Here is a 72,089-nt window from a genome sequence, read left to right as displayed (position 1 = left end):
TAAAAATATGTACGAAAAACAAAAATAAAATATGTACGAAAAACTAAAATAAAATATGTATGCAAAACTGAAAAAAATATGTATGCAAAAATAAAATAAAATATGTACAGTATGCAAAACTGAAAAACATATATATTTATGCAAAAATGAAAAAAATATGTCTGCAAAACTAAAATGGAATATATTTGCAAAACTAAAATGAAAAAATGTATAAAACAAAGAACAAAAAATATGTACGAAAACCGAATAAAAAAGGTATCAAATAATCATAAGTAAGTAATAAATAAATTAATGTGCAATTGTCACTTTTATGCCACCGTAGTTGGATGATTAAACACAATTTTAGATTTGATATTCCCTAGTTCATTGAAAACTTAAAGATCCTGTATGCTGTAATTAAAATATTTTTCTTCTAAAACAATTTTCAAACACACAAGAATATGTTATTTGTATACAGCAAATGTTTATTTACATTTAAATTTAACGTTAAAATTCTTGCATTCATTTTCTTTTGAACGAAAAAAAACTGGCTTAGACTTTATCGAAATAAATTTCTAATTATCTTTCTTTATTTACATAAAATATTAAATTCTGTAATATCTTTACAAATAATGTTTTTTATCCTTAAACTATTGATAAATCTTCATTTGAGCATCAGATTTATGATATAAAAACTTAACGAAAAATGCGTTACAAGATTTTTAAAGTTATCAAGCTTTCCCTAGCAGAAACAAATTTAAAATCATGTCAAACTGTGTATATCACTTTGCTTTCAAATTAATATGATGCTATTATAGAAATGTTTTTAATATACTAAAACATATATATTATACATGAAAACAGAGAAAATGGTTCCAATACAAATATATTGAGTAGGTTAAGCTTGAGCCAAACATGTTATCGGAAACTAATTAAAATACATTATGCTTAACATTTTTGTACTGTTGTATGATTTTCATAAATATATGAACACGTATTCTTATCATTACAGATGACCTAATGCAGGTTTATATTCTTTATGAAATATATTTAGTTGTACATGATTTGTCAAAATTTTGTTTCATATTGTTGTAAATGCACAATAAATAATACGCTTACCTATTGAATACATATGGAGCTCGCAAATCGATTGCAAAACCAGTAAGCAATACCAGAAAGGCCAAATACAGCAGAAAATTAACGATCGTTGAAATAAGACCGTTCCTTATCCACTTCCTTTTAAGAAGAGCTGATACTAGTGGATGGTCCAACAATTGTGTCTGTTTGGATTTTACCTGCATTAGTTAAGTAAAAATTCTAGGCAAAAATCATGTGCGTGTAAAATATGCAAATCTGTTTTCAATAGTGCAGCAAGAAATATTAAAATAATTGTATAAAGTAAAATCGTAAAACAATTATGTTAGCTTACCATTATCATCAGAGGATGATTCTTTTTCATAACCTTTGCATTCTCTGTGTATGGTGTATCTGCAAAATATCAATGCATACGATATTAAAATCAAAATTAAGAAAAAAATGTTCACCTTGGCATGTTTGGCATGTATGTATAGTTATACATATGCAAATTAACAATAAAGACTTTGATGTTAATTAATCTGTCCACGGGAATCTTAAATACGAGACCAATCAAAGATAAAAAAGAATGATCAATCCTAATGTGCACCCCAACGCTCCCCAAAAAACAAACTAACAACTATATATAAAACAATGCAATTTAGAATAATCCACACAATCAGATGTTATTTTATATTAGAAAAATGATGTACTTACGTCACGAGGTTTACGACAGTGTGCGCCGAGAATGTATAGGTAGCCTACTTAAATCTGACTTTGGCAATTATTAATGAATTTCGTTTATTATACGCACAGACACGCACAACAATCCTCTGAAATACCTCGACAGAATCTTAAGATTTCTATTGGTTACAAAAATTAGATAATTGAATATTTATTTATTTGATATACTGTTGAAAAGAATTTCAACTAGGTCTCTCGATAAAACCGAAAAAATACTACTGTAAATTTTGGTGCAAAAATACTTTATCGGTAACCCATTTACATTTTTTTTCTAATAGCACATTAAGTGCAATGGCTATTCCGAATCTGGCATTTCTATTGTTCTGCTGATTAGAACAGCCCTATTATATAGTCAAAGAAATAATATATGAAAGATAAAATTCCAAAGTTACATCTTGAACTGAGAATACATGTTAAATGTAATTTAAAAATATCTCGTTTCACAACATTCAATGTCGTTTAATATAGTTACACAACAAAAATATCGTTGCATAACATTTAATAATAATGGTTGTGCTAACAATCCTCTGAAAATACTTCGACAGAATCTTAAGATTTCTATTGGTTACAAAAATTAGATAATTGAATATTTATTTATTTGATATACTGTTGAAAAGAATTTCAACTAGGTCTCTCGATAAAACCGAAAAAATACTACTGTAAATTTTGGTGCAAAAATACTTTATCGGTAACCCATTTACATTTTCTTTTCTAATAGCACATTAAGTGCAATGGCTATTCCGAATCTGGCATTTCTATTGTTCTGCTGATTAGAACAGCCCTATTATATAGTCAAAGAAATAATATATGAAAGATAAAATTCCAAAGTTACATCTTGAACTGAGAATACATGTTAAATGTAATTTAAAAATATCTCGTTTCACAACATTCAATGTCGTTTAATATAGTTACACAACAAAAATATCGTTGCATAACATTTAATAATAATGGTTGTGCTAACAATCCTCTGAAAATACTTCGACAGAATCTTAAGATTTCTATTGGTTACAAAAATTAGATAATTGAATATTTATTTATTTGATATACTGTTGAAAAGAATTTCAACTAGGTCTCTCGATAAAACCGAAAAATTACTACTGTAAATTTTGGTGCAAAAATACTTTATCGGTAACCCATTTACATTTTTTTTCTAATAGCAAAAGTAAGCTCTATGGTATCTAAATTGATATGGTGTCTTAGTTAGTGAAAAACATTTTGATATTTGGTGAAAGATACGTTGAAAAGTCTCGCTAGATGAACACATCTTCAATTAACTATAAAGTTAATAACATAATTCAGACATACTATCACATTTATGAAAGGAGCAGATGTAAAAGAAAAAGAACAATAAATTGTGCATTTTTAAGTGGTGCAAAATACAGTAGTTCCACTTACATTACTGACAGGTACTATTGAATACATACTTGGAAACATTTCTATTTCAAAATTTAAAGATGAAACTTGGAAAAGGTTCTATTATAAATTAAAATGAAATGCATGTTAATTGATAAAGGCAAAGACCAACAATTTAAATAAATAGTCAGATTATCATTAATTCTAAACTTCACAGGGATAACATTTTTTTACTAAATTGGATCTTGAATTGTAATAGAAATACATTTGACACTTATAACAGTTCTGTACAGTAGCATTGTCATATATTTCCTTTAAAATTTACACTGATTTTCTTGAAATATGTGTTTGCAAGAATCTGTTATTGTAATTGTTTCAAATAATTGAAATTTATATAAAAATATACTAATATGTTATTCATATTATACAATCTAAAATACACTGATCAGAATATGATTACACTGTCAATACCTGTATCTGTAAATATAGTCAGGAAAATAACTAGTGCAAGCTCTTTCTATTTTTTGGGTTAAATTTCTGAAAGACCTTTGAAATTAGTGTGAATACAATTATTTTATATGGAATGTTTTTTTTTGTTTATAAAATGCCATTATTTTAAATCATCAAAGTTTTTTTGCATATTTTTTGTTACCATAGCAACCAAAATACATCAATTTTTTAATCAATGCATTTAACAATATTTGTTTTGTATTGGATTTATAATTGATATGCTATCATGTTACAGCTATGCGTTTTAATGTGGACTTACTTAAGTTATGTTATGGAAAAGTTTCTGAAATTCTGAGAATTTTATTCTTATGTTTTTATTTATTATCAATAACAATTTAAAGGAAAAATAAAAAAAATCCCTTTTTTCTTTTTCTGAAAAGTCTTAAATATTGTTGTCTTTTAATATAATATATGCATTAATTTGGTGATGAATTAATCATGTGAAGTGCAAAAATAATGCATTTGACGATTTGTTTTCATTTTGTTGCCATGGCAACCAATTATTGAAAACAAATGATAGTTTTGATATCAAGATATTCCACCAAGATGAATAATAACTTTATATTCTGTTTATTTTATTTTGTATTACTATGGAATTATTTCTAGTTTATATATACCAATAAAGGTTTAAAATTTATTTTTTGTTGTTATGGTGATGTAATACAAATTAGAATATGTATTTTTAAAAATAATTGTTTCCAGCTATTCAACAGATGTTGTTCTACCTTAAACTAGTCATAACTTATTTTCGCCCAAATATCACATTTGGGCCAAAAATCGCTGAGCTTGTCACAGTCTTTTTTCTTAGCAATCACAATTCACATGTCACTTGTAAAAGAAAAACTCACGTCAAAATTATGCCGTCGGAACACCATGAAATTCTATCAATAAGAAATTGCGTCAATAGTAAGTCGAGAAATTGTCTAAAACATAGAAAGGGATAATGGAAAAAGGGAAAATGTTAAGGTAGCCACAGCACAATTTTTGATTGAAATAAATTATTAAGAAAGGGTGATTGAGAAATTGAAAAAAAGAAAACTAAGGGAGAGCCAGAAAGAAGAAATTTTCAAGGACGTTGGTGACGTCAATCGCCGAGAGAGACGTTTAAAAGTGGCAGGCGATTGACTGCGGACATTATAAACGATGTTCGACAGTAGCTACGGGACTGTGCATTCAACTCTAACTAAGGAATTTAAAGTCATAAATATTAATGCAATTATTATCACACTGGCCATTGCTTTTGCAGAAGTGGTTGGTTCATCGCAGTGGCGATCGAGATTTCATCACAGAAGCGGTGGATAAAATATATTGCCGTTTGCTGCTGTCGGTAAGTTTATGACTGAATTTTACTTTATGTTTTAATGTTTTACCGGAAACACATAGTGAGACTGGCGCCCACATTTGTTCGTTTCCAACTTATTATACGCACACGGTGCAATTTATTTCCATTTTTGCTAACACTTTTGTACAGTTTGACGTGGGGACGCCACTTTTGCCTATTTTGGTTAAAACACGAACAATTGTGTGCAAAACGGCCCCTTTATTTAAATGCACCAGTATAACGTCATATGTATAATACTTACACCAAAACAACCATAACTTATATATATATATAAAGGCAGTGGATCAGCTGCAATTAACAACATGTGAAACACGTATTGGCCTACTACGTAAATGAGTAAAGAGCTGTTCCGTTAAAGACAATACGCTTGCGACATCGTTTACGTCATTTAAAGTTATACCGTACATAGGGGATATATTCCGATGTTCCGTGTATTTTTATGTAAATGCATCTTACATGATGTCCTCACAAAGGTTCATATCGTGGTTAAATTATAAGCCACATGAAAAAAACATTACTATACGATTGCATGTCCTGAAGACTTTAAAATCTATCTCCATTTTTACATATACATATACATTTATAAGGAGGATTAAGCATATGCACTATTTACAAGTGACATTCATAGGGACGCTGATCATTTCAACTACACTATAGTCTAGTTTAATCAGGATGATAACGCTTTATCAGACATTCGTGCTTACTTTATAGGCGGGGCTTAGTATGCTAAGTGTTCTATCTCATGATTCAAATTATCAAACAAATATTTTTCAGTAGATCTTTACAATACATATTTTAATAATTCAATATATATATTCAAATATAGAACATACATATAGAAAATTATCGCACACAAATGTTTTTTATGATGAACAAATATTCAGCAGGATTGAATAAATATTATGGTAAAGAATAATTATATAAAATTAGAGTTATACAATATTAATATTGGATATAAAACAAAAATTTAATTTATTGAATATTGCAACGTTTAACATGCCATACTCAACACGGGATGGTATTGATCACTCCTCTGAAGTTTCATTGAAATCCCACCAGGAGTTAAATCTGTGAAAGTTTGACAAGATTTCTCTTATATAGCTCTTAGGACTGGGGCGAGTATCCGAGTACTCGGATAATCACGATCAAAATGAAAAATCGAGTACGAATATTCGTCAGTCCAGAGATCGTGGATCGCGATTTCACTTGTTTATTATACATTTGCTGCTTTCAACACCCGAAAAGTCGAGAAAAATTTTTTTAGTATGAATTATGCGACGTTTACCTAAATATATGTTATGTCGATTAAAGACAGGAAGTAAACAAATACCATGATGCTGAACTAGAAAGTCATTAGTTTCGAAAAAATGAACCATTTTATCTTTATTGAGCACTATGATTAAACATGTAAATAAATAAATAGTCTTAGTCGCTATATATAGATTAGTAATAACGTGACATGTATCGAACACTGTTAAATTTTTAATGATCAAAAATATGCGAAACTCAAGTTAACAAGTACAAATGAGAAGCTCCCGCGCAAAAAATCACTCATTATAAGATACCTTACCAAATCATTCCTTTGCACAGGTCATGTTCTATTCAGATTAAGTACTATTTTACATTATTCAGAATGTTTTGTAAATCTTTGTTTGCATAATTATACTTATCGTATGTACTGTCCATAAGAGAGGGGCCAGATATTAAAGCTTTAAAAATATGCTTTCTTTGTTGCCTATCTGGTAAGGAAAGTAATTCCATTGAATACAAACAAGACTTGTACAGACTCAATCAAACCGAGTCTGCAATTCTTATGTAAGTTTGTTGTCATTAATGCTTCCGAGGATCACTTTGTTTCCAGATTATTACAAGAATTGTAATGTAATGAGACATGACAGTAGTGCATCAGTGTTCTGTTTGTGTCCCTACTGTAGTCAGTAATATAAGATGATAAAAATATCAAAGCAAATACATTTTTTTCACCTTATAATCCTACTCATTTTCTACAAATAACAAAAACTAATCATGGTAAGAAATATAAAATTCCAATAAGCCAAAACAAAAACGTTCATAGACTTTACTTTTCAAAATGTTCGTTGTATGTTTCGTTGCAAATGGTATATCACGATATAACAAGAAAAGCGTCAACTTGATGCAAAGCCAAGCAAGAAATGCAGCAAATGCAAATGAAATGACGATGAACTAGTAGACATCTATTACATGTACTAGATATTCTTATAAAGTTTTCAGTGGTTAATTGCATTTCACCAGAATTGTATATCATAGATAAATGGGTGGACAAAAGACATTGCTCATCATGAACTTTGGTAGGTTTGCTAGAGATTAGAATATTAAATGTTTATTTTTCTTGTTTATTTTTTGAACATACAAAACAGTAATCAAAATGAACAAAGTTTGTTTTATTATTAGAATTATAACAAATATACAAATAGTAACAAAAGGGACTAGTAAAGTAATATTACATGCATTGTTTTCACGTCAAATTAAAAAAAAGTTTTTTTTTAATAACTGTGATTTAAGATTTTAAGTCCCAGATAAGTACTGAAATAAGAACACACACTGGAATGAAAAAAAAATGAGATGAACTTCAAACAAACCAAATTCAGGAATTTTTGTTTGTTTTATACGTTATATGGTGATACATTATTTAACAATATAATGGGAAACTGTTACTTGAATTAAGACAGGTATGAGGAATTCACTAACATCAAGTTCGTGCGAGTCAAAGATATAAAAGCTACTTGTCATTGGTGGTATAGTAACCAATGATTTGTGTTTCCGAAACCTGGTTAGATGACTCAGTTCCAGATTCTGAAGTTAACATCGACAACTATTGTATTCAGCGTAGGAATCGAAACAGACAAGGGGGTGGCGTTTGTATTTATATCCGAAAGGATTTATCCTACAACACACGCGATGATCTCATGCATGAAAATTTAGAAGCTACATGGATTGATATATTTTTGCCAAAATCAAAACCTTTTGTGGTGTTATTTATAGACCTCCTGTGCAACAAAACTTTTATACAATTTTAGACTCTTTATGCTCGTCAAGTAGTTACTTTTTACAATGTGAATCTATAATTTTAGGAGATTTTAATACATATGTGTTTAAAGTTGAGTCTTATCCTCTTTCGCAATGTTTTAAGTCATTTATTAATATGTTTCATTACAAAAAAATAATCTCAGAACCTACTAGAGTTAGTACAACAAGTGCAACTATTATTGACTTGAAATTGGTGTCTGATAATGATAACATTACTCAGTCAGGTGTAATTCATACTTCATTTAGTGATCATAGCTTAATATTTTGTACAAGAAAAGTCAGTAAAATTCCTATTTGTTTTCATAACAATGTCACTTTAAGATCTTTAAAAATTAAAAAAAAGATGATTTTCAAGCTAGTCTTCTAGCTACTGACTGGTCTCCTATTTTGCTAAGTGATAATGTAAATGATGCCTGGAATATATTTAAACAGGTACCTTTATCTGTGATAGACAATATAGCTCCTGTGAAACAGACCGGAATTAAACAGAGAACACGGAACCACGTTCAGTATCTTGTTGCCAAAGCAAAAAAGGAATAGTTTACTAATACACTTGAGGGAAACAAAAAATGACTCACAACTGTATGGAAAACTGTTAAACATCTTGGTTTGCCTTCCAAGGAGTGTTCATTTTCAACCGGTTCAAATATTTGTTTAAATATCGATGATAATGTGTGTTTTGAAAAACAATTATTGCTGAATCATTTAACAAATTTTATATAACAGTTGCATGTAAACTTGTTGAAAAGTTGCCAGAAAGTGTGCATAAATTTGGTACGAATTTTGTTAATACTTTTTATGCAAATAAGGGTGTTTTTGCTAACAGTTTTTCTTTTTCCATTGTTTCTGAAAGTAAACTTCTTAAATACTTAACTTCATTATGTGTCAAAAAAGCTACTGGCTTAGATGGTATACCTTCACGTTTTATCAGAGATGGATCCCCAGTTATTGCTAGTCTATTACCTCATATCATAAACTTATTCCTTATCCAAGGTCAAGTCCCTGATGATCTTAAATCTGCAAGAGTTGTTCCCCTCTATAAAAAGAACGACACATTGTCTGTTGGTAATTATCGGCCTGTGTCCATTTTAAATGTTTTATCTAAAATCCTTGAAAAGGTGGTTTATGACCAGGTTGAAGCTTATTTCAAGGATAAAGATCTGCTGTATAAATTTCAATCAGGTTTCAGGAGTGACTTCGTAAGATTTTGGGTCATGGTAATTTTTCTGCTGTTTTTACTAAAATCATTAAACGTTTTATTAAAAGAGGTTATGACCCTACTATTTTAAGACATACTGCATGTTTAGTGTTCAACCCTTTTACAGTTGGTCACTACGCTTTCCTCTTTTGATTGCATCTGACGGACCAAGTGGGAGACTCTATGATGGATAGTTCGTAAAGCCCTTTGGGACTGAATTGTCTTAATGTTCGTCTTCTGCCTTGCTTCGTCGGGCCCTTGTAGGTGATTTTCTTGTTGCTCTGTCTTCCTTTAGGACATTGAGTACTTTTGTTATGGTCATTGGGTTTACTTTTATATGTTTCTATATGATCATTTTAGTGTTTTACTTAATTAACCTTTTGTAACCATGACAACTGTTAGAATTTCACTTGGCGGGGATTCATTTTATTTACACTGTCTCGTTTATAGGAACATGGTGGGCTAAGAGCGAGGTTTGGTGCACCATTAACCGGTTTAAACTCCCCAGCAGTCATTATTATGCTGCTGACCGTTCCAAGGCGGCGCCCCACTGTGTTCCTCAGATGTATGTCTATGTTGTTTCATACTGTTTTGGTGACACTTTTGCTTGTGTCCCTTGTTGTTTTCTCGTCTACGGTAAGTATCTTCCCTATTGCCTCTGGTTTCTATTTCTTTGATCAACCCCCCCTTCTCCCGGTCTCCTGTCCCCTTCCCCTTTGTGGGCCTATTATTATTTTCTTTGAATTCCTAATCAGTTACAAATTATTTATCATTTAATGATTAATCTGTCCGTGCTCTGTCTTTGCCCTGTCCTGATTTTGTTTGGGGTCCGCCTGGGCTCCTTGCCATTGGTACTTGTTGCTGGGTCATATGGGGGTTGCGTTCATTGAACGCCACCTTTCCTTGTTGATCTTGTTTTTCATATATTGTCTGATTCACCTTACAGACTTTATCAGGTATGAAAACGATAAAGGTAATGTTGTTGGTATGGTGCTGCTGGATTTGCAGAAAGCGTTTGACACAGTCGACCATTCCATTCTTTTAACTGCAAGCATCAGGTCTTAGTATTGACGTCCTATATTGGTTCAAATCATATTTATTAGATAGACAGCAGCTTGTAGATGTCTCTGGTACTAATTTTTCCAATTCCAAAATAGCATGTGGTGTTCCTCAGGGTTCAATCCTTGGACCCCTTCTCTTTTATTTATGTAAATGATATGTCATCTGTGGTAAAAATAAATTGCTTGTATATGCTGATGATTCTGGTATCTTTGTATCTGGTCAAAGTTTATCTGTTGTTGAAAAGGCATTGACAGATGATATGGAATTGGTCAGCCAATAGTTACTGGAAATTAAGTTGTCATTGCACTTGGGTAAAACCGAGTTAATTTTGGGCCCAGGCAAAACCTTAGGTCACAATCTAAACCGCATCTAATCTGTTCTGGTACATCCATTGAATCAACTTCCTCTATCAAGTATCTTGGGATTACTATAGACCAAAATCTGTCATTTTGCTCCATGGCCGAGTCTGTTCTTAAGAAGGCCAACTCTCGGTTAAATTTTCTTTACCGCAAGAAGGAGTTTCTTACTCAGCATACCAAGAAACTTCTGGTTATGTCTCTTATTCAGTGTCACTATGATTACGCATGCTCTGTTTGGTATAATAGCTTGACACAGTCTTTAAAAATAAATTACAAACTTGTCAAAAAATAATGAGATTTGTACTTGACTTAGATTCCAGAGCCCATATTGACCAATCCCACTTTTAGTCCTTTAGCTGGTTACCGGTCCACAGAAGAATTGAACAGATAATGTTCTGTCATGTTTTTAAGATAAAAAATGGCCTGTCTCCAGATGACATGTCTGAACACTTTATTTCGCAAGATTCCGTACATTATTATAGTACAAGACTTAGTCAAAAGGGTTGGTGTTTTCTACCTAAGGTCAGGTTTCTAAATCCTTTGCTTTCTCTGGAATTAAATTATGGAATGATTTACCTGTAGAGTTAACGTAGATCAACAGGTTACAAAGTTTTAAGGTTGCCATCAAAAGTCATCTTATGAACAGTATTTATTTTTTTACTATGTTTTTACATATTTCGGCTCAGAATTTTAAATTGTCTGCTAAATATCTTTTTACAATTTTAGTAATGTGTTTTAAATCTTAGCTGTAAACACGAGTGTCATTAACTCAAGATTACTGTGATATATATTTTTATGATTTATTAGTATTTTAAACATGATTATATTTAGGTCTGCCTCTCTATGTCATGCAACCAAATCAAAGGACCACAATGGAAATAAGAGCTTTTTGTACTTTTTGTGTTATCCTTGGTGTTGGTGAGCATGTCATAGTTTTCTCGTATGTGATATAGTATTTAATAATTTTGTCTCAGCTATGTATATACTTCCTATGCAGAAATCTCTCTCTCTCTCTCTCTCTCTCTCTCTCTATCTACCCTACCCTACCCTACCCTACCCTACCCTACCCTACCCTACCCCTACCCCTACCCCTACCCCTACCCCCACCCCCTACCCCTACCCCTACCTACCTACCTACCTACCTACCCTACCCTACCCTACCCTCCCTACCTACCCAGAGCTATATTTAATTGACTTATTGGAAAATTAATATACTGTTATTTTTTGAATTGCTTCAAAACCTTGTGTTTACATTCCGAAAAACCATAACACCTCATGTTCAAACTGTAGACGAAAGTTTCTGTTGTAAAATGTAACAGCATTCGGCAAATCAACATTACACTCAAACCACCATAAAACCGATTGCATTCAACTTCTTACAGAAATATTTCGAGAAATCAGGGTCGATTTCAATATTCACGGTAAAATTGTCAGAAGTGCAATCAGGGCAGTTAAAAGGAAAGGAGCTTTATACCGAAAGAAAAGACCATTTCAAAGCGGTAGTACTATGATAAAACAATTTGTAAAACATGGCCTTCTTAAATTTTTCGATAAACTTATAAAGATTGCAATTTATTGTTGAATATGTTTGCATTTCATTTCCTGCAAAATTCTCCAGTTCGCTATTTATTACCATAGGGCGACACGAATGACCATTTCGTGTAGACAAAAAATACTTCTGTAAATAGATTTTCAGACTTTCACAATTTTAAGGCTTTCTAGATATTTATAGCTTTCGAATTCACGTGAGGCGTGAAATATGTCCCCGTTCTCATTCATTTATATGACATGCTGCAAATCACCGAAGAGGAAAGCAATATATGACTTTACTTATTAGAAATCGGGAGGAGTTCTTGATTTCGAATTTATTTTAGCTGTAAATCGAAGGGATTAATTAATAAAAATCATAATAAGTATACAATGGAGAGAATATGTGTTTGATTTATGTATGATAACTAAGGTCTTATATTTGCTTTTCGAATAGCTGACTTCTATTGAACGATTGTGAAAAAATTCAAGAATTAAAGAGTTTGTTTATACTTTACCTATATCTATGCAAATTATGTTTTAGGTAATAGCTTAATATTGAAAGAATTATTCTTAATTCACATCCGTATCCCTTTTGATAAAAATCAAACCATTATCATATACCGTTGAAGTAAGCAAGACAAAAATATATATTTTCATTAATATAATGTTAATTATTGACAATTTCATTAATTAACTACACTTAAACTGAAAAAATTAAGTACTAAGTGAACAAAAAAAAAAAAAAAAAAAAAAAAAACAACAACAAAAAAAACGTGAAATTTCATTGTTGTGAGGTATTGCAAATGAGATTCTTGTTTTAAAGATGTCTCGGAAACCTACATTGCATCAATTTAAAATGGCGACATTTTTGCTAAGAAAAAAAAAACAATAGCATTTCATAATGGCCGAGCTGGAGAGCCAATCAAAATCTCCAATCTGATAATGGCCGAGTTTTCTCAAAAAGGCCGTACTTTGTGCATTATAGCATTGTTTCATGTTCATAATGTCACTGAGTACCGCTCAAGCCGGTGCTAGGGGGCGTGAGGGATGTTGCACTAATTCATTATCCCTCATGTACAGGCTCAATCAAACCGAGTCTGTAATTCTCTTGTAATTTTGTTGTGATTAATGCTTACGAGAGATCACTTTGTTTCCAGATTTTCATATAAGTCATATATTCGAAGAGAAAATTTGCCTTATATAGAAAAGTTAATTAATAAAGTAAATTAAATAAATAATAAATGCACTTATTATAATGATAAGGTTGTTGTTTACATATAAAATAAAAGTAGAAAAGTAAATAAGACTTTGTGTTATACCTTTGCTAGTTTTCTGGTTTTTCTCTTCATCTTTATTTTCTTGCAAATCATCATGAACATTTTCGGCAACTTTACCTTGGAATAAAATGGAACATATGCTATGTACATAACCAATAGTATACAGTAGAGAGGATATTTGTTTGATTTATGCATGGTAGCAAAAGTCTTATATTTTCTTTCAAATAGCTGATTTGTTTTGAACGATTGTGGAAAACTTAAAAATAAATTGTTTATCTTTTTTTCTTAATCGATCCAAATTGCATAAATAGCTTATTCTCTATAGAATCTTTATTCTTTTTAACTTTTCAACTTAAACGAAAAAGTAATAAAAACACCAAACAAATGTTCAAATGTAAGTGGCCTTCATACATACGCACCAATTTTAATATATGACTTAAGTAATTATATTTTTCTTAATTTACGCGTACAATAATTATCGGTAATTGTTTTGGTATATCCGATATACCACTTGTTTTAAATGTGTAATTGAGAACTCTTTTAGTGCTAATTATGTGCGTTAGCTTCGTTCATCCGTTTAACAGTAGGCCTGAAATTGTGTCGTTCATGCAGTTTATAAACGAAATTAGATCTTATAGGATTGCATATATTTACGTCATCAATAAAATTTTCCGCGGAAATTACCGATCGTGTTACGAAAAATAACGACTTTCTTAATTACACATTTGTCATACAAGAACACCGTGTTTACAGTGTTTGGAATTTATGTTTATCAAAATTTATTAAAGACAGAAAAATATGACTTTTCTTGGCCAGAGACCTTTATATTATATTCAGTCTAAAAAACTGCAAAGCCATTATAGTTTATATCAGTCATTCTTCATACATTTCTATATGTAATAATAGTATCATGATCTGTAAACGATTGATTTCGACAAAAAAACTTTTCATATTACTTATTTCAAAAATATGTTTAAAGAATAGATAAAAAAAATAATAAAAGAAAAAAGAAATAATAATAATAATAATAATAATAAATAATAATGATAATAATAATATTTATAATAATAATAATAATAATAATAATAATAATAATAATAATAATAAGCCAAAGCCGCTTGCAGACTATTATATCATATTTCTTGACACCGTTTATAGGTCTTGTCTATATTTTGGCAGGTGCAGGGAAAGCATCAATTCAGACCCTTTTATTATTGTGTCACGACATATGGATATTGTGTGTATGCATCAGTTAACATTTAGGAAATATAATACAATACCTCTCTTTTTGTGTGTTGTTTCTTTCCATCCGCCTAGATAGTACGTGTCATCTAGAAATTCATAATTGAATTTCACTGTAAAGTGCTTATTTCGTGTTGACTTGATCTGTGTGCATTTATCAAATACCACCTTGGCAACGTCTAGCAGAAACATCGTTTAAAAACATATATAAAGTAAATTTAACAAAATATGAATGCTTAACACAATAAGGAAGTGACAAACAAGTAAATTGTAAGTCTCGGCAATGCCGCCAAAATAAAGTTTGTTATATGGCAAATAAGACTTTGTAAATTATGATATATTATGTAACAAGTTCAACGTTATTTGTCATAGAATGTAAAACAAAATGTTACTTACACTTGACATACTATACAAAATGTAAAAAAATGACCTTTAGTGCATGAAAACTCAAAGTTAATGCAATGACTGTCATCGACATATAAAAAGGTAAAACAATAGCAACTGACTTGTAAACTAAAATAACATACCAGGCATTTTTCTTATAAGCTTCCTCATTGGTGTATCAACACACTTAGAATCAGAATCATCATGTTTTGATCTAGACCGCAGCATTATCTTCCATTTTTCAGAATCTTGCGTTTGAAAGATGGCGTAAGCAATTTCTCTGAAAAATATAAAACAGTGGTTGAAGTTCTCCAAAGCCCAATGTCAAATATTTGCAATGGACGCTGTTCATACGTAATGATGAAACCCATAACATAGTCTTCTTGAGATAGTTTATGGTACAGAAAATGCAATTATAAACGAAGTTAATTATACCACCTATCATCATCAGCAGCAGTCGCAGTAGCATCATCATTATCAGCTTCATATAGCAACAAGTTACAACAAAATAAAAAAAATACTTACACTTGATTTTCATTAATCGCCAGATCCAAACAATTCCAATAAAAATTTTCAAATTCAGCTTGGTCAGTTTTGTCAAGCAACACACGAAACACTTCAGAGTGACCTTTCTCTGCAGCATAATGTATGGGTCTCATCTGATTTTTTAACAAAAAGACTGTTTTTATGCGTTTTCGAACAAATCAAATAAATATTTTTGTAATGTTGTATGTTATATTACGTGTTATGCATTTTAAAGAAAAACTTATTAATCTGAATTTTTATTTATTTATTTATTTTTTTTTTTTGAAAAAAAAAAAAAAAAAAAAAAAAAAAAAAAAAAAAAAAAAAAAAACAACAACAACAAAAAAGCAACAACAACAAACTGAAAAGATGAATTGTAATAAAAGAAATATTAAATTAGGAAATAGATCTTGATTTGAGTGATCTGTGTTAAAATATAATATGGAGTTCAGATGCGCAGTAATATAATATGAAGACCTGAGTGATTAATTAAAAAAGAATCTGAACTATATACCTTGCTATATGTATAACACAGAACACTAAAAATAAAGATCTTTTCAATTCTAACACATTCAGAAAAAAGTATAGCTGGATAATATGTTTGGTATGTTTGGTGTCGCCTCAGAGTTTTTTTTATTAGCAACGTTCTTTTATAGTTCTTAAGCGAAAAAAGGCTTTGTATAGAGAAATAAGTGATATTTAACTGTTTTGTAACATTGAAATAGTGTCTTTTTACGTTTTTTGCATGCGCTGTCTAACGCTGCATTGTGACGTCACGTTAACAACACTTATTTTATGATCATGCGAGGTTTGTGAGAAATTTACATCAGTTAAGTAAAGGCACACTTGGAGTGTGTAGCGTTTATTTTTTGGAGAAGAGAATAGTGTTGTTTTGAAGGGAGTATTGTTGATTTGTTGTAGTTGGTTGAATTTATTTGTTGTGATCTTAGTAGATCTGGGTTCATTTGTTGTATTAGGTTGTTGCATTCTATTTGGTTGTCGAGTTATTTTTTTTGTAAGATGTATTTGGTTTTAATTGGTTGAGTTGTATTGAGTGATTTTGTCTTGTAAAGATTCTTATTGTTGATGCTTTGGTTTTATAAGATATCTGTTAATATTGGTTGTTTGGTATAAGTTGTTTTCTGATGCTGATTACATGTTGTGAAGTTAATATTGTTGGTTGAATGCTTTTTGTTTATACTGTATCTTAGAGTTTTGAAATAATTATTTGCTTAATGTAGCGATTTTATTATCTTATTTGGTCACAAGTTTTGGGGACCATATGCCGCTTTTCATGGAATGGCACTAACGTGTCACATTGAAGGTTCCATGATAACCGCCATATGAACACATCTGCGGATGTTTCAAAATTCTAAATTTGACCAGTTCATGTTAAATGTTGAATTCTGCTTAAGCCGGTGCTAGGGGTCGTGGACGGTAGTTTGCACTTGACAGTACCGTCCATGAACAGGCTCAATCAAACCGAGCCTGCAACATTTTCAATTTTGCCGCGTTGAGCTTTCTTTAGGGATTCTTATTTCACTCTATTTTAGAGCTTGGTCTCGTCAGGTGTTAAGTATTGCGTCGTATAAAAGACGTCTACGTGAAAAGATATTTTGTATAAGTGCTTAATGAATGATGTGTGTTGGTTTTGGGTGTAAATAATGATCGGAGTTTGTTGTATTTATGTATTATATGGATTTGAGAAAAAGATTAAGAATATACATAAATAAATAGTGTAAACTAAATTATTTCGTGATAGTTATCAAACTGAGAATATTTTCAATTTATATCAGGCGGTGCTACCTGCTCAGCCTCCATATCGTGGAAATTGTTATAGTTTTATTACTAAATCCTTCTGAAGATAAAATAACATCAAAGCAGTCATTCTCCTGAAATAGTCATATGATTACCCAATGACAAAATCGAATAAGAGGGTCATGGCAATACCTCCATTTTCTTCGAAAAAGCGGACCTGACAAACAAGATAAGGGTATTAGACAAATGACGCCTTCCCAAAACAATTTTTCGCTGCTTTTTAGTTCCTTATGAGAATATATGTATTTTGTTTACCTTTTCTTTATCTTCAAAATTAATATCCGCTTCGTTTTCTATCAACTTATTTGTACATTCCAATAGTCCTTTTTCGGCTGCATAGCTTATTGGCGTTCTATTGTGCTTGTCTCTGTAGTTGTACAATAAATTGGACAAAGGCAATGTAAAAATATACGTTATTAAATTGCTTAATCACTTAAACACACATGAATATTAGTACTAAGTAATAGTTGATTACACGACATGCCATTCCAGACTGAATCAGATAATTTACTTCCTATCACAAAGCGTTCAATGAGACAATTTCGGCAAAATTATGATATTAGTAATGTGTTGATTGGATTATAAGTGACCTTCAAACGGAAGTCAAATAAACATTAAAACATATTATAGGGATTGAAAGTGCTGCTCTAATAGCGTGAAAGCGGCGTGGTATTCTTTAAACAATATCATATACCTACTTGATGTTTACTTTTGCACCTGAATTAATCAGGATCTCTACGACTTTCACATGTTTCATTGCGAAGAAAAGTGCTGTTCGTTTCGACTCATCTTTAAGGTGTTTCAGTCCTGGTCCAGATTTAAGCAACTCTTCAACAACTCTTTAAAATACAACGTTAACGTGTTATAAGTTACCACATTAAATTTTGATAAAAAAAACGAACAAAACACAATTTGAATGAAGGTTTTAATCTTCAACAAAGATCACAACAAATTAATAGAAGAAAGACATTATTTTTAATGAATATGGACATTTTTTAAAAAGATAAAATTTAAGTTAATAACAGCATGATTGTTTTCTCCCCACTCATAAAATACATCTGTCAAGTTGACAATTCTATATCATTCCATTTTTATTTACATGCTCATCCTAATACAGAAATATAAAAAAAACTTGGATGAGAAAAAAGTGATTGGAGATGATGTTAATTTTCATAGAACAGAAAGTTATGCCCATGGACCTTTACTGTTTTTGGCAATGTAAAATTTAGCTCAGCATTTTCTGTTCATTGCTTGGTCAACTATTCACAAACAGTATCACAAATAAACCTATGTTTTCTTTTGGGTGAACCCGGCCAATCGATGACTATGGAATATCCAAGCGTAGCAGTTAGCCAATTTGAACAAAACTGTAAACACGTGTATGTTCCATATACTTAGTGAGCAGGATTTTTCGGCCAAAACATTATGCAGTATTATAATTATATTGTCTCCCGATAAATAAACATGGTACCTATTTCATAGAGCTTAGTTATAACACCAGAAGGAATGTTTCATGAGCTACTGATGCAGTTATATTTTGGTGTCAATTTTATCAAGCGAGGCTGCTATGGGCAGATAGGGATGATGCCTTCTGACAATAGTATGTTATTTCCTATGACTACATTTGACGGAGGTTATTATTAATTTTGAAACAAGCGTTGAAATTCCTGTCCAAGATAAAAAAATATACTGCAAACTGTTTTATTTATTCTTTAATTTGACTTGGAATATTTGCCCCTTTTACAAAAACTGGGAAAGCTATTCACTTTGAAATATATGTTGACTATCTAGGGCAAGTAAAGCTGATTAGCACGTCTGCAGAGTTATGCCCGTTTTTATGTTGCTTTTATTCTACTAAACAGCACTTAGGAAAGCGGGGCGCGCTTGGGAGGCCTTGTTTATATCGAGTAATATGGTTACTTTTGACAGCTTTCGGATTTTTTTTTTCAGATAACAAAATCACAATTCTTTAATAAAGTGACTTTAGACCATTTTCTGAGAAATGCCCATATTTATAAATGTTTCAGTCTTGAATAAAAATCCCAATGTTATCGAAGTTTAGGGCCATTATGATATGATCGCAGTTTGACATGGTCCGCTAGTTAAGATATTTTGTTTCAGACTATTACATAAAATAACGAACATGAGCTAAGTAGAGAGAAATAAATAAAAGTAATGCTGTAATAGTTACGTCCTTTCATCAGAACGGTTCTCGCCAAATGAATATATTCATAATACAGCTTTGTTTATGATCGAACCACCCAACGTTCTATTAACTGATTAACTCGTTCGTTCAATGTCATTTAAAACTCACGGAAAATAAAGACATGAATTTCATTTGCTGGCAAATAAAGCTGACCACAAATTAGAATTATTGACCTGTTACTTTGTACTAAAAATACCTTAGATTTAAATGACAAAAACCCTTCCAGCTGAAAATCTTATTACCTTATACTTCCATTTGCAGCTGCTAGGTGTAGAGCTGTTATTCCATGTTCAGATTTTCTAAACACATCTACTTTACCAACGCTAATTAAAATCTGTTACAGTAAAAACAAAACTCGTTTTAAACTTTATATCTGATTCTAAAACAATTCCTTAATCCATTATACTGTTAAAATATATTGTATGAGTAATTTCATGAAATATTACATATGTAAGAATGGCTTGAAATATTCTTAAATGACATATAATAGATCTGATAACTAATATATTTATTAAGAAAATAACTGAAAGAACTGATTGAAAGTGTTTAAGATAGATATGCCTTTTAAATTGGCACTATAAGAATCTGAACAATTGGCAACATAGGTGAGCTATATGCCTTTAAAGGACACCTACATGCAAAATTAAAACACAATTTACCGTTTTGTTTACGTTTGATGGACACGTCTTTTAATAAAAGCTGGGATTTAAAAGCGCTCACTTTAATAAATAAGAAAACTCTGAATCTATCCTTTCCTTTCCTCTTATAATTTTCAAGAAGCAAATATTAATATTCAGCTAACAAATGACTGAAGCCAAAAGGTTGACCCTACTGGGGCTGGAACCCACAGCCCTCAGTTTTAATGCAGTTGAAAGTTTTTATAGCCTACTTAAATACTCTCCAAAGCGGATGTTATGCATTAAGATGGTCATATTTTAAGTCCCAACTATCACAATTCAAGACAACTGCCAATACAATGTCAGTTTAAGGCACTATTTATCATCTGAACGATAGCCTATGAGTTCAGAATAGATCTTCATATGAGCCGTGCCATGACAAAACCAACATAATGGGTCTGCGACCAGCATGGATCCAGACCAGCCTGCGCATCCGCGCAGTCTGATCAGGATCCATGCTGTTCGCTTACCAACTCTATTACAAGTAGAAAAACTGATAGCGAACAGCATGGATCCTCATCAGACTGTGCGGATGCGCAGGCTGGTCTGGATCCATGCTGGTCACAAACGCACTATGTTGGTTTTGTCATGGCACAGCTCATATTAATTTCAATTTTATAACAAGCACTACTTACCTTCAAACAGTCCAAGTATCCTTTTCGCGCAGCGATATGAAGCGGAATCTTTATTTGTTTTTTGATGTCGTTACCACCATCAATACTCTGTTAATAGCCAATACATGCAATAATATATGATTAAGTAATTGAAGTACATTATCTTTTTTATTTCCATATCTTAATTGTATGAAGATTTAACATTATATCGATTTATCTATGCTTTTAAACAAACAAGAAATATTTTAAAAAAGAACTCGGCCGAAGAAAAACTTGTAAACTTGCATATGTAATTTCTAAGATTTCTTTACATAAAGAAATGTTAGCAATGCTTGCATAACCATAACATAATTGTTTCTTTTAGCTATGGAAAATAGCCCTTTTGTAAACAAAGAAATTAAATTATAAGCATATTGATATTGATGTATATTCAATATAGGGCAACTTCTTTTTTACAGTATTATTTAAGTTTTCCCTTTACTTGCTTTAACGTTTGACTTAATAAATTTTGTTATCATATACATTATTATTAATAAGAATCACATATGAAATATTGAAAATATGAAGAAAATTATACTGGATAGTGTAAAATACTTATGAAGTTTTATTTAAAAAGTAAAATATCAAACATAGTAAGAGCATTGTTAACCGGCCTTGGTTTCACAAATAACAACTGCGATAACACGAGATAGATCTAAAAATGTACATTTTATGTCATTGATGTATGTAAAAATTAATTTATTGCAATATTTATCTGTGAGTGGTTAATGAAAAGGTTTGAAAAAGAAATAAAAAGGGATTTAATAAATTTATTAAGTTTTGGAGACTTGTTTAAAAAATGTTCATTTTGAATTCAGAAAAAACATAAGTATCAGTAGAATAAATAATTGCGGTCTGTTACGTGGGGTGTTCAAATATGAATGCAACTACACCAATATCTCGCTTTTAACCACGTTTTGCACGAACTTTGTACATATATCGCATAGATGGTTATGTAAGCTCTCAATTGATAAATACATATGTAAATCAGCTATCTACCCGTGTATACTAAAGCTAAAATGGTTTGGAAAATGTCTCCTTTCACTGACCAAATACTGTCTTATATCAAGAATCGCTGTATTCTTGGGATACAAGCAAAAGACATATTTAATGAAATATGTCGTGCTTATGAGAATATGAACTTTCTTTTTCATCTGTCACACGGTAGTGTAAGAAATTTAAAAGTGATGCGGATTTAGTAAAAGATACACCCCATGCACACCGTCGTCTGAAAACTGCAACTTCGCCAAAAATGTTTGAAAAGTTAAAGGATTTGATTCCGACTGATGCAAGATTTACAAATTCGTATATAGCTAAATGTGATGGTATCTGTGTAGGATGTGTACAATTTTAAAACGTGATTTAAAATGAGAAGGATAAGTGCCAAATGGATACCCCATCTCCTTACAAAAGAACAAAAACTTGCCCGGGTAATAACCTCCAAACAATTGTTGAAACAGTTCCCTAAATACAACGATCTATCTTTCGCAAATATCATCACTTTTCTGAGCCCGAGCGAAAGAAACATAACAAAATATGGACAACCAAAGGAAGTCAAAGACCTTGCATAGCAAAACGCACCATGAGCGTCCAGAAGGTCATATATGTATTTCTTTGCACATCAAGGTCCTGCTATTCAAATTGCCGTTCAAAATGGTAAATCTGTAAATGCCAAGTTTTGCAAAGGCAAAGTCCTTTATAAATTAAAGAAATATACTCAACAAAGACAGAAACCTGACACTTTATTTCTTTTTTGTGATTTAAATCAAAACATGTGTAGTGAGTATTCATATACTATAGATACACTATACATGTTTTTTTGTTTTGACCGCGTATTGTCAGTAGAATGCAGCTGAGCGTAAAATTTTAGTTTTTGCTCGTGAACCCCGTGCATGCTAAACGATATCAGATAGACAGTAATGTAAGGCACTATACATGTGTTCAGTAACAATTTAGTGTAATTCACACCTAAAGTTGATAGATTTCACAATGCCACGTTTATCAGAAGCAGAGAGAAATCAAGCATTAGGAATGCTTCTGGGTGGGTCATCTGTTGTTGACGTGAGTAGAACGTTTAACTGCAGTCGCAAAACAGTTCATGAACTTGTAAGACGCTATAGACTAACAGGTGATGTGCACGTGACAGGTTCAGACCGGCGACCTTGGCCGCGCCCGCGTTTAACGTAAGTGCACTAACCATTCGCAATCGGGTACACGAAAACAACGCCCGATTAGAGCGCGACGCCCATATACAGGCGGTATTCTCACTTTACGCCATCGTCAGGCCCGTATTAGGTGGGCACGTGCGCACCGTCACTGGCGGCGACATGACTGGAATACTGTCCTGTTTTCAGACGAGTCTCGTCGAAAGGGCGAAATGTTTGCACCTGTCTGTGTTAGACAGCATGATGGTTTCGGTGGTCACGAGTCTCGTTACAATCTAAGTCATGCCGACGGCCGTGTAAAAATTTAACGTCGAAAGGGCGAAATGTTTGCATCTGTCTGTGTTAGACAGCATGATCGTTTCGGTGGTGGAAGCGTCATGGTATGGGGCGGGATAATGGGTGGACAAAAGACCCGGCTTATTGTTATACACGGCAACTTAAACGCCCAGAGATACATCAACGAAGTCTTGAATGCCGAGGCTATTCCGTTTATGCAAAGAAACGGTCCCGTTGTGTTTCAACAAGACAACGCCCGTCCTCACACGGCGAGGATAACTCGCGCTCGCTTAGCTGCAGCCAACGTCAATACCATGCAATGGCCAGCAATGTCTGCAGATATGAATCCGAATCCGATAGAGCATATATGGGATGTGCTTGGCAGAAATGACCGACGACATCACGCCCCACAGAATATCCTACAACTGACAAATGCATTGAAACCGGAATGGAACAATCTTCCAAATAACCTTGTTCAACGTTTCGTCAATTCTATGCGTCGACGAGTTGAAGCACTTCTTAGAGCCAGAGGTGGTCACAACCGATATTGAATTAAATGAAAGAAATCGCATGCATTTTAAAACTGTTAATGAAATGATTTAAACCTATCTGCACGTAGTCAAAACGTTATAGCCACAAAATTGATAAATTGAATTTGACACTTTCCTTAGAACTAACGTAATTTAACAAACTTAAATATAATTAATAAACAACAAAATGCATATCAATGTTGTGTATGCATCTTTTTTTCATGCCCAACATTCGTTTTTACATTTCCGTTTTCGATTTCCTGAAAATAATAATAAAATATACACTGTCGGGTTTCTATTTTTCCTGAGTGTATTTCAAAAACCGACGACCAACAACTAGTCCTGCATGACAATGCTTCGTCGCGCAAGTCGCCATTGTACGAAAATATCTGAAACATCAAAAAGCTGTCGACTTTCCTCACCCTGATTATTCGCCAGATCTTACCCCTTGTGACTTTTTGAGGCTCAAAAACACCTTGCTGGAAGAAAATATCAAACGCTAAAAAAAGTCTGTTCGGCTATTTTCCAGTGTCTGACCAGTTTACCCCAGAAAGATTATGAAAACCAAATTTGAAGTTGAATTAAAAGACTAAAACTTAGTTTATCACAAGGGGTGAGTATTTTGAAGGATTGAGATAATTATTTTGGCACTGTTTGTTATGCACTTTCTGAAAAATGACCAAGTTGCATTCATCTTTGAAGACAACTCGTATCGTGAAACACTGCGTTGAAAAAAATATTGGATCAAGACATAACTTGATATATATTCAAAGTAATAACTTTTCTGTGAAACCGGAATATTACTTATCGTTATTGAAACACAACTGTTGTGAGAATGTACTGCTATCATCATTATGCATTGACAAAATCAATTGCAATTGCATTCAATATTTGCCCCTTTTATATCTATTCCAGCAATGAATTGCCCAACAGGAAAGAAATTGATTTAAGTATAAACCTATATCTTATACATTTATGGTTAATCTAAACAACAGTGTAAGCCTACGTCTCATTTGTGAAAATTATCATAATTATTGTAATGTGTCCTCGATTGCCAGACCAGTTATGGGAATTGTTATATAAGAAAAAATAATATTATCTTTAAATGTATAATCATTTAACTTGCGCCCTACTATTTAATTCAATACGCTTATTTCAGAACAAAGTGACACACGTTAAGATACAACGTACTCAGATTCTGTAAGAAAGCTTATAAGCTTAGTTACCCTTAAACCAATCACTATCAAATATACCTGTTTATCTGGTAGTGGAGTTATCCTAAAAAGCGTATTTTCTCTTCCCGTCCCGTCTGGTATATTTGTTTCCTGTAAAAAGGTTAAATGGAAAGTAAAAGTAATACCGAGAATGTCACATTCAATATAATATTATTAAAGAATAACTATTCATAGTTTAAAAGTAATTACATTTAATTCTATTTATTTATAGTTTAGTTACTTGACAGAAGAAAGTGGCATTTACAAAAATAAATAACAAAAAAATGGCGTCGTTTAAACAACCTGACAACGAATAAAGGAACTGTCGATGGTGTTCCTGCATAGACGTTTTCTCTAAATTCGAAGTAACAGCAATTCGACAACATGTGTAATTATAATAATGGCGATTTAGATTTAATACATAATTGAGCCGTGTCACGACAAAACCAACATAATGCGATTGCGACCAGCATGGATCAAGACCAGCCTGCGCATTCGCGCAGTCTGATCAGGATCCATGCTTTTCGCTTACAAACCCTATAACAAGTAGAGAAACTGATAGCGAACAGCATGATCCTGATCCTGGTCTGGATCCATGCTGGTCGCAAACCCATTATGTTGGTTTTGTCATGACGCGACTCATATATTCAATTTCATACCTGTATATTCATTTGAGAAGACACACCACGAACGTTGATTAAAGAACGCTTGTGGTGACTTATTCTGATGCTGAAATATATATCCCTACTCGTGGCAAACTAATTCAAATACTCGTTTATAGGAATTTACCTTGCCGCCTGTATATTCATCGGCATCTAATAAACGCTCTTGTTCGCTAAGCAATCAGCGAATGGCATTTGGGTTAGGTATGGATATATGTTTTGTTCAGAATGGTCCTTTTGCTTCACATTGATTTTATGGTTAGTGTTATAACGAAAAACAAAAAAGACTTTATATAGCACATTCAAACGAAACGACTTGTAAACTAACTACATCTACTCACTTCAATGATGGTTTTTGACTCGGATCGTTCCCTATTCACAACTGTATCAGTAAATTTATTCTCTAGCAGCTTCTAAAAGAGGGAATAGATCGTATTAATTACATTTAAACTCATGTTAACAATATTTCGTTAAAAAACACGTTTATATTAACTAGAAAGCACGAATTTAATCTACAAATACTCTTTTAGCAATCTACATTGATTTTGAAACCTTACGTTTAAAACATCGACACTGTTATTTTCCGTGGCTAAATAAACAAGACTTTTTTCATATCCATCCGTAGCATTTGCTAGAAATGTCTCCTTATGTTTTTTTATCAGTTTTTTTGCGATTTTAATACTGTTGTGTTTTGCAGCTGTTTGAAGTAACTGCATATCAATGTTTTCAGTCCCACCATTATTGCTCTCATCGACTAGAAGATCGAACACTTTTAGACTGTCGTACCGAATGGCAGTCAATAGAGGGGTGAACTTTTTTTTGTCTGGGACATTTAATTTGGCCTCACTGAAATAGATAAAAAGATATGATTCATCATTGCATTTGGTTTTATTTGCTTGAAACAAGTTCAACGAAAACACGTCTCTCAGAATATTCTCTTTCAACTAAATGAGATTATCAAGAAGTTATGATTGACGTTTGTCTCTCTGGCCATGTTTTATAATTACCGTCATTGTATAGCGATAAAGATACCCTACAAGTGGACGAAAACGCTACGTGGATTTTAATGAGTAAAGGTCTTTCTTAGCAAATTTCAGTTTTACAATTTATTTTAATACTTAGGCCATTAATTTGCTTTGTACAAGGGTAATTCGGAAAGTCTGTATAATATTTTTATCAAGTGCCCAATAATCATGGGAACTAAATTCGTAACATTCATTTTTTATATCTTTTATGTACAGTTAAACAAATATACATGTAACCCAAACCCGAACAACAACCCAACATCAATACAAAATACTGTCTGTGTCTTCAAATTCATTTTTGTAAGTTTTAATAAACCAGTCATCGCTCAATGAGAATATCCCAAGTAAAATTCAGTAGCCGTATCAATTTTACCCACACAAGGCCACATAAATACTTGGATGTACTCTAAATTCAATTGAACTAGGTCCGGACTGTATGGCCGGTGATCCAAAAGCAAACACCCAAATAGTTATTTCCTTAGCTTTGTTGAATTGACCCTGTGTCTTTGTGTTATGTAAGTTATCATTGTATGTAATGTATAAAATATGCTTAAATTAAACGTGTACATAAGTGTACACATGGTAATGATAGTTTCCTTTGAAAACATCAACATGAGGCAAATGGAGGCAATGTGAAACCCTCGTATTTACTGATATCCGTATACTTTAAGGGACCTATTTCGAACTTCATGTAACGTCTCATCTCTGTAAGCTTTACACTCTAAAAGTTCATTGATGGTTTTTGTTTGCAGAACCTACATAAATGTGACCTGTAAGTTGCCTTTATTGCTAGAATAATTTAAATGGTCTGGCCAAAATTCAGGATTGTTATTGACTAAAAAAGAATAAAAGGTATGAGAACACAAATGAGCTGAATAGGCTATTCAGTTTAAAAAGTTGCATCACACCTCAATTTTGTTTATTTATGAGAACTGATTCCTTTAATGTTTTCTACGCCTGCCTAGAAATACCAGTTGAGTATATTCCTTGGATTTATTATCTTGTGATTCAGCAATATTGTTTCAATTTCATATATGTCTTCTTAATATTTTGAAAGGCCATATTTGAAAAGATATGGTCCTATAAAAGTGTGATATGCTTAACCTCAATTATAACCTTTTATTTTCAAATTTAGAAAATCTGGAAACAGTTCATCCCTCGTGGGCGGTAACAGCAGATTGCTATATATGCTGACTTATTTGGCGTCTTTTTATGAGAGACCGTGAAAGGTGCAAAACATGTCAACGACTCTTACCATCGACATAAAATAATAGTTTTATTCAGGTTTGCACAGTTAAAAGTGCATCCTCGAATCGAAGTTTTCATGTCATATGGCAAGGGTCATAAAACACCAAATAGATATCTCCAATGCTTAAAAAAGGAAATTCTATTGATACATATTATTTTTAAGCATTTACTGCAGTACAATTGTATCGTACTATTCTGATAAGTTATTGCACAACAAATCTTTTAGTAACAGTCCATCCCTAAAATAAGATCCGCCTCTAAAATACTGTAAGTTCAAATTACCAAATAGTTTTCATATTTATCAATATTTACAATGAAGAAAATCCTGTCTTACTTTTCAATTAGTTTCTTTGCAATTTCACATCTGTTAAGTTTTGCTGCGATATGCAGAGGTGTTTTTTTCTTCTTGTTTTCTTTATCTATCTGTTCATGATGTTTTTCAAGTAAGCTGTCAAAAATCTCTTCTTTTAAATCATCTTCGTAAACAGCAATATGCAACAACGTATTACCATCTGTATCTGTTTTCATCTTACTTTCGTTTGATTTCAGAAATTTAGAATAATCATCCTCACGTCCGTGTCTAAGATTCTATAAAGTAGTTGCGCAGAAATTGTTAAAATAAATTCGTTTTCATTAAACAAACTTATTACAGTTTCTCATTCTAAAATGAAATAATGAAAATACATATCAAACGTTTGCATAGGTGCTAAATAATGATAAATATATAACATTAGATTTATAAAATATCTTTGAAAAATAATTTAAATAAAACGTTACTTTTAATGCCTAATTAATTCGTAATACTGTCTTTTTATTCAAAGGAATTAGTTTTTATTCACTGAATAAATGTAAACTCTAACTCACGTTAACACAACTAAACCACTCTTCGTCATCCTGACTGTCCTCGTCACCATCATTGATTGTTTCATTATCCTAAACAGAATGTTAAAAGGAACATATATTCTATTCTATTATTACTATTATGTAAGTTGAGTTGAAAATATAAAATATTTCATTGTATTTAACTCGCGTCTATTACAAATAATATCTATGTTTTTTCTTTGTGAATGTAAATCTTATAATATTGTTTAATGTTGCATAATTATGCTTTTTTTGTTTTGCTGTTATACGAAAAAGGCAAGAATATGGCCGAATTGCTGCTGCAACAACAACAACAACAACAACAACAACAACAAAAATGAAAATCGTGGCCGATGAAAATTGACTTTCACTTCAAAAAATTATCTCTGATTTTTGTATTTATGAAAACATATTAGCAGTGCCTGTTAAATGATAAAATAAGAACAGTGAATACCTGTTCGAAGACTCAATTGTGAATGTTAACAATGCTATTTTAATAAATGGGCGATACCTCCCCTTTTTGGAATAGAAGCGATATTCCGACCCATAACAAACAAAGAATTTAAAAAGAACACACACAAACCACAACAACAAAAAAACGAACAAACAAAAGAACAAACATAACAAACATTAAAATCACCCCTTAACAAAAAAACATGAACACACAAGAATATACGTACTTCGGAGTATTTAGACTCTGTAGAAGAATCATCGCTAGAAATACCATCGGCAAAATCGCTTTCCTTGAAATAAAAAAGAGATAAATTCGAAAAGTTATCAGTTCGTTAAATTTCATAAAATTCTAAAACAAGTCAAGCTAGAGTACCGAATCTTATCACACATTATTTACGTCATAATACGAAGTTTCAAGTAGATACCTTAAGAAATAAATAAGAAATATAAAAAAAATCAGGAACGATATTTCTCATGATACTTGTGCTAGAATTATGAACTTGGCCACATATGGATTGGGCGATGATAAAAAACACAAATTTGAAGTTTGATATTGATACAATATGTAATAAAAAGTGATAAAAACAACTCTTTCCGCTGAAAATTCAAAGTACAAGGGACGTAATTCTGATTATTTTGGGGCAAGAGTTATGAACCTCTAATTGATGAACACAATTTTTTTGAAAATTGATACCTTAAAATATAAAGAAGTTATAAGGAAAAAGATTTGACTGTGTTTCAACTATATGCAGTCGCTAACGTTGGGTGAGTACGACAGCTCTCAATATACTCTGTATAGTCCAGCTCCAAATAACGTGCATAATATCCTATCCATAAGTCAAGTTTCATAAAAAATATGTTCAGTACTTTTTTAAATTTGAATATTGTTATATTTGCCATATTTGATGTCTTTTTGTCGCCAGAGCAACCAAAGTGTTCAACATAGGAAGAAAAAAAGACGTGCATAATTTCCAGATTGCCCTCTACGCTTCTTTGCCATTTTTTGTTCCAAGTACTTTTTGCGTTATCACGGGGTTTAATCAATATTGCCATGTTTTGAGTGTATTCGTTGTCATAGCAACCAAAGTTTTCAACAAAGGAAGAAAAAAGAAGACTTGCATAATTATTATCTTGACTGCCATCTACCTATATTTTCATAAAACACATTTCAGTACTGTTTGCGTTATCACGGAGTCAATTTTGTGTGGACGGACAGACTGACAGACGACCTAAAATCCATAATCCTCTCCCCCGGTTAAACCGGTAGGGAACAAACAAAAAGCTAAATGAAAAGTTTTAAGCTTTAAATTTCAAAGTATTATGAAGGTTTCTTTTGAACACCTGACTGTATTTTGTATCGATAGAATAGTCTTAGTTTAGGAATGTTATTCAAAGGGAACAAAGCTGCTATGCATGACTACTTTAAGTAACCTCATTTTATCACTCCAGATGTAGTTACACTAAACTAAATAAAGAAAGTAAAACGTTTTAGAAAGATATGTAGTACATCTTGTGATTCAGTAGATATCCCGTCTTCATCTTGTGAACTTTCGTCCTCAGATTCATTGTCCTAGAAATACAATATGTTCACATAAGTATTCTGAAATGATGTTTTTAAGACAGATTTTACACATTTTAACGTGCATATATAAACTAAAAAATGTTGATTCAATGAAATAGTAAAGCCTATTTTGTTTAATTGGCGTTGTTATTTGTTTGATCATTATCACCGAAAAAAACTATTGACATATTAGGCAGAACATATATTCCAAACTACTACTTGTTTCATAATGCTTTAACATTAGCCATAATCACTGTTATTACAAAATAAATACAAGTTGACTCTAAGGTTAAGTGACTCCGCACTCTATCAACAAAGACAAAATCTTTAACACGTCTTTAAAATCTTTAACGTCCTTTGTCAAAACTTGATAAACATCATATAGAACATTTCTCATAGTGTTACATTTCTAATAGTTTGGTAAAGAGAAATGAATGTTTAAATGTCCCCTTACTTACCAAGTGGTAAATACTAAAATAATGTACCCTTTTTGGCCAATTAAAATCATAATAACAATTGTTCAGTACATTTCTCACGTTAATCCATGAAAATGCATAAATTGAATTTAAAGGGATTTAAACAAGCATAAAATTCCTTCAATCATTTGCACTTGATATGTTCTCGGAGCCCACAAGCGGTAATTCGTGTCCCTGCAGTATGCTTTACATTTTTATCTATCTAGCCTTTTAATGCATTCTTTAATTAGCAACATTCATCTGGTATAATATGACGTAAATGTACATTGAAAGCAACGTTTCCTCGAACACTGGTCCTTTCCATTTCCTAAAATAACACTAATTATATCAAATTACTGCTATTAAGTAACGCAATCTCAATGAAAAAATCGCATATTTTCACGAATGAAAATGCAACTTTTTATTTGGATCGAATGATGGTCGTTTAAGAAATAAAATGGATCGTTAACAAATTTGTAATATAGAGTATTTAATTCAGTTCTGTGCAGTTTCTATAGACACTCGTAAGATATTATTAAGATAAAACGTACTTGTCGTGACTCAGGGATTATGTCGCTAATATCTAGCGATGTTCTATTGTTAAATTTAGTTAATCTCCTATCATAACTTTGCCGCGAATCTAGCATGTTTATTTCATGTAACCTTTACTATAAGTTCTCATATTTCACGTGTTTTTATTGAGTATTTCTGCTTAATATGTAATATTATCTATAAAACCTAAACTCCTACTTGCTCCTTATTTAATTTTGGTGGGAAGAATTCACATGTTCACAAATGTTCACGATTATCATGCTTTTCTTGTAATTATTCTTTATTCTCTATTAAGTTCTTTTGCAGCTAATTTTTGGCTACTATACATATTGATGTTATTGTGTTCTAGCCAGTTGTTGTAAAAAAGAGTTGTTAAAAGACATTGCAAAAGTGGATCTGAAAAGGAATTATTGAAATTGTGAATGTTGGAATTTTGCATTAAAGGAAAAATTAAAAGTGAAGAAATGGATTTAAAGTGTTTGTATATCAGTGTAGTTAAAAGGTGTTGAGAATTCGCTACATTGAAAATGGTCCCGCGAACCGGATACGTAAAGTGATTGTGAAAATGTTTAGATCAAACTTGTGAAAGAAAGAGGAATAATGATAACCATTCAGCCGTAAAACTACCAAAACTAGGGTTGAATATGTTCTTTGGAGACAAAATACGCTGATGTGAATTCTGGGATGCATTTGAGTGTACAGTACACAAAAATTCTAAATTATCAAATATTGAAAAGTTTAATTATCTTCAAAGAAAGTTTGGCGCAGAAGCAAAGCGTGCCGTTGCTGGTCAAGCTTGTACAAATGATAATTAAGCGGTTGCCGTTAAAATCCTTCGAGAAAGATTTGGGAATAAACAGGAAATCGTGGATTTGCACTACAATGAGATATTGAATCTACGACCACCAACATCGAGAATTACTAGCTTAAGGTTGTTATTGACTCGATAGAAAGACACCTACGTGCTTTAGAAGTGTTAGGTGAGAATATTGATCAACACATTTTTGTGTCAAAGATAAGTAGTAAATTATCAGAAGATATCTTACGACATTTAGAATTCAACAAAGGTGCAAAAAATGAATAGACTGTTAATTTACTCCAGTGTCATTTGAGAGATTATATAGTTGCGTGTGAAAAGGCTGAACGAAGAAAAAATGATTATTCAGAGCCCAAAGTTAATCAACCATTCTCTCCAAATAAGGGAATTACAGGGGAAAGATATAACATTGGAGTAACAAGAAATAGTGATAACCTTTCAAAGGCAACGAGGGGATATGAATGTTCTACCGGAGCACCTTACGTCACGAAGTTCAGCAGAATCATTACTAATGAATGAAAATCAAGGAAAGGATAATCAGCTTAACAAACATAGTATGCCTACATGTCACTTCTGTAAAAAGAAACATTGGAGTGACGAATGTACAATCTATAAAACTATAGAAGAAAGAAAACAAAGACTTAAAGGGTGTTGCTATCGTTGCCTCAAAGGGGGTCATTACGTAAGTCGTGCCTGTGTATACTGTAAAGAGTTTAACAAACACCATAGAAGTTTATGTCCAAAACGATTTACAAAGAATCTTACAAAGAAAGAAACACAAGTTCATTTTACAAAAGAAAAGGAAGATGATGCCTTCCAGAAAGAAGTAATTGAAGAGAATGTTATGGTATCCCATGGAGAAACAGTGTTCATGCAAACAGATAGTTCGACTGTTAAAAATCCAGATACGTCATCAACAGCTAATACAAGAATCTTGCTTGTTGTGGTTCTCATCGTACTTACATTACTCAGAGACTTGTAAACAAATTAGGACTAAAACAAGAGGGTGTAGAAGAGCTTAAAGTGTAAACATTTGGAAGTACACACGCAAGGGTGATAAAAACGCCAGTGACGAAACTGGACCTAAAACTAAACAGTTGAAAATATCTCCAGATTCGCACAATTATCATGCCCGTTATAAGTGGAAATGTTCAACGCAAAAATATTGATGTGTCACTTGAAAAGGAGTCAACGACCATAGAATTATTAATTGGAAATGATTATTATCTAGACATATTGTTGCCACAGAAAATTGAACTTTTACCGGGGTTGTACCTCTTAGGATCCAAACTTGGTGGGATTCTGACCGGAAGAACAAATAGTGATGATAAACATGATACTGTTCCGAACTTTCTGGTTCAAACATATGGTAGCAACACTACAAAAATTAGTGTATTCGAGCCTCGACATAACCTGGAAGATTTCTGGAAAATTCAATCCATATGTGTAAATAATAAAGATATTGCAATTGATGACAAATATGCTATGGACAAATTCAAAAGCACTGTGAGGTTTGAAAACGGGAGATACCGGGTACTTTGGCCATGAAAAGAACTTTCTCCTAACCTACTTGCTAACAGAGAACTAGCATATGGGAGATTGAAATCGTGTCTTAAGGAGTGAGCAATAACCTGAAAGTTTAGAAAAATACGATTCCATTATTCAGGATCAGCTCAAAAAGGGTGTTATTGAAAAAGTCAACGATTCACTGTCAAATGGATTAGTTCACTATATTCCACACCATGCAGTTATAACGTCTCAAAAAATACTACAAAAATCAGAGTCGTTTACGATGCTTCTGCTTAAACTTCAAATGAAAACAAAAGTTTTAAACGAATGCTTATTCAGAGGACCAGTCCTACTTCATGACCTTTGTGGACTTTCGATGTGATTCCGTCTCCATCCAGTTGCAATAGTGTCTGGTATTGAGAAAGCATTTCTACAGATCGGCTTACAACAATCTGAAAGAGATGTCACAAGGTTTTTATGGGTGAAAGATACAAAGTGTTCTACTTTGAAATCTGAGAATCTTCAAGTGTATCGTTCTTGTCGTGTTCCTTTCGGGATCAGATCAAGTCCGTTTTTATTGAGCTCAACAATAAAAACACATCTTGATTCCTACGGTACAAATGTAGCTGAAAAGTTAAAGAAAGATATATACGTAGATATAATAGTATCACCGGAGTAAATAGTGACGAAGAAGCAATTATCCTATATCAGACGGCAAAGAAGATGTTTTCTGATGCAGCTATAATTTACGAGAGCAGCTAACTAATAGTGAAAACGTCAACAATGTTATTCCGATAACTGACAGAGCTGAAATGAAAGAAATGCCAGTTTCTTTGTCACATATGGGACTATAAAACAGATACGATATATTTAAAACAAAGCAGAGTTTTGGATGACAGTTTACCACTCACTAAGCGAAACATATTGAAGAGAGTCGCTTCTGTGTTTGACCCTATGGGCTTATTCTCTCCTGTTGTACTTCGTGGAAAGATATTACTTCAGGAATTGTGGAGCAAAGGACGTGGTTAAAGATGAGCAAATAAAACACAGATGGTGATCAATTTCTCAAGACCTGTTAGATATTACGGAACCCAAGTTACCTAGAAACATAAAGACCAATGGCAAATTCAAAACATTTAATCTTTTATGCTTTTGTGATGCGTCCACAAAATCATATGCAACATCAATTTACTTACACCAAGAAGAAAAAGAGTTGTCTAAAACAGATCTGATATTTGAAAAAACCCGCCTTGCTCCGGTTAAAGTAATGACTGTACCAAAATTAGAATTGATGGCTGTTCTAGTCGGGTAAGATTTTTGAGTTTCATGAAAGAACAACTTCAACTTAACATTGAGAATATGTTTTTGCGGACCGTCTCCCAAATTGTATTACACTGAATAAATAGCGTCAAACCATAAAAAATGAAGAACTTCAAGAAGCTAAAACAAGATGGATAACATTTGTTCAAAGAAAACACTACATAAAAGACTTTGTTGCAGTAGAAAGTAAAAGGCCAAGTGCGTTACAGAAACAATTAGGCTTATACATTGATGATAAAAGAGTTATGGGTTGTATTGGACGACTTGAAAACTCCGATTTACTGCAAGGAGCTAGACGACTAATACTTCTACCAAATTCAGATTGACGGAGCTTATAAAAGAAAAAGCACATAAAGAATGCATGCATTTTGGCGTTTCTCATACATTGGCTAAAACTCGTCAGAAGTACTGGATTACGCATTCGGAAGATCTATTGTCAAATCGACATTACGTAAGTGTGCAATTTGCAAGAATCACGAAGGTGATTCATATAAAATGCCTCCTATGGCTCCGTTACCACAATCTCGAGTTCTAGTGTCACCAGCGTTTTCGAGAAACGGATTAGATTATTTAGGGCCTCTGAATATCAAATGCAATGAAGGACTGAAAAAAGTGTCGATTTGCATATTTTCATGTATGATAACAAGAGCAATTCATTTGGAAACTGTTCAAGATAAGAAACCCAAGAAAGCTTTACGTTTTAAATTGCTCAACGAGTTACTCCTCTCTGAAATTGTAAGTGACCCAATGCTACACAGTTTTAAATTAGCGAGTAAAGTGGATTCAATGAAGCCTGGAATAATATTACCAAGTGTTGAAGATTGTACAATCTTATGTTTCATCTTTAGGTATAAATTGGCATTTTCATTGTAAGAGTTAGCTCCCTGGATGGAGAGTTTTACGAACCGCCTCGTTGGTGAAGTCAAAACGTCGCTGGTCCGTAAATTGTTAGGTTCGGAAGACTGCTAACATTAATTCAGATACAAACCCTTCGTTAAAGAAAATAGAAGGCAACTAAATTCTAGACCGTTAGTATACGTGGAAAATGAATTTAGACTCAAATAAAACCACTTTCTCCTAATCATTTTCTTAACAATAAAATCCAAAAACCAGGAGTTCCAAGAAACTATCAAATTGCATAATAAACGATGAGAATTATGTACAACGTTAAAGTTCTAGCAAACGTTTTACAAAGTTTATGGAAAAAAGGGGGACAGAAAAAAATTTAGATGACTTTTGGAAAATTATGGCGAGATGAATATTTAGTTCAGTCTTCGTGAAAGAAAGCCAAAACACCACCAAAAGCTGGGAGAGTTAAGTCGAAATAAATTCCGCACAAAAGTTGTAGATGTTGTTCAAAATTAAGGGACACTGTCCTCGGGCAGCTTTGGAAATTGGTCCGAATTGTTTCCAAATTAGTTACAAAGTCCGCGATTGCTGTAATATAAGGTCTTTGCTTTAAAATTATATTACCCTCGAGAAAAAAGTAAAATTGGAAGAAACCATTTAATTTTCTATAATCCTTCATAAGAAAACAATGAAGACTTTTAAACGTTGAAAAATCATTTTAACTTTTGGAAAAGCACTGAACAAATGGGAATCACAATTGTTCAATCGACCGTACAGAAAATCTGCGAATCGCCTAAAAACAAAGATTGGAAAAGGTAATTCAAAAGTTAAAATTCTAATTTAAAATCTATTTTCTGAACGGTATATCCTTGATAAATATTAGGACGTTAATGTAAACCTGGGAGCAATACACGACGTAGAATTACCAGTATAATTTTAAACATGGCATATTTTTTCCCCGCTTCATTACTTTTACCGGAGCATATTATGGTTTAAAAGAATGTCACGATTTCTTCCGTGCACCTTTCCCGCTCATTTTTATACCGGAGCAAGGTTAAAAGTGATAAACTAAACAACGTGCAAAAAAAGAGCGTGGTTTGAAATTGGCTCCTTTCATTTAGTTTTGTTGAAACGTAAAGATGGAAACATTTCAGCGGAATTTGTGTGACAAATCTTATAAGTATAATCGTAATCTTAAAAGACATAAAGATGAGAAACACAGTTCGCAGCTGCTACAATATAAATGTGTAATGGATAAATGCAAAACGAAGTTTATTCGAAGAGGATATCTGTTTGACCATCTTTATAAGGTACATAAAATTATATAAATAAAAATATAAAGCAAGAACAATTGCAATTGAAGCCAAGAGAGGAGATAAAAGTGATGAAAGTTATTATTCTGAAGTCAGTGATGATGATACTATTATAATGAATTTATTAACTGAAGAGGAAGAAATGGATTTATTGGAATTTGACATAATAGATGATATACACGGACAAACGGGCCATGATGATAATGAATGTGGCAATGGTGATATTAAAAAAAATGACAAATTTAACTTCTACAAACGATAAGAATAGTGTTGAAGAACTTGAAGACATAGAGAATTATGTTGACTTTGATTCGAATGTTCAAACCAATGAAAGCAATGCAAGCGACAAGATAGATTATGATGATAGTGTTTCTGTTCCTGATGGTAATTGTTGTGCTGTGACACCATCTTGCATCATGATAACCAATACTTTCAGTGACATATCTTAATAACTGACTCAGATAAATCATTTTTAACTGGCATGAGTATTGATTACAGGTAAAAATTAGCCGTAAGTTGTATAATTGATGAATGACATTCATTACGTTGCACAGATCATTGCCGCTATATATTTCGAAAAGGGAAATATACATATAGGGAGACGTATTAATCCATTCGGGAGGAATATTGTACTAAACAGATAGATGGATTAAACAACTTCAAAGTGAAAGTAAAACTATTAATTCCTGTTTATTGAACATTCTGGCCCCGGAGTGTCGCTAAATATCTAGCGAATGTCCTAATTGGGTTAAATTAAGGGTTAATCCCTTAATCATAACTTTGGCCGCCGAAATCTAGCATGTTTATTTCATGTAACCTTTACTATAAGTTCTCATATTTCAAGTGTTTTTATTGAGTATTTCTGCTTATGTAATATTATCTATGAAACCTAAACTCCGTCTTGCTCATTATTTAATTTTGGTGGGAAAAATTCACATGTTCACAAATGTTCACGATTATCATGCTTTTCTTGTAATTATTAAGTTCTTTTGCCGTTAATTTTTGGCTGCTATATATATTGATGTTAATGCGTTCAGTTGTTGTAAAAGAGTTTTTAAAAGTCATTGCAAAAGTGAATCTGAAAAGGAATTACTAAAATTGTGAATGTTGGAGTTTTGCATTAACCCTTTACCTCATATATACGCGAAACAACGCACTTTCGATCCCCCTTTTAAGGCCTGGAATAGTGAAAAAATGTCCTATTTGGGCCCCAAACACATGTTTGCGTTTGAGAAATGTTGCTAAAAAAGTGAGCACTTTTTTTGGCGCCGCCCCCCATATCCAAAGATACATCAGGGGGTTGGCCAAAGGGGGATGTGCCCCCTTCTGTTTGGGGGGATTTGAAGGGGCGGAGTCCCCCTCATCGCTATAAGAAAATTTTGGACTTGTGAGAGGCTTAAAATGACCCCAGGTCGATCATAAGAACGGTAACGTGTAACCAACGCTGAAAAAGCCTTTGACTCTATCTCAATCCCTTGAGAAGTTGCAGAGCACTTTGAAATAAATTTTGATGGATAAAATCGAGGCAAAATAGTGATTTTTGGCAATTTTGAGATGTCCCCTCGTTGCCATGGAAACAGGAAATTTAAACCTGAGCATGTCGTTACAAAGGCAATGGTCCAGTCAAACATTTGTGCCAAGTTTTATTAGTATTGAAGCATTTTTTCATAGTTTCATAGCAGTTTGAACTTTGTAAGAGGAGGCTTTTCAAGTGGAAAATGGCCATTTTTTTCACAATATGCTCATGGGGGAAGGGGTTAACTAAAAAAAAATTATAAATGTTAACAAAATAACAATTTTTCAACCAAAATTAGGTTAAAGACCACATGTAAAAAATGGAAAAACTAGATTTTGGGTGATTCCAAAGTTTTTCATCATTTTTTTGTTAACCCTTTACCTCATATATACGCGAAACAACGCACTTTCGACCCCCCCCCTTTTAGGCCTGAAATAGTGAAAAAAATGTCCTATTTGGGCCACAAACACAATGTTTGCGTTGAGAAATGTTTGCTAAAAAAAAGTGAGCACTTTTTCGGCGCCACCCTTCATCCAAAAGATACATCAGGGGTGCCAGAAGGGGGGATGCCCCCTTTTGTTTGGGGGGTTTGAAGGGGTAGTCCCCCTCATCGCCAAGAAAATTTTGGACTTGTGAGAGGCTTAAAATGACCCAGGTCGATCATAAGGTAACGTGGTAACCAACGCTTAAAAGCCTTTGACTCTATCTCAATCCCTTGAGAAGTTGCAGCACTTTGAAATAAATTTTGATGGAAAAAATCGAGGCAAAATAGTGATTTTTGGCAATTTTGGAGATGTCCCATCGTTGCCATGGAAACAGGAAATTTAAGACTGAGCATGTCGTTACAAAGGCAATGGTCCAGTCAACATTTGTGCCAAGTTTTATTAGTATTGAAACATTTTCATAGTTTCATAGCAGTTTGAACCTTTAAGAGGAGGCTTTTCAGTGAAAATGGCCATTTTTCACAATATGCTCATGGGGGGAAAGGGTTAAAGGAAAAATTAAAAGTGAAGAAATGGATTTAAAGTGTTTGTATTATTTCAGTGTAGTTTAAAGATGTAGAAAATTCGCTACAGATTAGATCATTTTCCTTTTGATTGATACATTCTTTATACATTTGTACATACTATCAAATACAATTTTGAAAATGCATACCGTTTAACGGTCAGTCTAGGTGGATTGTAAATAGTTTCAATTATTTGATTGTAACTCATTAACTGAAATACATATTTCAAATGCTATCATGAATTAATTTAGCGTTTAAAGATAAACAACCTAATGTAGACTTATAAACTATCGATTAAATTATTGGCTTATTAATTTTAATTGCGTGCGTTATAATACATTGTTTACTTTGAGCATTATAGTTTTTTTCAAACCAAGAAATTATTAGTACTTTGGAGATTGCTGAAGCCAATATTTACAAATATTTTTAAATTATCCGAATTTAAGAATATATTGGAATCCATTTGTATCAAGACAAAATTATTTGAATTGAGTTGAGTTATGTTTGATAAAATCAGCATTGAAGTACAATAGAATAACTGCAAAGTGAAAATGCTCTCACCAGACTTAATCACTCTTAAAGGAAATCTTACATTTTATGATGTACTATGTATTGTTGAATTTTACTTTTCATTTTAAATGTCAACATATGTTCAACAACATCAGTATGCAAGGTTGTAATAACAGAACTGGTTACCGTATCATTTTGTTAATTTGATCCGTTCATTTTCAACAGAGTTTTCATTTCGCGTTTCATGTCGGCCAAATTTCAAAATTTCAGTCCCTTGCATGCTAAATCATGCCACGTATAGTTTTAATTTGCCTGGTGAAAAACAGTTTGAGAAAAAACCCATTACTTTCAATATTTCGACAAGAACAACAGTAAGGATTACGACACAAAAGAAAGACGGCACAACAGCCAATAACTTAAATGTTTGTTACTTTTGTTTCCAATTTTACCTAGGTAATGACATTAGTGCTAAGTAAACCCCACATGATAATCCAGTTTTAATTTACATATTTATAATTTTCTTTGCGCTTTCTTAAATTTAAAGATATACCATGCTGATCCTTTAGTAAAATATTTTACTCACAGGAATTTATTGAAATCTTTAAAATTCTTAATTAATATATTTGAATAAAAAGAATTAAAAACAATGAATGAGAAGCTCTATTCCCTTTTACGGGACAAGTAAAGTTGGTCCTTTCTTAAAAACAAACTGCCAGTTTTTTTAATGACAGTATATATTCACATTGTGACCACCTATAGTGTGAAGAATTTTAAACATAACATATATAATTTGTGTGAGGTCTAAACGTGTTTATTCTTTATTTACAAAAAGATTGTGTAGCAATTATCAATATTTTCTAATTTGAGCATAGTATATTTTTAAATAGTGACTATTGTATGAAACAACTCATGCGTGCGATTTATTTGCTTTATTGTTCAAACTTTTTAGCTAAAATATAAAACCTGCTCTATATCTGAATGAACACTTCCTTGAAAAGATGCGCTGGTCTCCTCTCTAACATTTTCCTGAAAAATTATGCATGATATTGATAAAAACAGTGTAAACAAAAACCTTCATTTTATTCATTTGAAAACAAAATCATCGACTGAAATACTTTATTTACTGATTATTAATGATTATTAATTGTAATGATAACTTGATCCACTTCAAAAAATGTTCATTATAGAAATTTCACTCCGCGTTCATTTCGGTCATCCAGCAATATTTCAGTTCCCTGCATGTTAATTTATACCTCGTAAAGTTTTAGTTTGCCAGGTGAAAAACAGTTTTAAAAAAAAGCCCTCACTATAATATCAATACTTTCAATATTTCTTTTATGATGTACTATGTGTTGTTGAATTTGAATTACACAACGTGTTTAGACATGATAACATGATATTGTAGCTTTATATAAATTACCTATGTAAGGTACAATATAAATATTGATAATTATACAAAAGTGAGTTACACGTTTTGCTTAGTACGTAATAGAAGTATTAACATTAAAATTTCCCATACTGACATCTTTATTATAACAAGACATAACCTGTTCAATAGGACGACGACGTCTGCCACTGAAACGTGTGCGAGCTACCTCTTTCCCCCTTTCCTGAAATACATGAAACATAATAGCTTACATATGAGAGACGTTTCTTAAAGATATATGAACACGTACACACACACGTACGTACAAACACATCTGCTCACGGCGACTGTGAAGCATATGGACAATACTGACAAGAGTCTAATGAGATTGTTGAATAGGTTATATCTAAGTATATTTCACATACGTTGGGAGTTCTTTGACATTCTTTCACATTTTGTCAAAACCAATACACTCTTCACATTTCTTTTTGTAAAAGACTGGCATTTAAATTCTTGTATCAAATCGGGCACTCAGTTGAGGAGTTTCCTGGATTCTTACCAGTACTGGTACTGCTCCCTATGCCGGTATTAATACGATTTTCGAATAAAATTAATCATCTGAGTAGTATCCTAACAATCTTGAAAGCAACAAACTCTTTTAGTTTTGATTTTGAATCATTGAAAGCATGTCTTTTAATACTGCCCATGTACCGGTTACAACAGATAAAACTCCCACCTACAGGAGCTTATGAAGGTACGGAGGAATTAATGCCCGTCCCCGATCAAAGAACATATAAATATTACAAGCAATCCGGTCTCAATAACCTCTAAGCATCTACATAAACGTACGATATGCAAAGCTAACATTAACCCCTTAATCTCTAAAATGTTTCCCGTCTTTGAAAATAGAACAAATATTTCCCTTATCATCCTAAACCTTTATTCAGAGCTTAATTTATACAGAAATTATTTTAGTTTGTATGTGTACGATCCTATAAGCTTAAGGACAAACTCTCAATTATATTCCCGGAACTAATCGTTGCAAAGAAATGAAAACTTTGGCGGTATTTGTGTAATTTCCTTTTGAAATTGCACTTTACTAAGCTTTGCGTTCTCATTTAGGGCACAAATATTTCAAGCATTATTGATTACAGAGATAAGTGCCATCTACCATCTAGCAAAAGCCACAAATTATAAAAATATTTCTGAAAAAATATTATTATTATCAAAAACATGTACGTTAAACGGTGATTCTAAATTCCATTCTATCAAAAGATGTTTTCTAAGATGCAAGAGCATTTATCTAACAATATTCTCGACAAACGCATTGACTAGATTCAAAGAATCTTTTTGTATTCGTTTTAAAAGTTTTAAAGCTATATGAAAAGAAAAATGTTAATGAAATATATGAAAGGTAATATGATATTGTTTCACTTATCGTTTTGTCGATTTTCAAGAGAGTTTTAACATACAATTCCTTAGTCATTTTACACAAAGTTATCTTATACGTTAACATAATGAAATAGCCCTTAACAAAATGGTATGCTGTTTTTCAATGAGGACTTTAACCGTTAAACAATAATTTCGTGCATGCAACATACACTCATGAGTATTTATACTAATATGTTTTATCATACAGGTATTTTGGAAGTATCTTCAGACAATAACAGTATGTACTACAAACAACAGATATAACTTTATACACATTCACCAAGCACAATATACTGTAATGAAAATGAATTTTTTATAACCTAACCTGATTTGGCTCAGGATGCACTTTTCCTCGAAACATATCTTTTTCACTTTCATGAACAAATCAACATGTAACAGTTGACAGCAGCAGCAACAACAACTGTAATACAAAGGGGTTATTAAACATATTTAATGATATGGTATGAGATATTAAAGTATTTATTCATGCTTATTAACTCTAAAAATATTGAATCAATTTACAAGTCAACGGTACACAACTACACATCTGTAGAGTGACATGACTCTAGGTCGAAAACCTTTTGGGCTATTCGCGACACAAGCTGAAATTTGCGAGTTTTAACTAAGTCGAGTGAATTCACTCTACAAATAATGCAACATGCGACACAATATGACACCACACCCACGCACATATGGGCGGACAAGGACAAGTCTTAATGCTCCACACCTATAGTGGGGACATAAAAGCTCTTCAAATACTGAATAAATGCCGATGTGCACAACTTCACATGCTGAGCAACATTCCTGTAAAGTTAAAATTCCATAGCTCCAGGTCAAATGTTTTATGGGCTATGCGTGACACAAGTTGAGGTGCACAACTTCACGGTCAGGCTGACTAACATTTTATGACTCGTGACTCTCTGTCAAATACTTTTGGGCTACGGGCGACACAAATTGAACATGGCTATTTTTTACTTAATCAAGGGCAATAACTCTAACGAAACCTGAATAAAACCACAAGCCAAACTCCAGATACAAACTTATGCATACTGAGCAACATCTAGATACAGTTTCATGACTCTAGATTAAATACCTTTTTGGATAAAGTTTTATAAAGTCTTCCTTATCAAAACTTCTGTAAAATTTCATAATTCTAAGCCAAGTGAATTTCGAGTAAGGGGCGACATAATTTGAAAAAATGCTATTTGTTTACTTAAGCAAGGGCAATAACCCTTATAAAACTGAATAAATCCACAAGCAAACCCCAGGTGCACAATTACGCATATTGGCCAACATTTCTGAATACAGTTTCGTGACTCCAGGTTAAACACTTTTAAGGCCATGCACGGCGCAGGTTGAACATTGCAAGTATATAATAAGCTACGGGCAATTACAAAAAATAAATCCTCAGGTGCACATCTTCACATGCTGACTTACATATCCCTAGAAGATTCATGATTCTAGGTCAAATACTTTTTGGACTACGGGCGACACAAGCGACACAAGTTGAAAGTTGCAACTTTTTTTTTATAAAATAAACATCAAATTGGACTACATTCATTTTGGGAAATAATTTGAGATAAAACAGTGCAGGTATAACTAACCCTTCGAATATTTCAATGCGTAATTCTTTAACAGTCGCATCAACTTGGTGTTAGCTTGATTCACACAGTCTTCTTATTTTGATTTTAGAACGTCTGATGATATATTCTTATCTTCGAATTAAAGTTATCAAAACATGTGCTACTTCTTACGTTACCAAAATAAACCTTTCGTGATAAAAGTCGTATATGTTTTTATGTTTGTCATCATAACACTTAGCCCTTATAACATGTACATGCATGTACAAATGCAATAATTACATGTAATATCTGATTCTACACTGGTTTACAGATGATTCGTTAAGAATTAATCAATATTTTGATAATCACCCAGGTTTTATTGTATCAAATAAGGTTCTTATAACAGTGTTGAATCTCGAATATTGCGAATACTATACTGGAAGTGTACAAGCCTGCAGTCTTCGACACAAACATCTAACATATACCCAGCCGGCAAATATTTGCAGCTGTGCTAACTTAATCGCCGATACTACCTGGTTATTGGTAAGTTTAGCTATATTTTAATTAACAAATCGCTTAATACATTGTTTTTATGTTTTTTAATAATCTATCGCAAACTCCTATCCTATATACAAATTTATTACGGTTTAATTCAAACTAGTTTCGTTACCGGTTCAACGTGATATCATACGCAAAGCATATTACAGAAGAGAACAGGATGTTTGAGAGAGTATCTTATTATGTTAATCAGATAAAACATGACGAAGTTCATTTAAAAAATATAGTAAGGGAAACACAAAATCTTTTATAAAACGATAAAAAAAATCAATATATATCAGAAAACGTAATCAAGACTCGTACACAGAGTCTCTAATTATTTGCCTAATATCAGTTTTCAAGAGTACCAAATAATGCATATATTTTGTTTTTTTACTAAAGGTCTTTATTGTAATGAACTTAGATTTTTTGCAACAACTACACTTATATCACACAGATGTTCAGCTAACAGATTTCTTTATAACAATAAGGATGTGTAAATTTAAATACCGTGCTTACAGTACTGAGGTATTTCTGGATCGTTCGAGGGTATATGTCAGTTGATATCATTAATTATTAACACTAGATTAAAGAAAAATTAACGATTTCTTGGACAATAAATCAGAGAGTAGTTTTTGTTATACGCAAGCACCACAAAAAGGATTGTTAAAATACATGGGAGGTTTCATGTCTTCTCTATATCAACAATTAGCTATTGTTAACATTTCCCTACGATCTTTTACTGATTAATATGTTTATTTCTATATTTCAATTCAATTACTACAATGATTTTACACCAATAAATTATTAGAATAAATCTTAAGAACAATAAAGAAGAAAACCAGGAAACAATTGTTCAGCATTAGGATTGCCATGCCGGAAATACATAGATCTCTGATCAGGCCTAATTCTAGATTATCAGATTAGTGGGATACAATGAATTTCCAACAGACATATTTTGTTAACAAAGGTACAATAGCCAAGAGTTTTGTTGGTGAAATATTTTATTGTTATCTGAAGAGAGAAGAGTGGAGTTCAGCAGTGGACTCTAGGTTATACATTTAGGAATTGCAAGCATGACGAAAGTATAAAATCACTAATTGGTCCGCTTAGACACTTTGGCTATTTTCTGTTTTTTTTTTTGTTTAAACATCATTAAGGTGGTCATTACGTTTACATATAAACAGATATCGTCTACAAAGAATGATTGTAATAAAAATAAAAATCATTATTATTCCTCCCGCTAGGTTATCGAGAATTAAATGGCGATATCCCAAGATAAACGAAAATTCTAAATACCCAGCAGATCAGTAAGAGAACAACTTGTTAATAATAGTGGTCAAATTTGAGGGTACATATATAACACCTATGCTAAATAACATTGAACTCTTGACAAAGTTCAATTATTTAAATAAAATACTTCTGTTAAAATGAAACGGATATTTCAATATTATGATATAAAGCCAAATTTTTGCATTACGGAGATACGAAGACCTGCGTAGCTATCTTGCTTACAAAATTCACTCCATCTGGAGATTAACAATAATACCGCAATGTGAAAGGAAAGTAAGAAATACATCAAGCACTCTAATAATTTCCTGAGCTTTTGGAATGTGTTTCCAACCGATCGTCACCACACAAGGCTGACGAATTGCATGTCCAGATATTTGTGTCTGGACCTATCTAATTCAAGTAATAAAGGCATCGCAGGTGCTGTCTTTTAATCATAGCTAGCCGATATCTGCTAATTGTATGTGGTATCTGATGACATTGACATTTTATAAGCATCTAATTTTGGGTAGTAATTGGATTTCCATATCTAGGTTGGAATAAGTTTTCCCTTTTGCAGATAAGTACATGATATAAAGTCCCGAGTAAAAATAACAATTTTTTAAAAAATATTATACTAATAGAATTGTGATCAATGAAAATGATCCAAAGTTCTGTTTTATATTCAGGCTAAATATAAAAAATGACAGAAATAGTTATTTATACGTATATAATTTATGAGAATGGTAGACATTGCATAAGATGGCTCGTGATGATTATAAATTTTTATTTAACTTGTTGTTAAATCCCTAGTATTGGGAATCAGCACTGATTAAATCTATTCAAAATAACGAGCCAATTTTAATTTCAAACATAACATGCTTATTATTTTGTTGAGCACTCTTTTGGTTTCTGCTATTACTGCTTTTTTGTTGTTGAGTGAGTTTTCACGCTTCGCGCTTCGTCAAAACCACATTCGTACATCATCAACAATTGAATGGTTTCATTTTTTCAACAACATGCATGCATCTTCTTTTGCTCACACCGTATCTACTCAAAATAATGTTCAAACCATTTATTTCAATAGAATGATAAAAGTTTGGCTTCGCTTCAATTAAAAAGCGGTTAAACTTTATTGCAGGGCATTATTATATTTTCGACATCAAAAAATTCGTAAATATTTGAAAAAAATTCTTCATAGCCTTCAGAGGATTTCTATTGAATATTTTTTAAAAACTAAAAAAATTAAAGAAAATAAAAACCAAATTGAAAAATACAAAAGGGGTTTAAAAAATTGACATTTTCATTTTTTTTTTTAAAAATTAAATTATCATATACCCTTTTTTGGTTTTAAAAACGGAGATATATTTTTCCCAAACAGACTTAAATATCCTTTTAAAAAATTTTAATATGTTCAAAAAAAGCTTGAATCTCAAGGGTTTCCCAAAACTTTAGAAACAGAAAAAATTAAAAACTATATTCACGGGGGTAGTACCCAATATTCAGTGGCTGAATTAAATTTACCCAACCCGCCAAAAATTCAAAAACGATCCCCAAGCAAAGAAAAATTTAGTTTGCCGTGCGTAAAATTCTTTATTAAACTATTAAAATTAAAAAATTCAGAAAATGGGAGCTTTTAAGAACTATGTTTTGAAATAAATTAATCACTGGGTTTTAATTTTCCCCTTTTTTTTTTATAAAAAGGGTTGTTTTCTCTAAAATTTATAAATCAGATTAATAATTAAAATGACTATAAACAGGAAGGAATTAATTAAAAAAGGGGTTTTAGATTTGTTTTTTTTTTGAAATATAAAAAAAAAATATTTAAACTAACCAGAAATGATAGCATAAATGTTCCACTGTCAAGAAGAACATTGATAAGTGAAAAAATTTTCATATTAAGTCTTTACTTTTTACGTGCTTTTCTTTTTTAATTTAAGGCTATCGCCTCGGTCAATATAACATTTACCGGTGAATATCACATCTTATTCAATGGCTCACTTGTCAATTATAGTATATTATCATATGATCGAAATATAGCTGCAATCTCATTGGTCCAAACAGTAGTCAAACATAAAAAATTTTTATAAAATCATATTCACTGGGTGGTAGTTCATATTCAACTGGTGAATTGGATTTTTTTCCCAGTCTAAAATAATAGATTGAGACTCATTTTCAATGAACATACACCGTATAACTTTTAAATTACGCCGTGTTTAATTAAAAAATAATTGTTGTTTTTTGTTCTTTATTGCATATTTCTCGATTAAAATATCATTACTTTACTATGATACTTAAAGGCTACACCGCAATGATGAGTATTAACTTGAATTATTTTTGTACGGGCAGCATTCGCGTAGTCGTTGCACGCCTAACACGTGCGTCTTTTTCCCGCGTTCAAACGAGGCAAAACACATGTAAACTGTATAAAGTTGTACTTTTGTGATTTTTTTATTAGCCTATTCAAATAATAAAACAATTATTGACTGTGAGCCATTGAATATGATGTGATATTCACCGGCAGAAAGTCATATTGACCTTGGCTTATCGCCCCGTTCAATATAACATTTACCGGTGAATATCACATCTTTTTTCAATGGCTCAGTAGACAATTATAGTATATTATTAGTATTTTGTTATACACCGACGCAAACTATTTCAATACCGATATCACTTTTATGATCAAATAAATGCCTAAAGTTTTATCAGTATGAAACCTTTATCACGTAATTATGTTTTAAAACATACCCATGATAATAACAATGAGGAGACTGGCAAAACTAACAAAAATATTAACTCATCCGGAGGCTCGCATGACATAATTGTATACAAATCCATTAATAAATTAAGTTTTTAGTCTACATTCATTAAATACCTCCATACTAAGAATTAAATTTTTGCACAATTTGTTGCCCGATTTGAAAGAATAGCTTTGCAACGCTTATCGTTTTTTAGCTATTTTAACAATAACAAATGTTTTCAGAAAAACAGACTGAGGGAATGATCTAAAATTTTGCACACAAGTTATAAGTACAAACCTTCATCAAATGGTAGACAAGTCTCGAAAAATATTGTCCAGTTCCTTGCAGTCTAAAAGTTTCAGTGGAGTTCCTAATATATTAAATTGTTTTAGGTCTATAATTACAACAAATGTTACATAATCTTGCATCATAACTTAACTACATTGTAATACAACACACAAATAAATTACAACTGTAATCTCACCTATACACCTATATGGCCTTTACATAAAGATTGTTAACATCTAATATATTTTAATTATTCCAGCCTTGGTTATGACACGAACGCTAAATAGCTCCTTTTGCAAAACGCATAAACCAAGTGATTAGTTAATACCTAACAAAGGGTGTATTCTTGTAAGAATTTACCAATATAATTTGTTTGTGACAAGCAAAAATGTGTTTCCTTTCAATACTGATAATATTGGAAATATACCTTATTCAATTGTTTCGTTTTGGAGCAATGATTATATAACTGTATGTCTCGCATTCAATAGCTCGCATTACATTTACTTTAAATGATCTTTACTATGGAGGCTATTCGTTGATCCAGCATTGTTGATCTGAGTTGAACAGTTTCTTTACGGACAAAATACAATTGTATTTCTTTGTATGTAAACTCAAATGTTGCATTCTTGGATTGAGTTTGCCGATTTAACTTTGTAAACATGTATTTCAACAAAATACATTTTGCTAAACGAAAAAACATTAACTGTTAATAGTAGCAATACCAAGTGTTCATCATAACATGCGGGATACTCATTATTCGTGTATATGTTTTACTTTCTCAGCTTTACATTGTCAAACCATCATGATTCGGACCAGCATGATCCAGCTTTACACGTTTTTCAATAGTACATAAAATAAGCTCCGCCCATTTCCCCGCCCACTATATAATCGTAAATAAACGTATTTATCCGCTCGTTTTCGGTATTTACCGTCAGCGACAAGAAGGTAACAAAAAAACTCACAGGCGTCGTTTCTGTTTACCACACCTTTTAGGTGTTTAGTTATTCACCAAACATAATTCACTTGTATGATTGCCATTCTATGCCTTTATTCAATCAACATCAGCGGAGTTTAAATAATTAAAGGCATATAAGTTTTCAAACGTTGTAGATACCACATTTCCTAGAAAAAGAAACTAAATTTAAAAAAAAAAGACTCACCCGGTTACTTACTGTCTGAGGTTAAATATTTTTAAAGGAAGTAAAAACTATTGATAAGACTATATTCAACGACAAATAAATTTTACTGAGGGTATTCCAATTAGCGTAGGAATGAGTAACATAGACAGTTAAGGTGCTACCTTACCACTTTCAAATATTCAAGTCAACATCTGATAGAGATTTCGATACGACTAAATACTTATACAGAACAAATTCTGGCTGTTGTCTTTCCTAGTAGTAGCATTTACTATTACATTAGTAACCTTAATTCGTGCGTATGACTTGACAATAAAACACTTTTAACAATAGTAAAATTAAAACCAAAGTTGTATGTACCCTTTCGTACATAACGATATATTTTTACCATAATGTATATATAGATAAAATTAACAAGGTATACATACATTGATAATCAACATACATACCTTTGGACGTACTTAAATATTATTATTGAAAAAAAGGTAATTTTTTTACCATTTTATGTTTTTAATAATAATATTTAAATAAGTCCAAAGGGATGTATGTTGATTATCAATGTATGTACGAGTATATGTTGTTTATTTTATCTCTAAGAAAGCCATCACTTACAAAACTTAATAAATATTATGTGTAGTATTTCATATACATAAAAATAGTCATCTGCCTTTGATCACATAGACAGCAAGTCTAGGTAAAAGCTGTAGACAACATGTTTACACAGATCTTTTTATTGATTCAGTACAATGCATAAAAGAAGACCTTAACCTACGTCAGCTTACACATATTTATTAATAAAGGGCTAAATCACATCCTATGACTCAAAATACCTCCAAATAGAGGTAAACAGAGATGCTAGGATACACTGAATATTTATTTCAACATGGCGCAAATTCACAAGCTTTTGGTTATACAACGAAATTATCGATAGTAAACTTTGAATAGTTTCGTGGTTATACACTTGGTCAAAATTTTGGGTTTTTCTGCCAAAAGTGACTTCCATGTATCGCATTCTAGTACTGTTTGCTGAATGTATATGACATACGTACGAGTACTACCTTTGTAACGTTTGAAAGCACACAAACCCTTTCGATGTCAAAAAAGTGGTTTGTGCCATTATATATGGAAAACATTCCCTTGTGTTAATTCACCAACCTCAGTTATTGCATATTATTATGCTCATTATCAGTATAAACGTTGTTACATTGTTGCATTATATCTTATTAATTTTGCATTACTTGAATACGTTTTAACAAAATCAGAGGATATTCAAAATCAACTGTAATGCAGTTGATGAATGTGAAATTTATAATAGTTTTATATAATTTGAAATATTTTTGTATCAGCAAGAGTTGCCTCTCTCTATATTCTGCTTTCGTGAAAATTTGCTCCGCCTATTAATTTTTGTCTATTTCCGTGATAATTCCATATGTGGAAGTTGCAAAATCGTTTGCCAATGCTAATCGCGTTTGAATGTAAAAGGAAAGTGTGGAGTTGTCAACTTGAGATTGTCAACTGATGCAGTTACATTTTCAACGTCATGATGCACAGCATTAAACGTGTATCGTTTACATTTCTACATGTCGCAAATTGAAGTTATACATTTCTAAATACAGTTTGCAGTTTATCTAAGTTTCATGTTTACAGATTCCATTTTATCAAATCGAGATAATCAAAATGCACACCAGTGCAGTATGTAACTATCGGATCGGCAATTAGATTTTTACTAATCTGTTAAGTATAACCGAAGTATGCATTGTCAAGTTTCAAAGGCTGGATTTTTGACAACGAATAGCCTCTTTACGACCAAAGTGTAAAATAAATATAAATATTTAACATAGTAATGCACTTCGGTGTATTTTAGGAATTATTATTTATATTAAATCCATTTGGAAAACGGTATTCAGATTGTTAGAAATCGCTATGACATTATAATTTGATTAAAACTATATCTTGTCTTTTTAATATTGACCAAGGCGTATTGCTATGTGCATCGTATATTCGCCTGCTTAAATATTTAAAATACTTGAAAAATGACATTTCATACTTTTCTTTGCTAGGGAAATATATATTTTACGAGACCTAAATAGCAGGGTAGGAAATAAATGATATTATAAATACTTTGTTTGATGACACAGATTATTACCCTGATCAAGCTTCTATTAGGGCCTCAATAGACCATGTAAACAAAGTCATGGTATCAAATTGTTTGATTTATGTAATTTAAAATTTACTGGTTTACGCATTATCAATGGTAGAATAGGTGATCGCTGTAAACCTACATTTTATTACCATAACGGGTGTTCTGTTATTGATTACGTTTTAAGTAGTGACGATATTTTTCGATAAAGAGCCAATTTATGTTAGTCCAAGATATGTTATAAAAATAATCAAAACGTTGAACAATGATTGAAATTGAAAGCATGAAGAGTAATACTCCTTGAGGTTTGTAGAAATATTTTAAAAATAATGACAAAATTTTTGATAATGGTATTTCTTTAGATTTTTTTTTCTAAAGTTTTAGAAATAAAACTTCGGATTGCAATAATAGTGAAGAAGAACAATTTAGAACAATTTTGTTTCTAGTGATAAATTTACTGAAAAGAGTTTTGTATTTCCGGAATTAGACTATCCTTTCACTGTTGATGAAATACTAATTGAAATCAAACGACTTAAACGTTTCAAATCGGTTGGTTGTGACTGTATTTTAAACGAGTACATTATTGACTGTTGTGAGATATTGGAATTTATTCTCCAAATGCAGCGGTTTGTTGAGATATTGGCTCGGAAGCCTATAATATATTTTTGTTGGAAAACTGTGTAAGCAAATTTGAGAAGATTAAGAAATATGAATGTAAGCAGGTTAAATAAACAAATACTTATATGGGCAAGTAGTAAGTTACGTCATAGATGTAAAAATTGGAATTTCAAAGCCTGTACGTTGTTTAAAAAAGTATAATGTAGAACGCTTTTGCAATGTTGAAAATCCGATACAAAAACAAGAGTATTTTTAATATTGTATTGCCTAAAGTATTGGAAGATTATATTCATAATTGGAACTGTACTTTTAATAAAAGGGTCCCGGGGAAAGAAAAAAAAAAGATTACAAAAACCCTCCCGCAGGGGCCAGTTCCAATAGGTCCCCTTTAAAATTTAGAAAGGGAATTTTGTTTTTAAGGGAAAAAAAAGAAATTAAAAAACTTTTAGTCTTTGAAAAAATTATAATAAAATAAAACCCATTGTAAAATAAAATTTATAGTTTGGAAAAAAGGGGGGCATATTATTTGTGTTTAAATTTTATTTTTGTGTACTTTGATTGAGACTTAATAAACAAAATTTTTGTTAAATGTCAAAAGCCGTTTATTGTGATATGTTCAACGTATTTTCCCATTCACGTTTTTTTCTGAAAAGGGGACTCAGGGTTTTCAAAATTTCGTTTCGTAAAAGGTGTCGGGTTTAAAAAAATGTTAATAAATATGGGGAAAAAGGGCTTTTTAGTTGTTTTCAAAATTTTTACAAAAGTTTAAAAAAAAAACGCTTTAAAAACTTTTTGAAATTTTTTAACTGTTTTTTGGATCCCCACATTTGGGAATCTTTTTCAACATTTGTTTCATTTTTTTTTATTTCAATTGTTCAAAATATTTTTAAGGGAAAGCAAAATATAATTTTTTATTAAAGTGGGCCTGATTGAAAGTGCTTGATAGTACCCTTTTGAAATACGCGGGGTTTAAAAAATTTTTAAAATAAAGGTGCAGAGGAAAAATACAAGATTTGTCAGTGAAAATTATGAAAATGTCAAATTAGGGGTAAGCCCTTTGAAACATCATATTCGGATTATTTTCATTAAATCTGTGGGTTTACGTAAAGGGAAAAGGTTTTTCCCCGATACTTTTTTTCCCTTTGTTTTGAAAGAAGTTTTTAGAGCTATTTTAAAAATGTTTTTTAAAATCTTGGTTAAATTAGAAAACCTTTGCACTTATTTTTTTTTGTTTGCAGATCTTTTTAGGCCCTTTTTTGGGGTAAATTTTCCAAAAAGGGAAAAAAAAATGAATAATTTATTTTTATTCTGCAATGCTTTGGACTCTAAAAGTAAATACGTCCAAAACAAAAAAAATATAGTTCGTCAAAAGATGAGCCGATTGCGCCAAAATAAGTCATAGACCTATGGTGGCCATGATCTGATTATCGAAAAAAATTTTGACTTGCAAGACAGATAGAACAGAGATCTGCTACTGCTGCTAACGATGAGAAGGATAACGATGGTGATTTATTTCAAACAATATGTGTATAACATGATATATTAATGAGAAATAACAAGAAATTAACAAATAAGTTTTCACAGTCAGAAAGAAAATCAATGTCTTATTTACATCATTATTGCCACTTTGTTCTTTATCAATCCGCACAGTTAAAATATGATAAACAATATCAAAAAAGGAAAGGCGGTATTTAATGAATCAAGTTATAAAACCTGACCATTTTCACAGATTCAACTTTAGAGTATTTGAAAAGATACTTTATAAAAAAATTCCAAAGACAAAATGGTTTGCCTTTTGTAAAACATCTTGTTGCGTTTGCAAATGTTAAATGCGGTTTGCAATGGCACATTAAAAGTTTAGAAAATATATCTAATTTCATTTCAATACTATTAAGCTTTACCAAATGAATTATAATTTTGACATGACAAACCTTTGCAAAACCTCATCAAACAATTTAATTGCATGTGTTTAAATATGTAATGATTCAGACAATTAGAACATTCATATATACTATATACATTGTATCACGATGATAAATGTATTGTCAGCAAAAAAAAAACAAAAAAACCCGAAATATCAATTGTCCTTAAACCTCCAACTGTTCATCACTTTACATCGTCTTAAATAATGTATACCTATATTTTGTGTTTGTTATACGTGAATGAGGTTTTCCCAGCTCCGGGAAGAGCTCCAGGAAGATCTCCGGGAAGAGCTTGTATACTTGACACTTTTGTTTGAAGCCTTACGCTGGAGTCGTGAACTTGTCTAAAATCAAATAGAAAAATATGTCGAATTAAGTTTTTAGTTTTAAGATTACCTTTGCACTGACATAAAAACTTGAAAAAAAAAAAAACAAAACAAAAGGCAAATACACCATGATATATTACTTAATTATTATTTACACCTTCATCTTTGGTATCTTTTTAATTAAAAACTATTCTTGAATTACAAACGATGATAACATAGAGACAAACAGAATCCCTGAAGAAATGCAAACACGACAAAATTGAGAAGCTTGCATTATAGGTTTCATTAAGCCTGATCATGGACGGTAGTGGTAATTGCAAGATACCGTCCACGCCCTCTAGCACCGGCTTAAGCAGAATTCAACATTTAAAATGAATAAACTCAGTCATGAAAACAACTAATCACCGTTTTTTTCTTAATCTCTTGCAGCACACATGGTAACCAAAAAGGACTGAAATAATAACGACAACAATGGTACACCCAATAGCGATTCCAATTATCCTTTCTGTTGTCATTTGTGAATCTCTCTCTTCACAGGTACCTGAAATGTTTGTCAATCAATCAAAGCTTTTCAACATTATGTGTACTTTAATCATCCATGAAAATAGTCATCAAAACATAACGGTCATAAAATGAAAAGTTTAAACTGCCCTTATGCACTTTATACAGTTATATGGTATATATAAACCAATATCTTATATTAGAGCATATAGGTAAAAACTAGACGGAACAAGAGTGAAATTAATACTTTCATTTGGAGTTTGCGGCAATTATTCATTGCCTGAAGTTAGTTTTTAAGAGGCATCATGAATTTGTTTATTTGCATATCGGCAGTTGCTTTAGCGATTTTATTGATCGAGTGATTTCATTGTCCATGTGAATCCTTGAGTTATCATGTATTTGTTCCAGTTGAAGCTTTGTAGTTTTCTAACAGGATCTGTTATTATGTCGGACAACGTTTTGGCCGATCCTATTTTTTTCTGCTTGATTCAATTTAAATCACACAACCCTGTTTCCGTACTGGTACAAACTCGTTGAACTTATTTCGTAGTACTCGGTCAATTTTTCTTTAAAAAGACCCGTCAAAAGTAAAACATATTTAAGGAAATATTATATGTTATTTTGGTTCTGGAGTGATATATGTGGATATATTACCTGTCAAGATTTTATCTTGGCAGGTAATATATCCACATATATCATTCCCAAACCAAAATAATAATTGTATTACCCTTCCCCTGCCGAGTTAAAGCTGCATGCCTCCAGATGACTAAAAATATTTTAAGAAAATTAAACTTGGAAAAACCATACTAAAACTTTGAGTAAACAAATTAAAGATTCAAGTGATGATTTATATCTTATGTGCAATTAATGACTGTATTTTGTAGTATTTATCACCATATTTCTACTGCGTTACTAACGCAGTAGGGGCTATTTATGCATATTTTGACCTCTTTTTGGTAATTTACTTGATTTTAAATGCCTATTGTAATGTGTCAAGTACTTTCTTTGTTCATTTCACAATATTTTACCTTTAAATACAGTTTCAAAATTTTCATGAAAATTAGGATGAATCTGGAGGCGTGCTGCTTTAAGACGATTTTAAAACAAATCATTGAGCTACTTCAAATGAAACGTCGAAATAAGATTCCCTTTAGGGTACCCCTTCACCACAACATGACGTCACATAAATACATGTCGTATTTTCTCTCGAACCTAACGAATGTAAACAAGAGAAAAGGAGAAGTCTGTTGAAAGCACTTTCAAACTTTCACAAGGCCATATTTGTTTTCAATACTGATGAGAATATGTATCATTACTCTATTTTGGTAAATATTTATCATTTGACAGTTAAAAAGTGCTTGTAAATCGGAATTTGCATCGCGTAAAATCAAACCGTACCCGCATCGCCACAGCGCATTTTGTTTACAACATGGGGTACCCGACGGGGAAATTCAGTGTGTATATTACCCGTCTGGCTCGGTAATATCAATTTCTTTCGGGTGATCAATATCCAATCAAAAAGGCAGAAAAAATATGGAAGGGTAATAAATCTATATGCACCGGTATCTGGTTTTTTTCAGGCCTCCGAGAAAGATTTGTTTAGGATTTACTTTACTATGCCGTTGGTTTGATGAGTAAATGTAATTCATATTTATTTAAAAAATAATTTCTTTGAAATTTAGAAATAAGATATAGTCACCAATTGTCCATCTGTAAAGGTTTGATGCCGGATCACAAAATAAGCAATCGACCGCCGACAAAAAGTTACGAACTACACACATCCCGTTGATAAAGCAGTAGCCATCCTATTGGAGAAATAAACTTAAATTAAAGTAAAGTGCTTGCTGTTATGAACACTAAATCTGTATTAATATTTCTGAAATAATCCTCATTTTGAGAAAGTATAACAGTACTTATATTTTGAATTCTAATTTGTGAAATATATTCTGCAATATGCTAAGGTTGCTTTACTTTGATTTCTTTCCTCATTGGGTAATTAGCGAGTGTATCCATAACTATGTTTATCATTCCAAGTTTTAAATGGATATACGTATCCGTATATGTATTTCTTCCAAATAAATGTCATTTCAGAGGATATTTATGTCTTTCTTCCAGATAAATGTCGCTTTACATCATATGTATATATTTCAGACTTATAATAATGATAGAAGTTCTGAAAGATATTGTATATTACCTGTGTTATTTATTTCTTTAAAAAAATCTTATCATCAGTAATAGAAAGAGCATCGAAACACGCGGCTAATGATTTGTACGAGGGGGGCGTAGCTCCCGAGTATTAATCACATTGCCGAGTGTTTTGATGTTCTTTCTCTTTTGTATCACAGTCAAACATAAAAACACGTTCCCTGTTGTCACAATATGAAACCCCGGAGAAAAGTAACCAATTAACGAGCATCTAAATATGATATTTCTGTCGCTTGCCCTTTCTCTGCCGTCACAATAATTATGTAAACCCAAGCAAAAATGAACCAATCAATGGGCATGCTCTAGAGTGAGGGTAACTGATACCTGCACTCCAGTTAACGCATTGTGCATGTATATGTATACGATTTTACTCGGACGCATTTTCAACAGAAAGGTCCCCAAACTATGATTCAAGTTATATATAATGCATAGATCCCTGACCTGTCCAATTTTAATTATCAGATAAGTGGATACAATATGAATTTCACCAAAAACATATTTGTTAACAAAAGAGCACATGTCAATGTTTTTGGGTAAATTTATTGTTATTAAAATGAAAGGTCAGAGTAAGGATCTATTAATTACATGCATATTGCCAACATTGTCATATATGATTACACATTGTGTACTTAAGCGTGTCATAAGGCTTACAAGTAATGGAAACCTATTGTTATCAAAGTGTCCATTCCTGAAAAACAATTTACACTAATTGAAAAAGGATAATCACTAAGGTGTACAATATTATGGAATAATAATCCGTGTATCTTAAAATCTATAAATATTATTGGTCCTTCCTTAAAGTAGATAGGTGAACAATGGGCATATTTTACATTAGTAATTAAAATCTTATGAAAGGGTGATCAGTGATCACATGTGTCGCCTCATGATAGCCAATTGCATGCTGCCGTTTTTGTGTAGCAAGAGACACACACATCATTTACAGGTCAAATCGCGTTTTATATTCAACGGCCATAACACGGTCAAAACACATTCAATCGAAAAATCCGTAGCACATGCGCAAGTACTAGAGCTACCCATCAATTCTGTAAAGTTTCATTAAATTACATAAGTGGAATAAGATTATTAGTCCCGACAAACTTTAAAAGTAAAAAACATTAAAGGGGGACATTACTCGGCCCATAATCATTCGAGCGGCAAAAACTAGTGTAGTATGCCCAAGTACTTGAGTGAATCATTGCTGATAAGTTTCGTTGAAATTATAAAAAAAATAATTAAAGGACAATAACTCAGACAAAATCATTGAATCAGAAAAATCCGGTGATATGCACGACTAGGCTTGGTACTGTAAATTTCTGTAAAACTTGGGTGAAATTGCTTAAATAGTTCATAAGAAGTAGTTCGGACAAGATTCTGTGTAGCTGGTAACATAAAAAACATCTTTTCCATTCAAGGGCCATAACTCGGCAAAAAATCTTTCAACCGGAAAATCCGTGTAATATGCGCAAGCAAGTACCTGAGCTACATATCAATCATATAAAGTTGTGTTGGATTTGCGTACGTGGTATAAGAGAAGTAGTCCGGACAAATTTTAAGAAAATTTTAAAGGGTCATAACTTTGACAAAATTCATTGAATCGGAAAATGTCAACAATATACACAACAATACGTTGTACTGGTCATACCTCATGTACCTGTAATTTTTGGATAAAATTGCAGCAGGAGGTTTTGAGGAGACGTCCAAACAAGTTTTGTGACGGAGGGGGGGGGGGGGCTGACGACAGAAGACGTAGAAGTGATCCCTATATGACGGAAATACTCTGTAGAGGCGACACATAAAAACAATAGAAATATATAATTCGGATATTTCAAAAAAATACTGCTCGTAAAAAATGTTTATTAAGTTCAAAGTGATAACAATTATAGTGATATTTTGTTCTATTACATTTTGTTTTATGCTAAACAAAAATAAATAGATATATGAAATATATGTTTGTCACACATCCGTGGATTGTTATTATACTTAATACTATGAAAATAATTATTTGCATAACAAATCTTTCATTATAAACCAATACACTTTAACAACTTTATTACTAACCTTTAATTGAATGGTGATATTTCCTTGACTTGTACTTTGTGTCAAGCATGTAGTATCATAGACAAAGACGGTGTTGATTTCACCATAGGCAGCACCATCATTGCTGACAGAAATAACATACGAGATAACAAAATGATCATCATCGTTGATTCCTTCAGATCGCCTTTTTCTACTTTCAGGTGTGCAACACTCGCCAGTGAAGATATCTTCATAGTAGCCAGTATGAACAGATTGTTCCATCTTAACTTGAGTACCATTGAGATATACCTTTATATATATAATGGAAAAGTTTAATTATCTCATGAGACCATACCATAAGTTCCGTAGGTAGTCTTTTTATGACGTCATGAAAAAGTATTCTTTCCAGTATTCATTTGCAAAAAGATAATCTACAATAATTTATTATAAAATGTAATGTTTTGACTTGAGAATTATCGTACTTTCCAACACTTTACTTTGAAATTTACTTTTGAACACAAATTGCAATATTTATTATGAATAGTTCAAAAATATAGATTTATAAATTTCGATATAATAATTTTATTTAAATAAACGAGAATAAATATATTAACATGTAATATTTTTACTTCAAATTCATGTAGTCAAAAGTCTATTATATCATCAACTTCAAAAATCATATTAGAATAAAGGCACTGATTAAAATGTGAAACAAACCCTTTGTTGACTTATATCACACATAAAACCATCAAATATGTTGTCAGATCTGATTTCGAAACAAGTACAGTCATCCTCTTCTGTGATTTCACAGATTCCGTTTCCTTCTATTCCATAAACTACAGGAGGTATTCTTATGTCATCACTACAGTCTGGTCCGCGGAATGTTCCATTACATTCACATACTCCTAACACATGATTAAAAATATACATATATTATCATTTATTAATTATTTAACTATGAATTTCAAGCACAACTGCACCGCACGTGGCTTTACGCAAAATGCAAAGTGGCAATGGGGCGTAACTCCTAAAAGTATTGCTTCTATCTAACACTTATACTTGTCACGATAATCAAGTGTTTCGAGTTCCATGTTGAAAGCTTAGATCGCTTTGTAATCATCATACATGTTGGTAATAGCAGAGAGGAAACTGACATTAAAAATTCTATTACGAAGGGGCAATACTCAACAAATATTTCTTTCAGAATAGTGTCCTTTGTTTAACAACTTCACAATCTAATGATAAACACGTATTCACAGTTTTATGTTTATAAACAAGTATTCACAGTTTCATGTTTATCCTTTTTTGTGGTTCTGAAACTTTTCTAATCTGAATGAAAATACTAATTTAAAAATGATTATAACTTTCAAAATATTTCTTTAAGGATCTTGTATCCTCTCTTACAATAACATTTAACCATGATCATTTAATGCCCGAAGGTTCATGTTGATACCTTTCAAATAGTTTGACTACATTAAAGTAACGACTGCAGAAACAACACCGACAACTTAGCAATCATAATTGCTCCATGTGTTCTCCGAAGCAGACGAAGCTAAAATAAAGTATCTCTCAAATGATGTATAATGGCAAATTATAAATAAACATTTGTTCGCATAACCTATATTCTTAGTATATCCTATTCAATTGTAATTATTTTTCATCCCAGGAAATTACTTTGAAGAAATAGTTTATTTATCATTGTTAAATAACTACAACTATACACATTCATGAAAGTGTATGGTTAAGCACCTATTCATGCAGTTTATATTATTTGTGATAACATTATTACCTGTTTCAAGACAGTCACCATTACCACTACAATTGTTCAAACATATCTGTGAACGAAATGTGTTAACCTTATCTGTATTATTTGCAACAAATACAGGATTGAGGTTTAGAACAGTATCTGCGACATTGTTGACATTTGTGACATGCGCGTCTATCCAACCTGTATCATTTCCATGCTAAAAGATATACACATCTTTTGTTATGCATTGATATTTAGTGATATTTTAGTCGGAGACAAAATATGATATTTTCCATACAATGATTACTAAGCATAGAGCATAACAGCATTACGTAATATAAAACAGACACTTTTATCTGTAAACGTCAGTCATCAGTATTATGCTCTATTTTTTGACACGATTGAAAAATACTTTATTGCTTAAAAAAACTACAACGTCCACACACTCAAACAACATACGGTCAAATCATAAACACATTGATCAACAATGATGTCGGGATCTTCTTCCGCAAGATAGTCTGGAAACTGCATAACTGCTGGAGTATTATAAATCGAGCTGTTACACAATGCAAATGCTTCTTCGTTTGTTAAACTGTATGTGCTCCTCTGAAAAATATTTAACAAAATGTAATTTCAAATACGACGACAGAAATTGTTACGCATATTACAATAATGAATGCAGTAAAACATTAAATATTTTAATGTTCTGACATATTTCATAAATCAAAGCCATAAAGAAAGAACTGGAAACTTGCAGAACTCCAAAATTGAAAATAATGCTGGTTCGGTTTGAGCCCATTTAAGAACGGCAGTGGTAAACGCAATCTTCGGTCTAGCCTTAATCACCGGCTTAAGTATTTTGTTACTATTCTTTTAGCTTACAAAGTGAATAACATTTGAAGAATTTATATTATCAAGTTTATAATGAACCTAAAAAACTTACTCTTTTTCGGGATTCAGACGCCTCGCTTCTATATTTGTGTTTTACGGGAATTTGAGTTGCTCGTCTATTTCTACGATTAACCTGACATTTCCTCTTTGTTATTGAGTTAGGTCTGCTACAAGGCTGATCTGCTATCCCGTTCGTTTGTGTGTTCCATGGTGTCAGCAAGCGCGCATCAGTTTGAAACAGGTTTTCTTCATCCGACAATCTGATACCAAAAAGGAGAAAAAAGCAAGTTACTTTTAATGTTTTTTTAACTAGCAATCAAAATCTGTGATTATATCTCTTTGGATATATGCGCTTCTGTCACAAAATGTTAAATTTACAAAATACAAAGGTAACAGAAAGGGTTTTACAATGTATTCAGAAATCTATCCATGTGGCATTTAATCATCATATTTTAAAATGATTCAAAACTTTATACTATTAATTTTGATGGTTATATGTCCCTATATAAACATAACTCGAGCTGTTCATATTCATATTTCATTCAATTTAGACTATTTTTTTATGTACTGCGATCGTAATATGTTTTCTACAATATTAGCATAAGTTTATTAATTTATAGTGCTAAACGCGTGTTCCCTGTGATATTGAATAACCATGGTAACACGCACCCGGCGCAGCATATAAAAATAGTTATTGAAGCTAAGTTGTTCTTCTAATTTATTCATAATTTTTCATCTGTTTGTCCATATATTCCATTAACCCTTTTAACTATATTTAAGTGACATTTTGTTCAAGTTTGACGTCATTCGGACATGAATTGGCTTAATTCTTAAGTTTTCAAGGCAGTGGTTATAGCTTTAAATGTAGAAATGTGACCATATAAACATTTGTTCGCATATATAACTAGAGCCGCCGCTAGTTTGAAACGTCCCTTTTATGGGACAGTCGTGGCATTTATACGACCGGCTCCACAGTATTTTTCGTTTCCCACAAAAATGTAATTGTGGATGAGTAAAACGTAGAATTGAATTACTTCAGCTAGTTTTCTTCTTTAATTTAGGGCCATTTCTTTTTATACAACGTACGGGAATGCTAGATACGTAATATTCCATAATAAACTTTAAAATAGAATACTTTCAAATTTATTGAGTAATAACAACAAATCGGATTTGACTTTTTAGCTATCAATCTCGCGTTCTTTATTAAATTAATGGAACACGTATACTCTGAAAAAATATCTTTCTTATAAACAAATAGTGTATTTGCTCTGATATGGGCCTGTTGTTTCCTCACGCATTAAACATTTCCACCAATTGGTGAAAGGCATTTAAAAGTTTTTTAAAGTTTACAAAATGTATTCCTTTTGACTCCGAACCATATGCCCCTTACCACTGGGGTTGGAATCCCGCTAAGGGCTTTTGCTTTAGTTTGTGTAAGGACTTCTTCTGTAACAACATGTATCTAAAGGTATGTTGGAGGACCTACCCAGGTTGCCTCTCGTATGGAGAGGCGCCTGTTCATCGACAATAGTAGTAAATGCAAGCAACGATCCACGCTCTATCACCGGCTTAAGCATTATTCAACATTTGACCATAATGTAACTTGACCACCATATAATTGTGAAATTTTGAAAGGAGAAACATCCGCAGATGTGTTCATACGGAGCTTATTATAGAAGTTCAATGTGACACGTTCCAAGGAAAGCACGCTATGCATCAAAATAAAGGAATGCATGTTCCCGCAAATATGGGAAACAATGGACAAAACTTAATAAAACTGTATTTTGAATGAGGATCAGAGGTTATTAAGCCTACATATCGCAGACAAACTGTCAAGCGGTACATTTTTAAGACAAACCTCGCTTTTGTATACCTTAGGCAGGTCTAACATGTTAATCATGATTTTGAAATATGTGTTTATGTGACATCTGTTGAAACACAAATGTATCAATATGAAACTTAAACTATTTCAATCATAAACGTTGCAATATCTACTAAAGTGAGGGGTTATTAAGAATGACTAGCCTGTACCTCCAACTATCCGCGAAGCGGTAACTCAGATTGTCGTCATCTGATATTGTCATCTTGTCTCTGTGAAGAAGATCATTGCTTCTGTTGCCATCAAATGTTCCACATAATCCATCAACATTGCCGTAATCTTTAGCAGACATGTATATATCAATGTTCATTGTGTTACTCCACCCATGAAACGATACGTCAATGATGGTACCAATAGGCGTTCATACCTTAATTAAAATCAGATTACTATGAAGTTTAAATTGTATTCTCCCAGTCTCTTAAGTGGGACAGTTTGTTCAAGAGTTAAAGATGTTCCCTAAACTAAAACTAAAATAATATTTGGATAACCTATTCAATGATAAGTATGAAAATCGAGCTTGATGTAGTCAAGTCAAGTCAAGTCAAAAGATTTATTCAGTAAATAAAGGCCACCGGCCCAAAATACATGTCATACAAAATATGATATTTAACATTATAAGGTTGTGTCTTTTACAAGTTTTGACAATCATTACATTTAAATGCTACTGTGCTATAGATATCATGAGGTGGTAAATATAAGTAGAGATTTTCTTAATTATAAAAATATCATTTGATGAAAGTAATTCATAAAAGTTATGTAGTTCATTTCCGGAATTATACCAGTTTAGTAAATAGGTATTTCTAATTTCTAAATATTTTTTACAATGAAAAAAAGCATGATATTCACAGTCAATATGATAAGTTAAATGATTTTCAAGACAAAAGTTGCAAAAGCGTTCTTGAAAAGGTATATTTAAATGCCTACCGATTTCAACATTAAGTTTGTGATTTGAACATCGAAATTTAGCATATGCTTTCTTATGTTTTACAGGGATTTCTATTAGAAGATACCGTTCTACATTTAATAAGCTTTTAAAATGACAATAATGGTGACATCTACTGGCATTGTTAATATTATCATGCCAATTTTGAGTATAACAATCTATTATGCGTTGTTTAGAAATGCTAACAAAAATATTCACATCTCCTATTTCTTGAGAAATCCGAATGTAACCAAATCCGTAACTGTACAGAAGTATTCGTATTTTGCTAGCCCAACAAGTTCTTCCAGCTTCATCTAGTGATTTTAACATTAAATAACATTGTTTTGGGTAACGGCATGGTGGCATAACTAATAGCTTACACCAATAACGGATGCAATTTGTATAATAAGTAATACAAATTGGGAGTCTACCACATTCACCTAACACCATGCTTGTATTTGTATTTTTTCGAACATTTAATAAACCCTTACAGAACATATTATGAACAGATTCTATAGTTCCCCCAAATCTGTGATCCATAACAAAGAATAGGTTTGATCATTGTATCAAAAATTTTAAAGTGTTCCTTTATGGGAAAATTACCAAATGGTTTTTCATAACCTTTGATAGCAAAAATTGCTCTTTGAGCTTGTGAAGCTAATTTATCATGAGCTACATTCCATGATAGTTGTGGAGTGAATAACAAACCCATATATATATATAAACAGCAGTTGTATTTACAGGCTGACCGCGAAAAGACCAAGATTCATAATTACGAAGACGACCTCCATTTTGAAATACAATTATCTCTGTTTTGTCAAGATTAATTTCCATGCCTGTGTTCAAGCAAATTTGATCAATTACATTAAGTTGTTGTTGTAATTTAGTAACAGTTTCAGCACAATTTGCAACATCATCTGCAAACATTGAACAAAGAATATCAGGAATAGCATTTGTAATGAAAATGCCTGTGCCACATTTCTCTCTTAAAAGGGAAGATAAATCGTCTATAAATAATGTAAAAATTGTCGAACTTGTCTTATCACCTTGCCTTGTACCAATGTTACAGGGAAATAATTCAGTAATCATAACATTGTTAAACAAATCAGTTGCTTTAACACATGAAGTGAGATGAAAATACATTGATTTCAGAACTCGAAGAAAATTTCCAAAAACGCCCTTCTTTTCAAGTGACAAGAAAAGTTTAGAATGATTCACTTTATCAAATGCTTTACGGAAATCAACATAGCGACAGTAAAAGCGGCCACCCTTTTTAGAAAGATATTTTTGAATCATTGCTTGTAGACAAAAAACATTATCGATAGCCGAGTAACCACGCCTAAATCCTGCCTGAGATTCACCGATTTTTCTTTGATTTGCGGCCCAATCGTATAATCTTTTATTTATAATACCTGTAAAGACTTTATATAATGTATTTGTAATAGATATGCCGCGATAATTACCAGGATTATTACTTGGCCCTGATTTATGAATTGGTGTAATTATGCTATTTCTCCAAGATATTGGAAATTGCCCTGTTTCGAGTATTTTGTTAAATAATGTATGCAGAATAGGCGCTATTTCATCTGATGTATGTTTATAAAATTCAGAAGGTATGCCATCAAGGCCACAACTTTTATTATTAACTAATTTAGATATAGAATGTTTAATTTCTAGCAAAGTGAATGGTTCATTTAATGTCTGAGCTGTTTCATCGGCGGAATCATGTTCGTTTCCAACATAAGGATCAACAAACACTGAATTTTCGTCATACAACAAATCTCTAAAATAATTGAACCATTCTGTACAAGAAATACTAGGATCAGACATAGTAACAGGTTTGCCTTCCTTCAATAATTTCCAAAAAGAACTTGGGTTGTTACTGTTTGATAATAGTTCTAATCGATTAGATTTCTGATATTCAGATATTCGTACATTACAATGGTCTTTAAACCTATTTCGTTTATCTTTATATATTCGTAAGTCAGACGAGGAATTACGTAATCTAAATGTGCGTAGCGCCGCGTATTTGTTTGCCTTTAACTCATTACATGTGTTATCCCACCACGGAGGTTGAGACGAATGAAAACAAAATTTCTTAAGCATGCATTTTCCAGCATCTTTATAAATAGAAGTAATACAGTCGACCGTAGAATTGACACAGTTATCAATTGATTCCATTATCATCGTGTAGTGGTTATGAAACAATTCCCTAAATTTTTGCAAAAAATCTGTACCTGCAGACACACGCCATTTATATCTATCAAAAGTGTTCAATGATATTTGAGCAGTTTGGCTATCTGCGTTGTTAGACTTTTTATGAAACACAAAAGTACAACATATAGGAAAATAATCAGATTCATCTCTAGTAAGAACCTCAAAATCTTTAATGTATAAAATAGAGAAGAAGATGCTATCATAAAATCAACAACACTCGACCCATCATTTGAGAAGCAAGTAAATTCACCGTTTTTATCGCTTTGAAAACGACCATTAAGTATATGAATATCAAAAATACAGCATAAGTTTACTAAACATTTATCATAATTATTACCACGTATATTGGATGGATTGGAAGTTTTTCATGCTATTCTCATTCTTAACTTTCACTGTTTCAAAATAAATACAAACCACATAACGATGAGCATGTACTTCGTCAATATCGACTAGGCCGCCGTCTTCACATCGTAAGTCAAATTTGAATGTAGTGTTGAAACATTTGTTAAAGATGAAAGTATCAGCTCCAACAGCTATTGCTATTCCACATGCACATACAGGTCCGCTGTTTGATCCAGGGGAACAATACCGAGCTGATTGCTGAACCTGAAATAGAAATATTTTACAGTTACTATTATTTTATTGCTTCCAAAAATTTCCTCGTAGTTTCTTTGTTAATACTATTAAGTCTACCTTCCATTTATTTAACTAGTATTATATTTACATAATAAGAAACAATTATCTTTGACAATGAACTGGCTAATTTCAATGAGTGACAATGCACTTCTATCAATCAACAATAGCTATTTATACAATAAAATTAATATAAGTTTTTACAGACAAATTGAACTTCTGTACTGATTCAATTATCTTCTATACACGTTCTATTAATTTTTATTGCCTCTGTTTGGTAATCTTTGTTCCTGTACAACATATAGTCACCTTCCCTTTGAGCCTCGTAATACCTGAAAACAAACACGTGATTATTTGATTAATGAAAATAATGATTGTAATGATAATGTTTAAAAAAAAAGATTTTTTTAAAGGAGTTTTGTCATAGCGGGTTTCTTATTGTAAATTCAGGAAATGTCAGACCTTTCGCTTGCATTAAAAACAAAATTATTTCGAATTTGGAGGCTTGGATTTATTAATCCTGTCCATAATGGGTATATGAAAAGCATCATCGTTCATCATCACCAACCAAAATCGTACTAAACGCATAAACGAATTTGAACCAATGGTCCAAAATGGCCAGCAGTGAGGAAATGCACAGTTCAGTATAGAAACACACTTGAACATGGTTTTTAAATGATATGAATAAAATTATTATAAACAGTTAAAAGTCAATTTAAAAGAATAAACATAAAAGTGGGAAAAAGATGAAATTAAGCTGTGACATTTGTTTTTTCAGTTTAAGAAAATTACATGTATTTGAAAATCACTTACAATCCGTCTACTGTTCTCATATGTGGATCAACGTGTGAGTAACATCTTTTGTTCCGATGTCTATCACTGTTTGTTACTTTTACCTTTAAAATGTGATTAAAAAAGTGATCACACTGCATATTCTAAAACCATTCTCATATTTTAACGTTCGGTATATTAAGTTACCATATTCATTTGATATACATGTATAGTGTTATGAGTTAAGATACACACACATATATTTATAAACTCACATGAATAACTCCTATATCCTGAAAAGACAAAAATGAGAAAGGAACATTAAAAAATGACAAAATCTTAAACAAACAACCAATATAGTAACTAATTGAAATAAGGATCAAAGCTTAAATGCAGAAAATGACATTCCGAACAAGATTTTTTTCTTTCATTTAAACAAAAATAGTTTGATAAAGGTTTCTGTAGAGCATTTATGAACATCAATGTAAACCTAAACTTTAATATAATTTATTAGAAAGAAACTGTTTATTCCCGTTAGTAATGCCCATTTTATATAATCAAATAATCCTTACATATTTAATTTAGTAGCTATAACTCTTCAATGACATAAATAAGTCGCAAGTATAATATTATTGCTTTGGTGATAAAATGTAAAGATATTGTAAAGCATAATTCCGATGATAATGAAGTTTTAGACACAATTATCTTAAAAAATTCAGTTCAAAGGGAGCATTCGCATTTTAATAAGGAACAATGTTTATGATAGATAAAAAAATAATTTGTATTATAATCAAATGTAATCACATTTTGCATATTAGATCGGTTCTACCCTGGTATTATGATTATTTACTTTACTTATAGTTTCTGACGCATTTTGTAGAATGTAAGGAAACTATGATTTAAAACAGTCAAGTGGTAGAATTAGGCAAGGTGCGTAGGAAGAAACTATAAAACAAGTATTTGTGTTTACAATACCTTTGATAAGACTGGAATTTGTTTGTCTTGACCAGACCTGTTGGTGACGCGTACATGTAAGTCAAAATTTGTTGCATCGTCATAGTTACTGTCGACAGTTGTTATTCTTGCCTTGTGTATGATTGTGGTCCACTGTTCTCCTTTCTTTAAACTCTGTTATTTGTAAAAAATAATCAATTCTCAAATCTTATAACCAAAGTTTAAATGAACAAAACAAAGAGACCATATTTAAATCATATTTCAAATTGAAAATATATTCAGATTGTATGAGTATTGTAACATAGTGTCAGAATAACTAAGGTTTTGAAGCCACTTAAATGTTAAACTCAAATGGAATTTGAAATTATTGACTAAAGTAGCCTTATATGATTCGTGTTTTACCTGTCTTTCAATCTGTTGCGAAAATTGTGTTAAGTAACAAATATCAAGCCAAATATTTAAAAGAAAATATCTTCCAACAATTTCGTCGGATGTCCACAGCTATACGTAGGCAGTTATAAAGAAATGTATTTAAAAATTAAAGATTAACATGTAATAGGATGGGTATTTACGGTAATCTAAGTTAACAGTTAAAAGTTACACTGTCTTTCTTACTTATTGCATGGTATATACAATATTATTCTCAACAAATCAAATTGTTGCAGTGAATACTGAATTGTATAAATAAGCTGACTTTGACAATGTTAGCTAGGTTAGGTACTGTACCTGCTCTGGTCAGTACAACAAGGCTTAGCCTTGAAACATTAAACTGGACTTAGTCCTTAATTCAAACGTTTACGTTTATTATAATCGACCACATATAAAATATATCATAAACATAATCTTAATCAAATAATAAATATAGTTATTCTTAATATAAAACTAAATATAATTTGATTAGTATACTCATTAAATTTGTTAGGGCTTTTCATATATTAAAAGCATTGATTGGATATGAATTTACTAGTTGTTGTTGTTTAGTCCATCATCTTTATATAGAGACACTTATATAAATCTACTGAGTCCTGAGAATTTACTCTAGTTATAATTTGTGATCGTTTGGTCTCCGTGTAAAGCATTGATTCTCATTAGAACCTGACCACTATTACAAACATAACGTTGCTTTTTAAAAATAATTCGATTAAAATCTTTATTTTATTTACCTTTATTTTCATA

At 31.9% G+C, this 72,089-nt stretch overlaps 5 protein-coding genes across 5 annotated transcripts in view; all 5 read right to left on the bottom strand.

The window, feature by feature from the left end:
• Positions 1-13,536: 13,536 nt before the first annotated feature.
• On the bottom strand, positions 13,537-23,328 carry LOC132742888 (transient receptor potential cation channel subfamily A member 1 homolog; the record flags this gene model as incomplete). The annotated part of the gene is made up of 9 exons (XM_060731390.1): positions 23,311-23,328; positions 20,982-21,068; positions 19,912-20,003; positions 18,162-18,302; positions 17,719-17,830; positions 15,646-15,779; positions 15,264-15,400; positions 14,775-14,915; positions 13,537-13,611 (listed from the first exon to the last, which is right to left on the bottom strand). Coding segments are annotated over exons 1-9 (937 nt in total), but the record flags the coding sequence as incomplete, so codon positions are not given.
• A 5,915-nt stretch (positions 23,329-29,243) lies between these two features.
• On the bottom strand, positions 29,244-44,075 carry LOC132742887 (uncharacterized). The gene is made up of 6 exons (XM_060731389.1): positions 43,964-44,075; positions 42,389-42,451; positions 41,805-41,867; positions 30,941-31,003; positions 29,661-29,723; positions 29,244-29,279 (listed from the first exon to the last, which is right to left on the bottom strand). Exons 1-6 carry the CDS (start codon positions 43,997-43,999, stop codon positions 29,244-29,246), a joined length of 324 nt encoding a protein of 107 aa, XP_060587372.1. The 5' UTR covers positions 44,000-44,075.
• An 11,990-nt stretch (positions 44,076-56,065) lies between these two features.
• On the bottom strand, positions 56,066-63,292 carry LOC132742885 (von Willebrand factor D and EGF domain-containing protein-like). Its single transcript, XM_060731388.1, has 7 exons — positions 63,106-63,292; positions 62,689-62,863; positions 61,617-61,804; positions 60,942-61,208; positions 58,378-58,483; positions 56,658-56,718; positions 56,066-56,195 (listed from the first exon to the last, which is right to left on the bottom strand). The coding sequence occupies exons 1-7, from the start codon at positions 63,175-63,177 to the stop codon at positions 56,066-56,068; spliced, it is 999 nt and encodes a 332-aa protein (XP_060587371.1). The 5' UTR covers positions 63,178-63,292.
• On the bottom strand, positions 63,191-69,157 carry LOC132742884 (von Willebrand factor D and EGF domain-containing protein-like). The gene is made up of 4 exons (XM_060731387.1): positions 68,970-69,157; positions 65,569-65,783; positions 63,590-63,797; positions 63,191-63,202 (listed from the first exon to the last, which is right to left on the bottom strand). Exons 2-4 carry the CDS (start codon positions 65,724-65,726, stop codon positions 63,191-63,193), a joined length of 378 nt encoding a protein of 125 aa, XP_060587370.1. The 5' UTR covers positions 65,727-65,783; positions 68,970-69,157.
• Positions 69,158-69,408: 251 nt separating this feature from the next.
• The window catches only part of LOC132742889 (uncharacterized), a 4,436-nt gene continuing 1,755 nt past the window's right edge, over positions 69,409-72,089 (bottom strand). Inside the window, exons 4-8 of the mRNA XM_060731391.1 lie at positions 72,077-72,089; positions 70,935-71,087; positions 70,235-70,252; positions 70,002-70,084; positions 69,409-69,520 (exon numbers count right to left, since the gene is read on the bottom strand). The exon at positions 72,077-72,089 is cut by the window's right edge and continues 197 nt beyond it. Of these exons, the coding sequence (XP_060587374.1) occupies positions 69,418-69,520; positions 70,002-70,084; positions 70,235-70,252; positions 70,935-71,087; positions 72,077-72,089 (370 nt within the window). The 3' untranslated portion in view covers positions 69,409-69,417. The remainder of the gene's footprint in view (positions 69,521-70,001; positions 70,085-70,234; positions 70,253-70,934; positions 71,088-72,076) is intronic.

The sequence above is a fragment of the Ruditapes philippinarum genome, unplaced genomic scaffold (assembly GCF_026571515.1).
Source record: "Ruditapes philippinarum isolate M1 unplaced genomic scaffold, ASM2657151v2 ctg4441_1_1_1_1, whole genome shotgun sequence".
Lineage (NCBI taxonomy): Eukaryota > Metazoa > Mollusca > Bivalvia > Venerida > Veneridae > Ruditapes > Ruditapes philippinarum.
This window is presented reverse-complemented; position numbering and strand designations above follow the sequence as displayed.

Coding starts and splice junctions, on each gene's coding strand:
- LOC132742887 (XM_060731389.1), bottom strand. CDS start 43,999: ATGTTTCGAGGAAAAGTGCATCCTGAGCCAAATCAG. Junction 42,452..43,963: donor TGCATCCTGAGCCAAATCAG/GTTAGGTTATAA, acceptor CATGTATTTCAG/GAAAGGGGGAAAGAGGTAGC. Junction 41,868..42,388: donor GTCGTCGTCCTATTGAACAG/GTTATGTCTTGT, acceptor ATAATTTTTCAG/GAAAATGTTAGAGAGGAGAC.
- LOC132742885 (XM_060731388.1), bottom strand. CDS start 63,177: ATGCAGTTTCCAGACTATCTTGCGGAAGAAGATCCCGACATCATTGTT. Junction 62,864..63,105: donor AATGTGTTTATGATTTGACC/GTATGTTGTTTG, acceptor TATATCTTTTAG/CATGGAAATGATACAGGTTG. Junction 58,484..60,941: donor ATATCACCATTCAATTAAAG/GTTAGTAATAAA, acceptor TTTCTCCAATAG/GATGGCTACTGCTTTATCAA.
- LOC132742884 (XM_060731387.1), bottom strand. CDS start 65,726: ATGAACATTGATATATACATGTCTGCTAAAGATTACGGCAATGTTGAT. Junction 63,798..65,568: donor CGCTTCGCGGATAGTTGGAG/GTACAGGCTAGT, acceptor TTTTGGTATCAG/ATTGTCGGATGAAGAAAACC.